Source organism: Alexandromys fortis, unplaced genomic scaffold (genome assembly GCF_014885135.2).
Source record: "Alexandromys fortis isolate MF-2015 unplaced genomic scaffold, M_Fortis_MF-2015_v1.1 scaffold_31, whole genome shotgun sequence".
NCBI classification, from domain to species: Eukaryota; Metazoa; Chordata; class Mammalia; order Rodentia; family Cricetidae; genus Alexandromys; species Alexandromys fortis.
Window position 1 is genome coordinate 11,987,171 of NW_026067974.1, and position 67,970 is coordinate 12,055,140.

A 67,970-nucleotide genomic window follows, 5' to 3' on the forward strand; every position below is an offset into this window, starting at 1 on the left:
AACATGGGAATATGTAGTTTTGTCAAGTTATAAAAAATTCTGATGATATATAAGAGAGAGAAAATTTTACTCAGTGTAATTCAGATTCACAAATCATCATCTCTGAGACTTTGTGTCCAACTCCTGATCTTTCACGAAGTGTCACCCTCGGGCCAGATAGTCAATGGTACCAACAGGGTCTCACCCCCAGAAGAAGACTTTTCTCCAGGACAGTGAATGCCAGGGCCAGGCCCAGACTGATGATCTTGGGGAATATTGTGTTTTTGAAAACTCATACCTTTTCTTCCTCCACCCACACTCCAGGAGGACCCCAACCATCTGCGGGAATTTCTTCCAAACATCAAATATGACTGAGCTTTCATAACTTTACTATGACCCTGCCTATGTTTCCTATAAACCAAGGTTAATGAATCTTGAAGGCTTTGCTGTGGGGACAGTTTCTCTGAGAAACCCATACGAGGAACATACCAGGAGGTCCTGGTACTAGTGGGGCATCAATATTTCCTAAAATCCATGCCCATGGCTTCTTGGTTCATCAATAAACAGGATCACAGTCATCTTGGAGGTACCACCCAGCCGTGGAGGATGCTAGTTGCTGGTTTACAGCAGAAAGCACATTCCAGGCCCTGGTCTGTGGGGCTTGGTTTTGTATTTTTAAAACTTTAATAGGCATCTGGGTGGTCAGACAAGTCTTGGCGAGTTGCACTGACATGGGTGTGAAGATGAGGGCCTGGTTGGATTAGACGATATATGCTGGGGGAAAGGAGCCTATAAGAGTCTAGGAGCTGGGACTCCAGGCCTACCTAGGACTCCCTATGCAATTATTCCTGTTCATCTCTCAGCTACAGCTTCAGGGATGAGCTCACCCTGAGCTAAAATATGCAAGGACCTAAAGGGGGTGGTCTCTAGTTTTCGTTGTGTTTTGTTTTGGTTTTCTTCTTCTTTTAAGGAAACTGTTCTTCCAGGGAAGTTTCAGCATCTTGGAGAGAATATATCCATTCTTAGGGAACCAAAGGAGGGCAAAGGGGGATGTTAATTAGGCTGAAATAATAATGAGCCTTAGGTCCTTGGAGCAATCATAAAGAGCTTGGGGATGTGTTGGGCTTGGCCTAGAAGCACTTGGTTTCCATTCTGTCCTGCTGGTTGTGTGTCTGTGAACATATCTTTCCTTCCCTCTGGGTCTTAGACTGCTCGTCTATGGAATGGGAGAGGCTGGGTCCCATGGTCTATCTGGAAGGCTCCTTCTGGTCTGGCAGTCTGGGACAGCTCAGAGCAAAAGCACTTTCTGTGATTGTGAGAACATTCAACTTCTGCATTGTTCTGGTCAGTAGTGTTAAGTAGGGCAAGCCAATTGGACAAAACAGGTCAGGATTCCAGAACCAAAGCTTTGGTATATTCTATATAAGGGACTCAAGCCAACGACGATGTAAGAAAGCTTTAAGGAGAAAAGATTCCTGGTTTGTATACAGTTATGAAGAGATCCAGCTCTCCGGTTGCCCCTCTCTCTCACCATGGAAGTGCACTGAAACCTTACCCACTTACCTATTAGGACCCACATCTAACCTAGCAGTATGTTTGTGTCTCTGCTGTCAGGCTAATGGCCTTGTCTGCCAGGCAGGCGTGCAGGATCATGTCTGGAGAGCCCCCAGGCCGCTATGGGAGCCAGTCCATGTTTCATGATTTCTTGGCAAGGCCAGAGAACAAATACTTAATAAAAAACCTTACTCGCCTCATTAAGAAAGAGCTGTGTGTTCCGAGAGTGAGATCTCGGCTCTTTCCTCCTTTACCTGCCGTGGCCAGTTCATTGCCAAGGTCAGTCCCTCACATAGTGCCTCGCTCTGAGCCCCCTTCATTTCTTCCAGGGTTGCCTTGTTTGCCTTGCTGAAAATCCTGTTAATTCCTTTGTAGACAGTTGGTGTATGGCCGTGCCTCTCAGTCGTCCTGTCTATGCTCTTTGGTGAAATGCTCTAAAATACCACTCTGGTCATGTCATTCTTGGCCCTGTACCCTGCAGCAGGCCTCCCACTGTCGGTGGGAGAGAGAGCAGGTTCTCTATGGACACCCATGGCCCCACACGGTCTTCTCCCCTTTGAGACACTACCTCTTCCTCCTACCCCCAAACTACTTCCTCCCAATCTTTGCCAGTACTTATTCCTTCTGGGTAGGAATTTGCATAGTACTTAAAATAATGATACCATACAGCTAGGCTGGGGTTCAAAATTTTTTTCCTTGCATGTAATCCTGGTCAATGGATCTAATCCTTCCCTGTGCCCTGATTTCCTGTGTCTAAATGAACCAGTCGCAATACCTAATGAGATTGTCATGGGAACTGCTGCTGTGTTCACTTTCATAATATCTTCAGCAAATCCAGACAGATAAACACATACTACGGGCTTCATGAGAGGTGGCGCCAAGCCTGATGATGCTGGTACAGGCTGTAATCTCAGCTACTCGGGAGGCTGAAGTAGAAGGGTGTGTTCAAAGCCAGCCTGAGCAATTTAGTGAGACTTTGCTTAAAAGGTTTTTTTTAAAGGAGGACTGGAGGTACATATAGGTCTGCAATGGAGCACTTGTCTAAGATGCATGTGATCTTGCCTGCAATTGCCAGTAGAGTCAAAAAGGAAGCAAGATAGCAATCACTACTGTTGTTGTTGTGATTGCTTGGTCCTTGCTGATGGAGTGGGGCCTCACATGCTCTTAGCTCCGCCTCCAATTATAAGTGTCTAAATGGTGCATTCTTTTCCTCCACACCCAACAGTAGTTTGCAAACACTGAAGACTCTGAATGTGAACTAATCAAGCAACTCTCAGTAAGTGACTTTGGGCCAGTCTTTTAAACCCTTTGGCCCTTGGCTTCCCCATTAAAAAGTGAACTAGATAATGGTACCTTGTTTATAGGGTTTTGTTTGCAAGATTAAGCAGTGTCTAGAGACCATTGTCTGGTTAGCCAACCCCTACTGCAGAACCCACCTCCAGCAGCACTCCCTGAAGACTTGTTGGATATGTGGTCACATCATGCCAGCTGGAGGGAACAATGAGCTTGGTTTATTAGGGCATTCATCTCCCTCCTCTCTTTATTCTTTTATTACTTGGCTCTGGAGTGGTTTCCTGGTTTAGACATATTTATGGCATGCAATCCTTTTTTAGTAAATATCCCTTCAGTCTGTGGGAACAAGAAGGGCTGTAAGGGAATGGAGACGTGGCTCAGTGGTTTAGAGCACTTGCTGCTCTCCCAGGAGGGGCCTGAGTTGGGTTTCCAGCACCTATATGGTAGCTCATTTTTAACTCTAGTTCCATGGAGAAACCAACACCCTCTTCTGGCGTCCACGGGCACCAGGCATAAATGTGGTGCACATTCAAGCAAGATGAGCAAAACACTCATTTAAAAGCAACTGATATTTTTAGAGGAAGAGGCAGAAGAATGCAAAACATGGGCACTCCCTTCTTGAACCCAAATGAATAAAGCTGGCTCATAAATACACCATCATGAAAGATAAAAAAAAAATGCCAGTTTGCAGGGCCATTGCATTAAGTTTTATTTGCAGTTTCACTGAAAACATGTATGCTCCGAGAAAGCATAGAAAACCAGAAGCATCACCAAAAAAGAACCTTCTGCCCATGGGAATAGAGAAGGCAGCTTTGAAGCAGGAAGGCAAGGGCACTCCCTGTAGTATCAGAACATGATGGTGTCCACTTCCTGGCTCAGCTGCCCCCACTCTTTTCACGGTCTCAGAATTGTCAGGCTTGCTGTGAAGAGGCGCCGCCGTGCCTCAGAACTCGGGTCCCTCCCAATCCACACGCTGAGGCTTCAGTAGCGGCTCTGAAGGCAGGGCGAGCAAGGTACACAAACAGTGCGGGACATACAGACTGAGCGGGACACCCCAGAGGAGGGTGCGCAAGGCTGGCCGGAGGGAGCGGAGCAAGGGTTGCAGGGTAGCCTGGGAGGAAAGGTCACAATGGGGAAGGATTAGTGGAGGTGCCTGTCTCACAACAGACCACAACAGTCCTACCCTCTGAGACACTGCTGTGCATCTCCTCCTGGCTTCCATTGTTTCAATCGTCCCCATCTTTGCCTGTGCCACCTCTGTGGCCTCCCAGCTGATCCCTACCCCCAACTCCACTCTTGCCTCTGCTTCTCACCCCTGGCATATGGGTGGCCAGAGGAGTCTCCAATAGAGAGTAATCTAATCATGTCCCTCCCCTACCGAGGACTTTTCAGTGGCTCCTGCTTGGGCTTGAGACAAATATTAACCTCTTTAACAGATGTGTGTCCTCCTCCCACCTCTCCTGACAGTTCTGATGTCTGGGCTCTAGATTTCTGCCAGTTCCTCCATGAGCTATCCCTCTCAGGCTGTGGAACACATGTCTCCTCTTTCTAGAACTCTCTCCCATGGTCACTCACTTAACTCCTTCTCTGCTTTAAAAGCTCAACTAACTGTCACATCTCCCCTGAACCCTCCCCTATCTCAGTGTTAAACCTCCCAGTGGCACTATGGTTACTTCTGTAGGGATAGTTAATTATCCCAGTATGGTTTTCTCCTCTACCAGACAGTGTGTGCGTGCCCTCTGTGTACCTGGCCTAGAGCAGGCACTTCATAAAAATGTGTTGAAGAAAAAGAAATTTTAAGTTGATGTGGAATGAGTACATGGCAAAAGGATGCTCTCAGAGACTGACAGGCTGGGGAAGAACACCAGAAACAACACACTGGACACTGGGCAGGGACCAAACGGCTCAGGGGCTCCATGTATAGCCTGAGGGCCACATTCAGTCTTAAATTTAATGTGGCTGGCACCTTTTTCCCAATTTTTAAAATATATTTTAAACTTTGAAACTTTTAAAGAGTAGAAAAAATACAAACCCCAGCTTTCCCTTGGCAGCTGGAAGAGCAGCAGCGTGGCCTCTGCACCCTACGTGGTGGAAATGGCCACAGGGGGACAGCACTGCCCTCCTTGAGCACAGCATAAGCTCCCTGGTCCCCACTGTCCCACACAGTGTGCAGATGTGAGCAGCCTGATCTTTGCAGAATGTGAGTTTACAGTACTGGCTTCAGTGGGGTCAGAGTAAAAAGAAAACAAGACTCAGAGTAAAAAGAAAACAAGACTAAATGCTGGACAAGAAGGGCTGAGAAGATGTCTCAGTGAGCGGAGGGTTTAGCAGACAAGTGTTAAGACCTGAGTTGGATCCCCCAGAACCTATGGATGATCAGACAAAGTAGCACATGTCTGTAGTCCTGGTGTTCCTAAGGTGAGAGGGGAGGCAGAGGCAAGATCATCCCCAAAAGCTTGTGGGCCAGATAGACTGGTATGTCATAGTGAACTGAAAACCAGAGGTAGTACTGACCTACGACCACACGTTGAACACATATGCTGTAACACATGTACATCCATATTCATATAGATAGATATGTGCATAAGCACAGAGAGGAATGTTTTTGGGGGGTTGCTCCACCCAATGTTAGCACACCCAATGACCACAACACCCTATATCCACACAACCACACAGATCCTGCTGGTCCTGCTTGCATAACAGTGGGAAGATGATCTCCCCCATTGCTCCTGAACACTGTCCTTGCCTGGTTCCCCCGACTCAGCGCTTCTTGCATCTCTCAGGATAATCTTCCCAAACAGGAGCTTTGAGTTTTCTTTGGCTCAGACAAGAAACGTGTATTAGACACCTGCCCTGAACTGAATTCAGGGACCCGGATCCTATTGTCTCTGCAAGCCAGATGTTTACCAGCCAGTGGGGAGATGAGCAATTTCTCAGATTCTACCATTCGCTCAATCAGCAAAGGCCTCTGATAGGCCAGTGTGTCCATGAATGGGCTCCAGCTGACCATTCCTGCCCTGCTGTCCACCGGAGTCAATCACATTAAGCTACCTCCTGTCATTCCACAGCCCCGGAACTCCTCCCCCAAGGACAACCTCCAGCGGTCTGTCTGCCTGTGCCCTGACGGATGTAACGATCTGAAGGCAGGTGCTTTCCCACCATCTATCTCAGTATCCTTCAAGATGCATGACAGACACGTGGTAGGGTCTTGAAAGGAGTTTGTCAGCTTGCAGTGAAGAAGAATGAACTCCTCCGGACCAGGTTTGGGATGGTGGCCTAGATGTCATCACCCGGCTTCCTTTAGAGCATGCCAGCATTCTGGTGGCCCCTTAATCTTGAGAGACTCTAAGCTCACGTCTTTTAGTACGGGTAGATGCACTTGCATCCTAGGCCCCGCCCAGCCCTATTGGGCCCCTCCAGAGCCTCCCCCCAGAAACTCACTTGCTGTCCTCGCTCTCCAGCAGGCCCCTGTACGTGTCGATCTCACACTCCAGCCGGGCCTTGACATCCAGCAACACCTTGTACTCTTGGTTCTGCCTCTCCAGGTCACAGCGGATGTCAGACAGCTGGGACTCCACGTTGGTGATCATGCATTGCATCTGGGACAGCTGGGAGGTGTAGCGAGCCTCCGTCTCCCCCAGCGTGTTTTCCAGAGAGTCTCTCTAAGGCAAAGGAAAGGCACAACTATGAAGAGGCAGATGCTTTCCATGGGCTGGTTCAGAAAGAGATGAGAAGAGCCAAGTCTTTGGTTCTGTGAATGGCCCCTCTCCTCTAAGCCACGGAAGTCTGGAAAAAGGTCAAGTCGTCTGCTCCAGGCTAAGCATCAGGTATGTGGTAGAACCAGAGTTTGAACCCAAGTCTGCTCCTCTGTCCCTGATTCCTTCTACACAGTTTGGAGTTGGAGTTCACCAAGTATTCTAATACGACACTGTGTCTTTCTGATGTTTTCCCATGAGAGCCCTTAAAAAAATACCCAGGCCCAAGCGACGCCTCTAAGACTCTGGTTCCATGGGTCTAGACTCTAGACCAATAATCCTAACTCCTAGAATTTCCTCTAGACTCCTGGGATTCTCTCTAGGTGTCAGGACTATTTAATCTCTATAGGTGACATTTACAACAAGGGTCTGGAAGGACAGGCTAAGTAGATAACAGGTATGTTGGAGGGATCACGTTTGACATACGATAAGGAGCATGTCCTTTTATCTCTGAGCTCGTTCCCGAGAGAAACCTCCCTCCAAATAAACCAGCTGGGGGTACATCCATGCTGGCTGGATCTGGTTGCCCTCCTATCCCTCCTAACATCCCTGGAAAGCCATGCCCAGGGCTCTCCCAGATCCAGAGCTAAGAGGTACCTGCCAACAGCACTCACCAGGCTATGCTGGGCCTGCAGTTCAATCTCCAGGGTATTGACTGTTCGTCTCAAATCGATGATGTCAGACTGGTAGCTCTGAAGCTGCTCGGAGCTGGTGGCCACCTGCTTGTTAAGCTCTTCCATCTGCAGTGAAGAAAATGGGGAGACTGAGCATCCCTTCCTTAGGACCCTGAAGAGCCCAACCTGCTGTGAGAGATGTGCCCACCTGCATGTTGAACCACTCCTCCACATCCCTGTGGTTGGTCTCCACCATCGTCTCATACTGACACCTCATCTCCTCCAGCATCCTGGTCAGGTCCACGGGGGGTGCGGCATCTACCTCAATGTTAAGGCGGTCCCCAAGCTGTTGTCGAAGGACACCGACTTCCTGGAAAGACACAAGACCCCAGGCAAGTGTGGAAAATATGGAAACTGTAACAAGAGATGATGAAGAGCTCAGCATTGGGGAGCAGGGCTTCAGGGACTGAAACCCGCCCTGCAGAGCCTCAGGGGTCTTCCAGCTCCAGCTGAACACCTGGGATGACACTTCCTGTTAGCTGAGCAGAAGCCAAGTTCAGGGGCAATTTTTGATCCGTTTGGACTAAGACAGGAAACCCACACACCCCTTCTCATTTCCCCATCTTGCTAGCAGCCCTGTTCATCAAGGAAAGAGAGCCACAGAGCCTGACTTGACTTGGTTCGAGGTCCCAATGAGAACAGGCCCCTCCCCAGGCTTGCCTGCCAGAGAGAGAGTCAGAGAGACAGAGAGAGAGAGAGAAAGCTGCCACAGAGGCTGCCCGAGTATGGGATAATGCCTCATTAGTGACTTCTTGGTGCAGTTCCCAACTCTCTGGTTTAAGTGAGATGAGTCAGGTACCCTAGGGCATTCAGTGAGTGCATGGTGACTGATTGTTATTTTACATTTAAGCCTAAGGAAGCCCAGCCAGAACCCAGAGACACTTGTTCATTCAAACCCCAAGTGAAAGGTGTGAGTGTCAGCCTGAAGAAGGAAGACCAAACACCCTTGCAGAAATGGTCCTTGCAGCGTTTTTGGAGAACACGGGATAGAACCATGTCTATGACTTAAGCGTGTGCGCCTGCTATACAGACAAAAGATACAAGAGGTGGACAAGAACAGGGATAGACCAGAGATGGAAAACACCATAGCCCAATCCTCAGAAGAGGAGGAGCTCACCCAGTAGGGAGCCTGATGGAGACAGGCAGTCTCTGTGTCTGTTCTGGAACATACACATCCCAGGCCCACGGCACCACTCTCCCTCTAGGGGAAGGCCCTCACCAGAGACAAATGCAGTTCCTGATAGAAAATTTGACAGTTGCCCTGGTCCATGAAGTTCAGAAGAAAAAGGCATGTCTCTGAGCACCTACCAAGAGGTAGGTGTTTTATACGCAGGGCTTGGATCATATCCAGGATCCATGTAGTATCATTAAATGCTCCCAATAACCCTGCATGATAGTTAGCCCTGTTCCATGGGTGATGGGGATCAGAAAGCATACAGGAATCACAGAAAGTCACAGAAACGATATGTGGTCCACCGAGAAGCTTCAACCCACGTCTACCCAACTCCAAGCCCCATACTGTTCTCCCAGACCAACATCTCCTTTACTCGTCACCTCACCTCCTCATGGCTCTTCTTGAGGCACAGCAGCTCCTCCTTCAGGGACTCTACCTGAGCCTCCAGGTCAGCCTTATTCAGGGTCAGCTCGTCCAGGATCCTGCGCAGGCCATTGGTGTCTGCTTCTACCAGCTGTCTCAGGGCCAGCTCTGTCTCATACCTACAAGAAGGTCAGGGTCAGCAACCAAGGAGTAGAACTGTATGCAGAATTCAAGGAAGGATTTGAAATGCCAGCTCTGTCTAACCCCGTATGAAACCAATAGAGTGCTAACCCAAGAGTGTATGAGGAAAAGACACCCCACCTCCAAGTCCCCGGCCAGACTCACTTGGTCCTGAAGTCATCTGCAGCCAGCTTGGCATTGTCAATGTGCACGATCATCCTGGCATTCTCTGCCTTGGTGCACAGAACCTGCCAACCGAAGCACACAGAGCAAGTCAGCGCAGGATGTAAAGAAGGAAAAGAACGCAGCGAAGGTGTCCTAATTGCATTTCTGTTGCTGTGATAAAAAAGCCCTGACCAAAAAAGTGGCATAGGAGAAGAAGGGTTTATTTGGCTTGCAGTTCCAGTTAGAGTCCGTCACTAAAGGGAAGTCAAACAACTAGTCACATCACATCCACAGTCAAGAGCAGAGAGAAATAGATGCACAGATGTGTGCTTGCTTGTGTGCTTGCTTGCTTGCTTGCTTGCTTGCTTGCATGCATGCTTGCTTGCTTACATGCATGCTTAATCTCAGCTTAATTGTTCCACTCTTATGCAGTTCAGTAACCCTTGCCTAGGGAATGGTACCACCCACAGTGGAATGCGTCTTCCCACATTTATTAACACAACTTAGAATCACCTGGGAAGAGAGATTCACTGAGGTGTTGTCTACATTGAGTTAGTCTGTGGTCATGTCTGTGGAGGATTATCTTAAGATAATTGTGATCCTCCAAAATGCCCCATTATGGATGCCATGAGCAATTCGTAAAGAGAGAGTCCTACACAGAGGCTGTACCAGACCCTTGACCTACATTGTCCACTGAACTCTCTTAAGCACCCCTTCAGATATGGACCATTATTCTCCCCATCCTACAGATGAGGAAACTGGCATCTGGAAAAGGAAAGAGACCTCCCAAAGCTATGCAATACATTGATGATAGACCTGATGGCAGAGCTCTTCCTGCATTCAGGGCTCTGGCTGAGTGTCCAAGTGAGGAGATAGTCCTATGCCCTGGGGAGGTCTCTTTTCCCTGAGCATAGCTGGAAACACTAATGAGATGCATATCTGGAGTACTGGCTTTTCTGGATGCCTCTCCCAGCTGGATTGTTGACAACCCACCCTCACCTTCTGCTGGAGTTCCTCGATGGTCTGGAAGTAGGATTGGTAGTCGGGACACATGGTCAACACCTGAGCCTGGTAGACATCTTGGATTTTGCCCTCCAGTTCTGCATTCTCTCTCTCCAGCTGCCGCACCTTCTCCAGGTAGTTGGCCAGGCGGTCATTCAGGAACTGCATGGTCTCCTTCTCGTTGCCATTGAAGGAGCCCTCGCAGATCAGGCTATAGGTCCCCATGGAGCTGGAGATGCAGCCGGTCGGCCGGCGGTTACTGGGTTGGCAGGAGCTGGACAGGTAGGGCTTGGAGAGGCAGCTGGCTGGCCTGTAGGTGGTAGGCATGCAGATGGAGGACATGCCCTGCAGGGGCTGGCACACATAACCCAAGCACAGCTCCGGCCTGCTGCCCATGTTACTGGAACAGACGGAAGATGGTCGTGAAGAGCTCTTGAGAGAGACTGGCAAGGTGCTGGTGACACAGCAGCTGGATGTCATGCTAGGGAAGTCCCTCCCCCCCAGAAGCTCCCTGAGTATCTACAGACTCCATCCTGCCCAGGCCTTTTTATACTCTTGGAGTGAAGGGGCTCGCACTAAAAAGTCCTCGCTGGAGTGGGAGTGTTATTGTTTACACTCGGTCTCCGAGGAAGCTGATAATTAATTTGTAATTTGGTTTCCAATAAGGAGTTCCTTTCCTCATAAAAGAGGCCAAACTTGTCATTTGGCTAAAGCAGGACTCTAGGTTCCTGTCATTGGTGACCCGGGGGAGAGCATCAAGACACATCTTCAAAGGATCAGTCCCAATACCTGGGCTCTCATTACCAGGGTGTGGCAGCAGGTACAGCCACAGCTTGCCCTGGTTGCCATGGACCTTGCCCACTGCACCCCCGCCTGCACCTGCCCTAGGGAAGGCTGCGAGCCTGCGGAGAGGCAGTTGCCCCTTTAATGAAAGCATTCCATGTGGGAAAAGACCTAACCCCTTCACAAGGAAATGTGTGGGTGACAGAAGCTGCCTCAATACCGTGGTATAATTCAGGAGAGAAAGGAAAGAGGGCAGAGGCTTCAGAATACATACAGCTGATTCTGCCACCTATGGAAAGGACATATCAAGGAGGAGAGAAGGAAGTGAGGACACGAACAACGAAGCAGCTAAGATGTCTTTTTAGTTAAAGGCAAATGAGAAAGGGAGAGGTAAGGCCCTTCTCCTCGGAAAAGCAGTTCAATGCCATGAAAGCCTCCAGGAGGCAAAGACTCTGTCTTGACTCTCCGGGTCCTCCGCTTGAGGATCACGGCCACCATGCAGTGTGCAGCCACTGTCTGTTAAGACTGAGGCTGAATAGCTAGAGCAGGCTCTCCTTTCGCTCTCTGTAGGGATGCACAGGAAGGCTCAACGGGATCCCGGTGCGTGAAAGCCCTGTGAATCAGGTCTTCAAACAGGAATGCTCTGTGCTAAGCCAGTAAACAGGGAGCAGGTGTCCCTAGTTACAAGGCTTGAGCAACCCCTTAAAGCAGGGGTTCTCAACCTCCCGGACGCTGCGACCCTTTCATACCTCATACTAAGGTGACCCCCCAGTCATAAAATTATTTTTCATTATTAGTTCATAACTGTAGTTTTGCTACTGTTGTGAATCATAATGTAAATATCCGATACACAGGATATCTGATATGTGACCCCTGTGAAAGGATTGTTGGACCCCCAAAGGGGTCACAAGCCACACGTTGAGAACCACCGCCTTAAAGCGACATGATGGGCTACTGGTTTTCAGTCCCCGCTGTGAAAGCTGTGCACAGACACCTGGCATGGCATAGCCCCACTTTGGGATTCACTCCTCTCTTAGTTCCTTTTCTTGTTGCTATGACAAAATACCTAAAAAACACAACTCAAAGAAGGAAGGCTTGCAGTCGGAGGGACCACAGTTCATCATGGCGAAAGCAGCACGGCAGCCGGAGCTTGGGGCAGCTGGCCACACTGCATTCCGTCCATAAACGGAGAGACATCAATGCTGGCGCTGAGCTGGCGTCCTTTTAACTCCGTTCAGTACCCTAGACCATGAAATGGTGCTCCACATGTTCAAGGTGGGTCTTCTCGCCACCCTCAAAACTCCAGAAACACCCTGTAGACACGCCCAGAGGTGTGTCTCCTAGGCCATTCTAAGTCCCATCAAGCTCTCTTCACAATATAACGTTGGCATATAAGCACTTGTGCTAGCTTTCCAATCACGTCCTTCAGAAGAGTTGGCCAGGAAACGGAAAATGCCACCCAGCCCTCTCACTGATTAAGAACTCAACCTAGAAATCCTGCCTTCCGATGTGTGCTGTGACCTTTAAAAGTCACTTAGTCTTCCCATGTCTCAGCTTCTGCGTGAAAACCAACTTAAATGACCTCTCAAGGGATGGGGGATACAGCTCAGTGTTACAGTGCACGCCTAGCATGGGTAAAAACATAGGTCCCACCGCCATTCTCATGACCCTCCCCTCCTAAGAGCAAAGAGCTCCCAGTTTGAGCCCTGGAACATCGGAGCATCGTCTCGATGGACTTTAGAGGAGCTGGTGATGTCAGATGGAGAAGGCTTGAGAGCAAGGCCAGCTGCCTGAAATGGTAGGCGTCTACCACCGGAGGGTGTGCAGCTGCTTTCCTCTGCTGGAATTTCATTTTTGAGGCAGCATTTCCAGCAGCAATGCCCAGTTACCTCAGGCTAGCCAAGTATATGAAAACTTATGGAACTGGAGAGATGGCTCAGCAGTAAAGAGTGTTTATTTTTCTTATGGAGGGCTGGAGTTTTGTTTTGGTTCCCAACACCCATGTCAGGCAGCTCACAAGTCTGTAACTCCAGTTCCAGGGGATCCAATGCCCTCTGGCCTCTGAGGGTACCTCCTTGACATGCATATTATCCTATTACACATGTATTTTTAAAAATAAAAAAAAAGCAGGGGGCTGGAGAGATGGCTCAGAGGTTAAGAGCACTGACTGCTCTTCCAAAGGTCCTGAGTTCAATTCCCAGCAACCACATGGTGGCTCACAACCATCTGTAATGATATATGGTGCCCTCTTCTGGCCTGCAGTCATACAAGCAGACAGAATACTGTATACATAATAAATAAATATTTAAAAATAAAAATAAAAAAAGCAAACCAAGAAATCATACATATCAGTCTCAGCTTCAGCTCTGACAGTCGTGGCCAGCAGGACAATCTGATCTCTAGAGCACAGGCTCTGAGGAAGTCTGTTCTGTATAAGTCACAGTCTTCTTCCTGGTGGCGTCAGCATCAAAAGCCCCTTCCCCCCTTCCGAAAATCCTAGCTCCCTCCCAGAAGGCGCTCACCAGATCCCGTGGAACCCTCCCTTTACTTGTCTCATTTGCCTTTGCTTTTAAATTACAACCCTATCTCCGTGCAGCCAGATGTTTTCACCTTTGTCTGCACACTGGAATGACCTGTAGCCCTCAAAAATAAAAACACAACAAGGGGCTTTTGATTCTGAGGCCGCCAGGAAGAAGAGTGTGACTTATACAGAACAGACTTCCCCAGAGCCTGTGCTGGAGAGAGCAGATTGTCCAGCTGGCCGCGACTGTCAGAGCTGAAGCTGAGACTGATACATGGGACCTCTTGATTTGTTTTGTTTTTTTTTTTCAGATTTGTTTTAACATGTGTAACGGGAGAGTATGCATGTGAGTGATGAACCCGCGGAGGTCAGAGGGCTTTAGATCCCCTGGAACTGGAGTTACAGGCTTGGGAACTGTCTGACATGAGTGTTAGGAACCAAAATGAAACTCCAGTCCTCTGTAAGAACAATAAACTCTCTTTACTGTTGAGCCATTTCTCCAGTCCCGTAAGTTCTCATATACTTGGCTAGCCTGAGGTAACTGGGCATTGCTGTCTGAAAATGCTGCCTCAAAATAAAATTCCAACAGAGGAAAATAGATGCCCACCCTCAGAGCATCAAACTAAAAGAACAAGTCAGTGTTGGCCACGTTCCAGATGCCAGCTGTAAGCTCAATAAAGAACTAGGGACATTACAGCATAGTAAGTGTCTCCTGCTCTGTTTTCCCCAGAGGAAACTGAGACTCAGAAAGGGACCTGTCAACACTCTCACAGTGGTGAAGTTGGTAGACCATGGTGGACCTGGAGTCCTAGGTCCCTCTGACTCCATGTTCTGGTTCTACATTCCTTACATTAATGGCACAGCCTTCTCTCATCATTAAAGTAGATGAGATAGATAGATAGATAGATAGATAGATAGATAGATAGATAGATAGATAGAAAGACTGGTAAATAGGTAATAGGAGATGGGTGGATGAATGAATAGACAGATTGATAAATAGGTGGTAGATAGGTAGATGGATGGATAGATAAATAAATAGACAGACAGAAGTTGTAAGTAGAAGTCGGTGTCCTCCCTGTCCTATGCCAAGGCATCCCTCCCATGTAGACTGACCCCTGCCTGTGGTACCTAGCATCCTACATGGCACATATTAATGCTCAGTATGGGTTTATAGAATAAAGTGAATGAGGCAGATGCCTGAGCTTTAGCAAATTCAACCATTGTGTCCCAAGAAGACAGTAATACAGGCTACCTAGAGCCATGTTGCTGGCAGATACCAAAGGCCTGGTCCCTCCTGTCAGGGAAGAAGCAGAAGGAACTGTTCGGATGCCCTGAAGGGACATAGCTCTGGCCCAAATCAGTCCAGTACCTTCCACCATCCTGAGATTCCCCTTGGAACCATGATCATCCTCTTAACAGCACTTAAGTTTCTTAGCAGGAACCTTTATCGTCCTTGAAGAGCACATGTCCCTCTGGCGACAGTCTGCCTTCTTGTCCAGCTTAGAAACTGTACCATCACCCTTATCCCCTTCCCATTGGCATTGGGAAAGCTTGGTGCTTTGCTTGGTCTTTTGAGGGAAGAATTCTGAACACAAATGATGGGCTTTATGGGGAGATGCTGGGAGTTTCTGCATCTGAGCATCAACCTCACTAGAAGCCAAGAGCACACAGGGGTCTCCTAGGTCAAGAGCCTCTGAGCTTCAAGTGGAAATGCTAACTCAGGCTCAATCTCTGCAGCCTGCGTGCAATGAAACTTAGGGATTTTGAGATTTCCTGAAGTGGGAGACTTTCAGGGAAGGGTTACAAGCGAAGAGGTGAGTTAATATGCAAGAACCCTAAAATCCCTGAGTGTGGGGTGCATGTCACTGCTCTGTGAGGAGTACACACAAGTTAATAAAGTGACCCCAACGCTCTCTCTTCCACTTATTTCATCTTCATCAGGCCTATTCTGTGACCCCCCCCTCCCGCAAGGGTTGCTATGTATACCAAGAGGCAAAGTAGGTAACAATTGTCACCACGCTGGGACCTTGCAGAAAGGTCTTCATCAAGGAAGCCAAGCAAAGAAGCCTCACCAGCAAGGCCTTCAGTTGGCAAAGTGATCCTTGCAGATCCAACAACCTGAGTTCAATCCCCAACAACCACATTCAACAAAAAGCCAGGTATGGTGGCACAGGTTTGTAATGTCTGTGCTGGGGAGGCAGAGACAGGCAGATCCCTGGAGCTCCCTGATCAGCCAGTCCAGTCTACTTGGGCAAGTTTCAGGCCACTGTTTCAAAGTGGGGGAAAAAAAATTGGATGAAGCCCAAAGAATAACAGCCAAGGCTGTCCCAAACATGCACAGGCACAAAAAAAAAAAAATTCTCCATTGCAGCCCTCTCACTACCCCCAATGAGAAGCCTGGGGACCCTGTTATTTCCAGGGTCACCACTGGTCAAGCATCCTCCAAGCCCAACAGTCAATCTAAACCCCAGATGGACCCAAACCAACACAGAAATGATATGAGTCAGTCACTGGGAGCCAAAGCAAACGGCTTTATTATCTCAGACTCAGATACACTGTATTAAATTTCAGAACCTATGAGAACACACTCAGAAAGAAAAACTGACCAAGGAACAGGCCCTCAGAACAGAGACCCTGAAGCCCATTGAAATGAGGAGGCGCCAAGGCCTGAAGGGCAACCAGACTTAGTTGACAGGGTCTCAGAAGCTTTAAGGCATAGATTTGCAGGGACCCTCTCAGGGCCTGGGGCCTGGGTCCAGCATGAATGGAGATATTTGGGCTGTAAGAGTTAGGGTGGACAAGATGCCACTTCAGAACCCTGAAGGCAACGGCCTTGACCATCTGGATCTGTCCCTCTCAGAACCTGCCCCCAGGGCAGGGAACACAGACAGGGCGGGGGCTGCTGGTTGCACGGGCTGCTCCAGCACTGCAGGAGACCGCAGGAAGGCAGGGGAGGCATGACTTAGAGGCTGAGTAGTCTGGGGCACACGGGTTGCAGGGAAGCCTGGAAAACAGAAGAGCGTTGGCTTACTATCGTAATCCGGTTGCTGTTTTCGATAACACTGAACAGATCGAAGACATACAAATCATCAGGTGCTACCTTTTAAACCGTGTCTCCTTAATTTACCCAAAGGGAAACAGGCTCTCAGAGAAGAAATCAGAACCAGCTGGAGCAAACAAATGAGTTTGTCCCCAGACCAGCGCTAAACCCCTAAGGTTCCTGACACAGGATATGCTCTTCCTTGGTACCCTGTGGTCTCCCCAGAGCTCTGGAGGGGTGAGAGCATGCAGCCATACTCACTTGCTGTCCTCACTCTCCAACAGGCCCCTGTACGTGTTGATCTCACACTCCAACCGGGCCCGGACATCCAGCAGCACCTGGTACTCCTGGTTCTGCCGCTCCAAGTCAGCCCGGATCTCACCAAGCTGGGACTCCACACTGCCGATCATGCATTGCATCTGGGCCAGCTGGGAGCCATAGCGGGCTTCCGTCTCTGCCAGGGTGGAGTCCAAAGCATCTCTCTGGGAAGGCAAGGGTTAAGGGAGGAGGTTAGAGGCCAGAGAACCATTGAGGAAGACCTGCATGCGTGTCAGTGGGACTTCAGAGTACAAGAATGAACACACAAGTTGGAGAGGCAGCTCAGTGGCTAAGAGCACTGGCTGCTCTTCCAGAGGACCCAGGTTTGATTTGTAACACCCATGTGGTGATTTACAAATGTCTGTAATTCTAGTTCCCAGGGATCTGATGTTCTCTTCCGGCCTTCATGGTCATTGCACACACATGACACACAAACACACATGCGAAAAAAAACTCTCATAAACTATAGACACACATAAAATAAAAATACATAAATCGTAAGAAAGAAAGAAGCTTTATGATGGATGACTTCAGACTCGAGATGCTCCTGGAAAATCTGGAACTTTTGGATTGTGGGAATTGCAAGAATAAGTCACTGATATTTGATGGGGGCCTTCTTGATGTGTAAAATCTGATTTTGAATCACAAAGAGCCTTCATTGATTAATAATTTCTTCTCCCTCTCCTCCTCCTCCTTCTAAGGGTCTCATGTAGCCTAAGTTGGCCTTGAACTCACTATGTGGCTAAATCTGGCTTTGAATACCTGGTCTTTCTGGCTCCACTTCCCAAGTGCTAAGGTCATAGATGTGTTTCCCTCTACCACTGTCACAGTAGGCAGCACCTGCATTTAGCAGGACACCCTTAAATAGAAGAGATGTCTTCTTATGGAGGATTTAGGATTTTCAGACATATTTCTATTTTAAAAAAAAGCCTTGTGTGTTTTTATAGCATTTTTGTTACATTTGTAGGTCAAAGTAAATAGCATGCTGATTCATGATATTTATATACCTAGTTAGTGAAATACAGGTCACCATGACTAGTGATATATTAAAAGTGTTATAAATTCTCACATCTAATATGTAAGCTACTCCATGCTGCAACGAGTAGGCCTTCCTTCTGACCATGACTAATATTATTAGTAACTTGTGTTATTTTAGAATGGCATAATCTTTAATGGTAGACTGTGTATTTTTGATGCATACATAAAAAATAAGTTTAACAGAAAAAAAAAGAAAGAAAGAATGGAAGCTCAGAGAGTCACTGAACTAGGAGAAAGCACAGTCAAACACCACCAAAAGTGAGCTAGCCCAGCTCCTGTGGCCCCTTGATCCAGACAGCATCTCCTTCCTACTGGTACCTCTGGACAGCAGTTACACAGAAGGTGGATCTTATTTGGAGGACTCACTCCCAGCATGTGCCAAGTACTACAGACCCTCTTATCTTTCACCCCAAGGGCAATTGTGATGTGTGTCTGACCTTCATGCCCTCTTCTCAACACAGGGAAGCCCTGAGCTAAGAATTTGAACTCTTGGAATCGGTGTGTATGGCCAACATGTGGAATCTGGGGGTTGTGTGCCTCCGAGCTTGGGTCAGCAGTTCTGCCCCACCCCAGTGCTTACCATGCTCTGCTGGGCCTGCAGCTCGATCTCTAAGGAGTTAACTGTGCGTCTCAACTCAATGATGTCCGCCTGGCAGGACTGCAGCTGCTCCGAACTGGACACAACCTGCTGATTCAGTTCTTCGGTCTGCAACACACACACGCACATGGGGTCTGAACAGGAAACCTGAGGTCTCAGCTTCAAAGGTCACAGAGATCACTTGGAACCATGAATATGATAGTCAGGGAACACCTTCCAGATTACCCACTCCAAACCCATTGATGTCGTGCGTGCTGGGGAGACCGCATGGTTACAAGATGGAGTCAAAACCAAAGTAGAGCCCTCCATCTCTGGCTTCAGGCTCAGAGCCCCAGGGATACTTTTAGATGACTTCACCTCTGCTGCGCTGGCCGCTTCCGGGTACCTACCTGGGTGTCATACCAGTCTTCTGCGTCCCTCCGGTTGTTCTCCACCAAGGTCTCATACTGGCACCTCATCTCCTCCAGGACACGGTTCAGATCCACAGGTGGAGCTGCGTCCACCTCGACATTGAGCCGATCGCCAAGCTGGCAGCGCAGTGAGTTCACTTCCTGTGACACAGATGAGGGTCCATTCCTCGGTGACTGCATCACCCGTACTCACCTCTCTCTTCCCAAGTTCTTCTTACATACACCTCCTCCCACTTGCTCTTCTCTCCCGCATACCTGCTCCCCCGTGTTCACCTATTCCTCATACTTATCTCTTCCCCGTTCTTCCCATTCTTAGCCCTTCTTCTGCTCACCTCTCCCCATTGTCATTGGCTCCTCCGTGCTCACCTTTTCCCCATCGCCACCTGGTCCTACATGAATACCTCCTCCTCCCACCCCCATTCTCATCTGGTCCACGTGCTGACCTCTTCCCTAACCTCACTTGGTCCCCCATGCTCACCTCCTCATGGTTCTTCTTGAGGCAGAGCAACTCTTCCTTCAGAGACTCCACCTGTGCTTCCAGGTCAGCCTTGCACAGAGTCAGGTCATCCAGGATCCTGCGCAGGCCATTGATGTCAGCCTCCACCAACTGCCGCAGGGAAACCTCCGTCTCATACCTGAAGACATAGAGCAAGGCACCTGTGATCCCATTTGCATGGAAGTCAAGCCCCACCCCAGGCTGACCTGGCGCTGTAAGTTCTGAGTGCAATTGAACCCTGAGGCCAACCATCACCAGCATCCCGCTGTATCAGCCCCAGCCCGGGGACAAGCAAGGCCACTCACTTGGTCCTGAAGTCATCGGCGGCCAGCTTGGCGTTGTCTATCTGCACCACCAACCTGGCGTTCTCTGCCTTGCTGCAAAGAGTCTGGGGACATAAGGAAGTGATTTCACATAAGAAAGGATGTTCTGTTGGTGACAGCATCCCCCTGAGTCTGACAAGAGCTGCCTGTGGAAGGAGGTACATTCCCATCCATGGATCTCAACAGTGTGGGGCTCCGTAAGGGATGAGAGCTGGTGTCAGACAGTAGACCCTCAAGATCCCTTGCAATGTGGTGTGCCTATGATGTGCAGCCAAGGGCTAGAGACAAGACAAAGGCATGCTACAGGATGCTACAGCGTGAGGAGATGAAGCTTCCTCCTGCCTTCCTGTCCCCAAGGCCTGCTGTGGGCCCAAGGCAGGTTGCTGCTAAGTCACAAACGCTCTCTCTCGGGATCCAGCTGAGCCCAAGGACTTACAGAGAAGGCGTCTTCTCCACTTTACAGGTGCAGAAACAGAGCTTCACTAAGTACACCAAATCCAAGCAATTTGCCTTTTTAGGATGAGGACATTCAAATTCAGAACAGTGGACAGTGGTACCGAAGGTCACACAGCCACTTAGTTAATACAGCCTGTGTTCAAGTATCTGAGTCTGCTAATTGCCATCTGGGTCACTTCATCAGCCTGGCTTTGAGTATTCTCATCTGATAGACTGGGCCAAGACCATCAGAGAGAATAGAAGAAGCCACAGATATAAAAAAGCTTTGTTTCCTCCAAAAGTTCTCTGTGGGATCCAGGCTACTATGACACACATCCTGGCTTCTAGACCTAAAACCACTCCAAATCACTCACCTTCTTCTGGAGCTCCTCCATGGTTCGGAAGTAAGACTGGTAATCAGGGCACATATAGGGCACCTGCTGCTCACACCACTCGCGAATGCGGCTCTCCAAGCTGGCATTCTCCTGCTCCAGCTGCCTCACCTTCTCCAGGTAGCTGGCCAGGCGGTCATTCAGGACCTGCATGGTCTCCTTCTCATTGCCAGTGAGGATGCCCTCCCCAAACCAACCTCCCCCGATGCTGTAGCTGGTAGAAAAACCTCCTGAGGGGAGGCCCAGAGCAGGCAGGCAGCTAGAAACCCTGTAACTGTTTCTACCCAGGCCAGCAGAACACACGGAGAAACTCCGGGTTCCCCGGGAAAGACTAGGCACTTTGCAAGAGCTGCTGGAATACATGGAGGACGTTCGCGTGGAGCCCCCTCCGGATTTACTCGGGCTCTTGAGGGATCCCGAGGAGAAGCTGGCCTTGAAGCATTTGGAAGCCATGGCCACAGCAGCCCAGTAAGCAGTAGATCTCTGAGAGTTGACACCCCAACACAGAGAAGCAGCTCCCTAGCCTGACTTTATACCTCTGCCCCAGTGGGCGTTGGTTAGCCCTTACAAAGTGTTTTCTCCTCATTAAAGTTAATTCCACTTTCTATCAAAACCTCTCATTAGCCTGTTATTTAGCTTCCCGTGAACATACCCTGGCCTCGTAAAACAGAAGCCCCGTTGGACAAGTGGGTATGTGGAGACTCATCCCCACAGCCCTACACCCTGGGAAGGCCCAGTCTGCATCAGTTCTTCAAAGGGGCCTGACATCAGAACCCAGACCTCAGCCTCCTAGTTAAGTAGGCGTGGGAGTCCGGCCACCGTCTTGCCCTCTTCGGCCTTGTTTCTTTTGATGAACAACATTCTGGGGGAGGGGGATGCAAGCCTGCAAGTGGCTGGAAGGCAGGGGCTTGTAGTTTGGGCAAACATAAGAGAATCCTGAGGGGGCCAGAAGATATGATCTTGGTGACCAACTGTCCCAGGTTCCTCTGGACTGCTGTGATTTTAATGTGTGACACAGGAAACTTTTTGTCCTGGACAAAATAGGACAGTTAGTAACCCTCAACCCAACAGAGCCTCAGCAGACACTCTCCAACTCCCTAGCTAGGAGCTCTTTCTGCTTACACAGCCTCGACTCTAGGCAAAATAACTCAAAGTCAAGTCCTGACCCATGTGACAGCTAGAGCCGTGTTTAGGAGGACATGTCTTTTCCAGGTCGGGTAGAAATGGAGGCTTTCCTTCTAGTTGCCTGAATTGGTGGAGGGGGAGGGGGGTATTTGATTCACACTTCTCCTCAGCAGGTACAAGGAACCTGAGCCTCCCGGGCTCATCTCTGCTCTGGAAACTGCTGACCCAATGCCTAGAAAGTTTGATGAGACATCTGGCCAGTTCAGTGTATGAACAAGAGAGTCCTGGAACCAGGGCTGAGGAGAGGTGATGCTGTGGACGGAATGCCGCAGGTGAGAGCTATGAGACCCATCTTCTAAGCTTTCATGCGTTCTCTTCTCTTTTTAAATAATTTATCTTTATTTTATTTTTATTGTTGTTTTGCTGGTATGTATGTCTGTGTGCAGGTATTGGGTCCCCAGAACTGGAGTTACAGAAAGTTTTGAGCTGCCAAGTGGGTGCCGGGCATTGAGCCTGGGTCCTCTGGTAGAGCAGTCAGTGCTCTTAACCGCTGAGCCATATCTTCCAGCCCCTCTGCTTTCTCTTCTAAGAACATCTACTGTCTTCCCTTTGGGAAGCAACCATGAGCTGAGAACTGCGGTGAGCCAAGTACGGTGCTCAGCACCTTCCCACGTGTGCTCTCTTCGGAAATGAGCTCATGGTCCCTAGCCCATAGCTGAGAACAGCAAAGCTCGGATATAACAAGACCACCTGCGTTAGCACCTCCAGCATGTGGCTGACTAAACCTGGGATTCTGTCCCAGGCTGCTTGATAAGATAGCGCCTCTGGAAAATGGTAAGGAGAGAATTGGAGGAGGATCTACAGGGGCATGAGTCACACTCTGGGGTCCCAAGAAAAGCAATCTGACATCTGAACTCCGTGGGCTCAAAAAGCCCCAGCATGAACCACCTGACTCCACCTCCCAGGGTCTCCCCTCCGTTTCTTCTGTAGTGAGAATGAATATCAATGCCTGTGCCCTGGGTTGCCTTAAGCATTAGCTGAGCTTGAAGAAGCTCAGACAGCACCTGTTCGTGGCAAGGACTCCCGGTGGCAGCAGTCAGTCCCTTCACAAGCTCAGTCCTGTTGAAATGGAACTTGGTAAAGCTAAGCAGCTGTCATTAGGCAGTGGGGACAGACTCTAGGCACGCAATACACTCTCTGGTGGGCAATGTGCATAGGTCACTCCCATCAGCCACTGCACCCTTCCCACGGCCTGGGACCCCCGTGTGATCAGGACCCACCCAGCATAATCCTAGGGTGCCATTGGCTGCCTCCGCCTCTCCTCCCTGGACCACCATGCCTCAGTGCTACGATGCAGCTGAGCTGAGAGCCTGGTTGAGCCTCCCAGAGTGTTTGTGCTTCCCACCCATCCCTCTCCTATGTCACAGCCTAGACACAGGGAATGTCTGGGGATGTGTTCTGGGCTCATCAGGGCGACTCTGAAGCAAGAAGTTTTAGGAATTCTGGATTCATCTAAGTCATGACATGACTTCCTTGGTGGGACGTTACACCTGAGCTGCCTAGATAGGGACCAAGTGCTGTCGGCAGCTTCAAACAGTCCTCCAAACCGTCCTGTTAGTGACAACATCAGCGGGGACTTCCGCCACCCCCTTGATATGTGCCAGGATCTGTGCTCCATCCTTCTATGCGCCCTCTCACTCAGTCCTCACGATATCCTCATGAGACACGAGGTTGGCATTACCAGGGCATTATTATAACCCTACTGGGTAGATGACTACTTACGGTGCTTTAGGAGCCAGCCAAGGAGTAGCGGAGGTGACAGAAATGGCTCTTGTTCGGTGTGCAGTCCCCTGAAATTAAACCCCACCATCACCTACACCCTACATAGATAGAAGGGTGCCAACTCCAACAGAAATACCAATGGTGGGGCCATGGATAGTTTATGCAGGGTCCACACAGGTTATGCCAGGAGACCATAGCCCTGCCCATCCAGTGACTCCAGTCCTCAGACATCTCCCGCTGCCTCTGGGGGCTCAGTCCCAGTCATTCCTTCTCCTTAGAGCTCAAGACCCTCTTCAGTCCTGCTGTGCTCAACCAACACTTGGAACCCGCGGAGGTGACTGACAGAACCCCCTCATCCTCCACAAACTGCTATCCTCTCTCTTGTGGTTCAGCCCCATCTTCCCGAGGGACTGCCCTGGGGACTAACCTCAGACTTCCTTTGAAACACCCCTGCAATGTCAACAACGGCGCTGTCCTTCTAGACGTCTCAGAGTATGCGAGTGAGTGTGCAAGGGCGTGAATGTGAGTGAGTGTGTGAGGGAGTGACTGAGTGAACGAGTGGGTTGCGTTACATAAAGAAATAAAGGATTTGGAGGAGGAGAGAGCATAGGAGGGAGAATTGGAAGAAGGAAAGAAAGAATGAATGGCTAGGAGAAGCGGGAAAGGCAGTTAGATAAGGAAGCAGAATCTGCAAGACAGGAACCAGCAGAACCTGCCCCAACAAGCCGGGTCCCCTAGCAGAGAACAAAAGCCATCTGCTCAAGGGAGACAGGAGCCAGTGAGGCAGCTCAAAGGTGTGGCTGAAAAATCCTGATAAGATGTTTTTAGATAATAAGATATTTTGTTTAAAAAACAGATGAGTAATATTTTCAGGGCCATGAAATGCCTATAAACTGTGTTGCTCCATTTCTTTTCCCCCATTAGAATCTAAAAAACTAAAATAAAATAGTTGCCTAGAATTCCATATCAGCAGGAACTACCATTGTTTAGAAGCACCCTGCCAATCTCCCCCTCGAGATCTCTGTCCTCTGTCCAGAACATGGCATGGGCATACTCAACCATGCCCTAAAAAGCCTTCTTGCTTCCTTGTTCTGCCCGTCCAAATCTCAGAACCCTTCCCTAGTCACCCCAACATTCAGCAATCTTTCCCCCAGCTCACAAGCCAAAACCTTACACTTCCCTGATGCTTGCCATCCCTGAACTGATCCTGGAGGGAGAGAAGGAGGTCTCCACCTGGATGGTTGCTTCCTGGGAGCCGTGACTGTTATCCACAGTTAATGCCACTAATGCCACGGCCCTGCTCCTCCCTCACTGAGCCCTGGTGCATAGTAGCACAGGTTTTGCTGGCTGGGGTGGGGAGGTCCTCAAGCATTGCCTTCTAATTTACTCACTGAAGCAAGCGTGTCTGGGAAAGAGGACCAGATAGTATGTCTAGAAAGCAGAGAATAAATTGACCACCTTGGAAGTAAGTGCCCTGTATCATCTCATCCCTCTCCTGATGTCATGGAGAGAGCAATGGGCTAGGAGTCAAAAGAGCCAAAGAGTCCTAGGACTTCCGATTGCCATGCAATATTGCCCTCCAGTTTTCCCATTAGTGGCCTCAGCTAAGGGTGTGTGGCTGAGGTTGAGTATGGGAGGGGTTTCTTCACTACCGCAAGTGCTCCGAGGGACTTAGTAGTAATTGAAGCGATGACACATAAACAAACCAAATACAATCATCCCGGGCTGTTTGAGTGTAGCCCGAAGACTCTTCATTTTGGTTCAGACCGACGCTGGTGAGCACCACATTTAGAGTGCTGGCACACACTGTCCCATCAGGGCCCCAGAAGCTCCAAGGCTCGGATGAATTGCTGGGACCAAAGGAGTCCTTGGGCATGCCTGGGCACGCGCTGTTAGAGTAACAGAGCAGTCATAGCCAAGACACTTCCATTCTGCCTGTGAACATCTCCTGGGACCTACCTGGGCTGCTTCTGCTGAACCTCTGGACTCCTCCTGTTTGGCTTAGTCATCAGATATATAGTAGCGTTGGCAGCACTATCTTGGCAAAAGCAGAAGAGCCAGGAGATGGCCAGGACTCAGCCCCTCACTGCTGCGTGGTCTGGTGTAAATCATTGCCAGCTCCGGGTCTGTGATCTGAACTGAAGAATAGGTCAGAAGGCAGAGAGGCCAGCATGGGACCTCTGACTTCTCATAGACCCGGCTTCTGTGATGAGGAGGGTATCCAGAGCCCAACCCAATTAAGATCCATATGCCAGTCAGCACAGCTCAGTTGGGGTCACCCGCACACCCTGAGTGCCATTTCACATAGCAGACTGGCCATCCCCTGTACCACACTGTCCCTGCCACCCCGTACTTCCTGTAACTGGAATAAAAGACCAGTGAACAGAAATGGGAATTGAATAATGTTGTACTTTACTAGGCAAGATGGTGAGCTGAAAAGGTAATGGGTTTACGTGTCTCAGAAACATCCTGCCTCTCATCTCATCTCCTGCCAGCAACATCACAGGCCATGGGAGTGGGCGAGAGAATAAAAGCTGTCAAACACTCTGGAGCTCAGGCTCGCCTCTCCTGTCAGGCATCAGATGCATCCCTGAGACTTGTATGTCTATGCCTCTATCACCTCAGTGTTCTTCCCTCATTCTGTGGGTGTCTGTGCTCAGGGACTTCCTGAAATTTTAAGTCTAGCAACCATCTGCCATCCTCAACCTTGTGCTCCTCCCAGAACATCTGAGCTGTAGGTGAGGGTTATTAGGACAGACGACCCATTAACAGTGTGTACATGAAACTCTGACTCCTTTTTACAACGCAGAGTGCAAATGAGTCTTTAGAATACAGACTATAAAAGTGCCCCTAGCTGTCCCTCCAGGGACCTCTATCGTGCCCGTACCCCCATGTTAGGAACATGGATTTGCCTGACGCTCTGTCTTTACTTTCCAGTTCACCCCAACTCCCCTCCATGGTGTGGTTGGCTCAGTCTTGGCTACCTGAGATTGGAGCTCTCTGGTTGGCCCGGGACTCTATTGAACTGATACGTGTTGGGAAGAAGGGAAACGGGAGCTAGCCACGGGAGAAAGTAGGGCGGAATGAGAGGTGATCACTGATGCCATCAGGACAGCTAAAGAAGACTGGAGGCTTTGCATTTTCTCTGCCTTTCTTAGGGTAGGTGCCTACAGACGAAGCCAATCTAGGGACAAGCAACCGGCACCCACCAAGATTGAGGTAGGAGTCAGTGTCTGTTGACCAGAACGTAAAGCATCTCCAATATTAATTCTTTTAATCACTCAGCGACTTTACTGCATCCCATACCCAAACACCCATTGACACTAACCCCAGGAGAATCAACAGAGTCAATCAGAATCAGCTTTGCTATGCCAAGAGAACACTTTATTGGGTACGTTTCCAGGGAAACCTGGTTTTGCATGGCGTAAAAAGCACAGTTAAGACCAGAAACAATAGATGAATTTTAGTAGAAAAACCTGCTAAGCAAGGAGGGCCCCAGGGAAGTGCAAAATCATTTCGCTGCCAAGAGCCACGAGGTGTCCTCCTTCCTGTGGCCTAGGCCTCACTGGTGACTGGTCACAGTGCACGGGGCACCACGTGCTCCCTGGAGGAGACGACTCTTCCGTCTCTGATCTCCTCGGTGATGGTACGAATCTGGGTGCTGACTTGGGGAGCTGGGGTGCAGGGTCCAGCCGGGGCGCAGGGTGTAGGGGGGACGTAAGGAACTCTTACAGCAGGCTTGCACTCCGTGGAACAAGGGTGGGCAGGAAGCCTGAAGAAATGAAGTCACAATGTGAAGCACTTAGCATGGGAGCATTAGACCAACTTAGGGGATCCTGTTGGACAGTGGTAACGACAATGGATGACATCAGAGCATTCAAGTGACTCTGAAACCCTGAGGAAGGGAGGATGGAGCTGCAAGAGGGGAGACTAGGAACATCCACCAAAAAGATGGCCGAAGACGGGCTTGAGCCTCTCCTTATCTTGTCCCCTTGAACATTTCCAAAGCCCTGGACGAGAAGGATTCTTTAATGGCATTAGCTCCGCCACCTTCGTCTTCGAAACAACCCCTCAGCTCTGAAAGTGTGTCAAGCCCTTCTCTCAGCCCAGCTCTGCGAGGCAGAGGATCACTCACTTGCAATCCTCGCCCTCCAGCAAGCGACGGTAGGTGGCAATCTCCGATTCCAGCCGGGCCTTGACATCCAACAACACCTGATACTCGTGATTCTGCCGCTCCAGGTCGCAGCGGATCTCAGCCAGCTGGTGCTCCACATTGGTGATCAGACACTGCATCTGACCCAGCTGGGAGCCATAGCGGGCCTCTGTCTCAGCCAGCGTAGACTCCAGGGAATTCCGCTACAGTGGGGAAGAGGCGCTATTGAGAAGGGATTCCGCCCTAGACACCCGCTGTCCTAGTATCTACACACAATTGGGCTTAGGCCCTGTGAGAACGTGATGGCCAGCACATTGCTAAGTCAGAGAGCCTTTAATGAACTGTGACCAGTCAGCTGGGCAGAGACCACCCACCATGCTCTGCTGGGCCTGCAGCTCAATCTCCAGGGCGTTGACTGTGCGTCTCAGCTCGATGATCTCCGTCTGGCAGCACTGCAGCTGCTCAGAGCTGGACAGTACCTGCTGGTTCAGCTCCTCAGTCTATGGAAGAGAGAATGCAAGAACGGGATGAGACCTAGAGTCTCCCCTTTCCACAGTGACCCCACCCCACAGCCCAAAGTCCTGGGTCGCCAACTCCACCTGAGTGTTGAACCAAGCCTCCACATCTCTGCGGTTATTCTCCACCAGGGTCTCATAATGGCACCTCATGTCATCCAATATCTTGTTGAGATCCACTGGCGGGGCGGCATCTACCTCCACGTTCAGTCGGTCCCCAAGCTGGGAACGGAGTGCATTGACTTCCTGTGGTGACAAAGCAAGGATGGCATATGGCTGTGAGAAAGTTGCTGGCTTGGTAGGTTCCGTGACCAGGGTTCAAATTCTCCTCCCTCCCTCAGGTACCGTGAGACAAGAGAGCTGGCCTCTTTGAACATGGGGTCTCCCCATGGGTCTAGCTATACCTCACCCCTCCTGAGGATCTAGGGGATGACACACCAAGCCAATAGAATTATTATCAGGCACCATAATCCAAATGGAGTTGAAGTGTCATGGGTGAGGGTGTAGTCTCTGTGTAATGTAGGCAAATGACATCACATCTTTACAACCATCTCAGCTGTAAAATAAAGCTCACGGTGCCATCTAACTTTTGCGGTGAAAGTGGGGATGAACTAAGATAAAGTGCTTCGTGGACTTCCTGCCATACAGTGAGCCCAGGTGTCAGCAGTGACTCCTTGGCTGGTTGGGGACCTTGGGGGTCAGGTGACAGCAATCTCACCTCCTCATGGTTCCTCTTGAGACACAGCAGCTCCTCCTTCAGGGACTCCACCTGCGCCTCCAGGTCAGCCTTGCACAGGGTCAGCTCGTCTAGGATGCGGCGCAGGCCATTGATGTCGGCCTCCACCAGCTGCCGCAGGGACAGCTCAGTCTCATACCTGCACACACAGAACCCTGCCCAGTCTGCAGCAAGGGAAGCCCTGGCTGCCATGGCTAACTTAGAGTCAGAAACACAGGGGTCCTTTCCCTTGTCTCAGGAGGGATCCAAGGCCTCTGCCATGGCTTCCAATTTACAGCTGTATCGGGCTTTATTCCTACCTCACCAGCTCCCATAACTCAAGGGACAGAATTTGAAACAGAACAAACTTGCCCTAGTTGGGCTACTCACTTGGTCCGGAAGTCATCAGCAGCCAACTTGGCATTGTCAATTTGTAAGACAAGCCTGGCATTCTCAGACTTGGTCAGCAGGATCTGGAAAAACAAGAGGTTTGCCCTGAACTGGGGAAGGGCTAGCAATGTGAGGATGGGGGGCAGGGGGACGCAGCTCACAGATGCCTCTAAATACAGGCAATGTCTTTAAATATCCAGTCATGGAAGGAGAATGGGCCCTAGGAGGGACACCACATCACTTGCCCATCAGTCCTGGCTTCTGTAGCCTCCAGGGTGGCCCAGCAGGATACATCAGGGTGAGGTTCTGATATATCAGAACTGGGTTCTGATTCTGGATTCCACATTTAGGTTGTGTGACCTTGTGCAAGCTGCTGAGCCTCTCAAAACTCAACCTTCTCATCTGTTAGATGGGCACAGCGATAGCCCTTTCTCCAGGATGAAGAATAAGCAAGCCAGTGGCTAGGAAGGTGTCAGATGTGGCACTACACCAAGTGGGGACTAAGGTCATGATCCTTCCCTCCCTACACTAAGACAACAACAAGAGAAGGAGTAGAACAGCTGGTAACCGGGTACACAGACCAGCAGAGAAGCCTGAGTCCCCAGGGAACCAAGTCCCAGAGAATAGAGCTCTCTCCATCCAGAAGGATTTTCTGTATGCTTCAGTGAGCGGCTGAATCTTGGAATGGAAGGCTTCCGGGAGTTGCCTGGCCCGCTGGAAGAGGACCTGGTCCATTACCTTCTGCTGCAAGTCCTCGGCGGTCTTAAAGTAGGACTGGTAGTCCGGGCAGATGTATGGCACTTGACACTCATACCATTCTCGGATGCGGCACTCCAGCTGCGCATTCTCCTGCTCCAGCTGCCGCACCTTCTCCAGGTAGTTGGCCAGGCGGTCATTCAGGACCTGCATGGTCGCCTTCTCGTTGCCATTGAAGCTGCCCTCACAGAACCAGCCTCCGTTTCCTACAAAGCCGGATGAGTGGCACCCAGAGGACAGGTAGGAGCCCGGCAAGCAGCCGCCGAAGCCAGAGAAGCCTGTCCTGAAGGAGGACATGGAGCCCATAGTGCCAACCAAACTGGGGGCCCTGTAGGAGCCCATGGAATGGACAGAAGACATCCGAGAGAAGCTGCCTGAGGTGCCGCAGAGGCCCTTGGCAGACCCAGTGGAGAAGGTCGGGGTGCAGATCTGGGTGGCCATGATGTTAGCGAAGAAGGCTGCAGCTTAGGCAGGAGCTCAGGTTGTGGACTCCCCAGGGCTCCCTACAGCGCTTATATACACTCTCCATGGGGTGTTGGCGTGTTCCAGGTCTTTAGCTCTTGGGAAAACCCTTTCCATTCCCAGAAAGCCTATCTCATTAGAATGTCATTTTTGCTATCCATCAGAATGTCTTTCCTTGTAAAAGGGGGAAAAAATTGTCCAATTGGGTTTGCTAAGTCAGGACTCTCAGCCACTGTCATTTCCTGGCAGGCTGAATTTTATGACCTCGTCAAAGAGTCCTTGCTTCAGCTCTCATAAACTGGGAGTGGCCTCACATATGACATTTGGTTTCTGTCCTCCCTACTTGTCTTCCCCAGAGGAACCCCATCTGTCCATCTGTCACCCATACTCCCACAGCTGTTCATCCGTGCCCGGGCCACCAGAGTGATTAAAAGGGAGTAAAGGATATGTAGTGGGATATTATTCGGCCATAAAGAAAAAGAAAACTATGGAATTTGCAGGAGAATGAATGGAGCTGGAAAGTATTGGGTTGAGTGAGGAAACGCAGGCTGAGAAAGACAAACCCCACGTGTTCTCCGTCATATATGGATCCTGGTTTCTAATTTTTACACATGGGTGTTTATGTAGGAGTGTGTGCGTAAGTCAGACAACTAGAAAAGGGCCCATAAGAGAGACTTGGGGGGGGAGTGAAGAAGGTACTAGAACATGTGATAAGGACGTAGGAAGGGGAAAGTGGGGCAAAAAGGATAAGAGATGATGGGGAGCAGAGGGAAGAGGGGAAGGGGTAGGAGCGAGGAGCAGGGTCAAGCAAAACTAATACAGACCTATCTATACAGATACATTCCATAAAGAACCTGATACCTCGCAAGCTAATTTTAAAAGTGAAGGCCAGAAAGATGGCTCAGTGGGCAGAAGCACTTGCCTGACAACCTGAGTTTGATCTGGGGATCCTAAAGTAGAAGGAAAGACCTGATTTCTGAAAGATGTGCCCTGACCTACACCACACACACAAACACACACACACACACACACACACACACACACGTGCGCACGCACGCGCGCGCGCGCGTGCACGCACAAGAGCATGCACATGTCTACACTCTTATACACATATCATGCACACATACACACAATAATAATTTTTAAAATAAATTTTTTAAAAGTGTGTGTAGGCTGAGGAGACGGTTTAGTGAATAAAGGCGCCTGCAACCAAGTCTGACAATCTGAGTTCAATCCCCAGGCCCATTTGGTAGAAGGAAAGAACCAACAAGTTTCCCTTTGATCCACACATGTACATCGCGTTTGCATGTACCTGTGTATACACATACACACAAAAGAAATAAATGTAATTTCTAGATTTAAATTTAATAAAATTAAAAGAACTAGCTGTGGCAATGTGCTTGTGGTGCTTGGGATTTTAAATCTTCCGTTTGCTCCTCATAGCTAGTGAACCTCCACCAGTTGCCATCCATTGCTTGAACACTCGTGGTAATCAGTGGGTGAGTGGTAATACTTATATCTGAAACCCGGGCTCTTAGACTCCAATTCAGGATACCTAGAATTTAGGGACAAGAGACCAGCATTCAGATACTGGCTCCATCAATCATTCACCCTGTGACACTGAGCATGTCACCTCTCTGGGATCCCTAGTGGCCGGGTGGGAACAGTAGAGATCAGGGGGCTCTCCTGTCTACTCCACATAGATACCAGGAGGATCTCAAGATAACTACAAGTGTGCTTTGAAAACCCCTCCATACTTTAGAAGCACTTGTTAGCCAAAAGGACGGCCTTTGGTGATGGTTTATGGTAAAGGCAGCAAAGGCTCATGGGTATAAGCACTCGGCAGGAGTTTGCTGATGTCCCTGTGACCCCTTCCAGGAACAATATGATAGCAGTTAGGGGAGAGGATACCCCATAACCAAGCCTTCAGACAGTTCATGAGCTGGTCATCATGTAATCCACCCGTTTGGAGCCATGGGCAGGGCTGGAAGACCATTTCCCTTGTAGTCTTCATCTTCCCTGAGTCTAAAACCACTTAGACCTTCCTGGTCACCAAACACATCCCAGAGATGACCAACCGCAGAGTAGGAATAAAAAGAGCAAAACTAAATCACTACCAGATGCCTAAGCAAATCAAGAGAGGAGACCCTGAAACTTGTGGACCAAAGACAAGCTTGGTTCTTCCACCTCAAACCCTGGACTTGCCCAAGCGTAGGAGATGGCCCTGCTTGTTCTTCCTCCGTGGAGTCATTTTGCAAAGCTGGCGTTTATGGAAGCGTTTATGTGCTTCTGAAGTTGTGCTTCTCAGCCTCTTAAAAACACTTTATAAGCTTCTCTCTGAGATTACTCAAGGAGGGTGATTGGCTGTGAAGAACACGCCCGGGATGGTAGACACCTCCACAACTGCCTGAGAGCGGCTCCATGTAGCTCTTGCCAGTCAAGAGAGTGGGGGATACGTCAGCCTCTGCACCCCCAGCTCTAGCTGCCCCATTAGCAACTTCCTTGTGACTGCTTATCTCCCGGCTCTCCTACAAGGTTGAAGACCACCCTGTCCGGAGCTGCTTGACTCAGCAGTGTAGATACTGTAGGTTAAGCGATCCTGGGTTGTTCAGGGCTGCCCTGTACGCTGTCCAGTTTCTGGGACACTTCTCACCTCTACTACCTGCCATTCTCTTCTCTGCCTCCCTGTCTGTCACCCCCTCCTGTTAGGCCACTTGCCCTGGGTTTCTGGGTGGGAAAGAACTCACCCTAACTCCCTGCTCCCTTTACAAAGGGGCCCGGGTAGGAGGACACAATGATACAACGGGCTTTCCCAGGGCCTGCTCATTCATTCATTCATTCATCCACTTGCTCAATTAATATTCCCTGGGAGCCTACGCTGCACCAAGCTTATTCTAAGTGTTGAAGAGAGACGGTAGAAAAGATGTAGTTTCTGCATCCACAGAGCTGGTGCCACTTCTTGGCCTAGTTACAATGACCAAAATTGCCTAGAGACATTTCCTATGTCCCCTGGCAAGGGGCAGGTGATGATATCACCCCCAGCTGACAACTGCTGAACTATCAGCACAGACACTGGGTGATCAGACTTCCCCTAAGCCCCCAATCCTGTCTTCTAGGAAAACCATGAGTCTGCTTTCTCCGTTGGCCCACCCAGACAAACCTTAACACGCACAAACCCAATTTGCCTTGTTAACCCCACAGCGCCTGTCATGCAAAATAGGCAAGACAGAGGCCTTCTCAAACCCTCTATACAGTGTTTCTAACATCAATTAAACACTCACTACCCTAAGGAGCAGGAGACCTGGACTCCGGGCCTAGCTCTGCAGCAATTCCCTGAGTGAGTCCTGTGCACTATAAGCCTCAGATCGTCCATGAGAACTGAGGCAGGACCTCAGACACCCTGCAGTTAGCATTCCGTGGAGATTACGAGTTGGTGGGGCATGGCTGTGGCTTATTCTCTATCCCCTATTATCCTGTCCCTATCACTCATCTACAAAAGAAACAGGAGTTTCAGAGGTTCAAATATGGCATGCTTGAGGCTTCTTTTCTTTCAAAGCATCCATGTACTTCAAAGTTCCCTTTGTCTTCAGCATCACACGCCACAGGGAAATGGCAAGAGGCTTCCTCCCTACCTTCTGCTCCATGGGCAGTAGCAGCATAAACCCACCTCCCCCTGTGGTTCCTGAGGAGGGCTCCTTCAGAGGTCAGTGTCACTGGACACCAAGCAGACATCCCAGCAGGCACAGGCTAAAACGACATCTCTGGCCAAATGAACTGGAGACCTCGCAGGAGAGAAAAAACAGGGAACATAGGCGTCTGAGCTGCTCGCTGCCTTTGGGCCTCCTTAGCAACAAGTGAATGGATCTCTTGCCAGTCACAGAATTATCAAAACTATCCCAAAAGGGGCTTGATAACTTAGAAATTATGTCATTGGTTTCAAAAACCAAGACCACTCTGAAACCCACAGAACAGGAACCGAAGTCAAACGCACTGTCCCAGACACTAACCACCAGTTGGAATATTGGTGTCTGCAGCCCAGCCCAGTTGTCCAAGAAGAGACAACTGACCAAAGAGGCAGTGTCTTGTGCATGCAGAATACAGCAGTCCCTTTGGCCAGGATTCTCCACCAGCTTCTGACCTTTACTCTAGAGCAGTGGTTCTCAACCATCCTAATTCTGCGACCCTTTGATACAGTTCCTCATGTTGCGGTGACCCCCTCAACCATAAAATCATTTTCGTTCCTACTTCATAACTGTAACTTTGCTACTGCAACGAATCATAATGTAAACATGTGCTTTCTGGAGGTCTCACGTGACCCTAGTGAAAGGATCGTTCGGGACCCACAGGTTGAGAACCGCTGCCCTAGACGTTCCTCCAGGTCTAGGCAATTTCAGTGCTCAGAGAACTCTCCATCCACCACGACTCAGTTGGGGGAGGACAGGGGAAGAGAGAAAATGCTACTGGGAGAACAGAAAAGGCCCTTTTTCTCAGACAAGTCTTGGAAAGCCGTCAACCTCAAGATCAATAGCCAGATAAACATCTTTGTTGAAATTGAGTCTCATTGGAAAGCCTAAGCTCTGCCTGGACTCAGGTAGCAAGCCTGATTGTCCTACCCACCCTTGAGCTGTCACTCCCATCCCGAGAACCCACGGAAGGCTTGCTGTGATGTGTCCAAGGAGGAAACGAATTTTCCCAGAAGGGATCTTTTTTTTTCCTGCTTCTCCAGGCTTTGGTCAGAATATGAGGGCCACCATATTACCATGGAACCCCAAAGACAGCAGAGAAATCAGACCAGAAAGTAACCTGACAAGTAGTCTGGCCACCTACAATGGACACCACTGAGAATAAGGCCACTCAAGATGGCCCGTGGCTGTCCCTCTTTGAGCAGCCTGCCTGCTCAGGCTTCATTTTTCTGGTTTCCTCATATCACTTGCTTTCACCTTGAGGTCTACACATGGGTCCGAGAAATTTGCCTGCCATAGAAGATACCTGAAAATTAACTCCTTGTCCTAACATCTTCAGGCCCCACCCAGGACCCCGCCCTCAACTAATCCTCCACACAACTGTTCTTTCCTTATAACACAGAATTTGTTCAAGCGTGAAGCGCCTGGGATTTCTGGTCCCTCCACCTAGGAAACCTGGTTACTATATATTCTGCTCTAAATAACCATTTCCATAGCTCCTGCCAAATGTGCCACCAGCTGATGTCAGGCGCTAGTACTGACATGCTGGGACTGGTACACAAAGTCAAAGAGCGCACGGTGGGAAGTACAAATGCTTACGATGAAGACATTGTTAACTATTCTTTTAAGTTTTCCAAAGGATCCAGGAAATGTCTCACTGGGTTTTGATGCTGAAAGACTCAAGGACCATTCATAGACCTAGGAAGGACAGGGTTACCAGATCAGGCAAGCAAAAACACATTCAATATTTTGGGGTATAGTTATACTAAAATGTTACTATCTATATGCACAGCCAATCCAGATGAGCACCCTGGGCTCCGCATGGAGGTCTTAAATAGGAACATAACGCTATTTAAGGGCTTCAACCAAGCAAGATGCTACTCTCCCTTCCCTCCTCCCTGTCACCATGAAATTAACTAATACTGGGGACAAGTCCACCAAACTTCCTTTGGAAAAAAACATGACCTTTGAGTCCCCATCTCAGTGACCTCTATGTGAGCCTTCCCGGGCTCCATTAGCAATCCTCAGAGTTTTGGGGGCTAAGATGTCGTCCCTCTGATCTTGACCACTTCAGTGACGTTCTACTCTGATGCCAGCTTCCTCCCACTAGGTGACTCAGCCTGGGCAGGAGTCTCAAATCTCTCTCTCTCTCTCTCTCTCTCTCTCTCTCTCTCTCTCTCTCTCTCTCTCTCCTCCCCCCCCCCGCTCTATTTCCAATATCTCAGGTGCCCAAAGTTCTGCCCACCTCCACTGTCACCAGCCCTCACTGGACTTAGGACAGTCTGAACACAAGCTAAGTGATCAAGGAGGTCCTTCACCCACTCCCTGGCTGCCCTTCAGTGAGGATATTCAGGGGAGCTGATGAAGAATGGCATTGACCTTAAACAGTGGCTCCCTATTCAAAACTCCAGGGCCTCAACTCTCTAAGACCCTAATACGGTTTTAAAACTCCCCCTGGGTCTAGCTTACCTTCGCTAGGTCTTGAAATTCCCTCTTTACCATGCCCAGAACGTCCCCAGAATATTAATTCCCCAAAAGTACAAAAGAAGAAAAGTCTCTCCCCCAGGAGTGACTTTGGTTATTAACCCAAGCTTTGAAAGCCTGCTCAGAATGAGCCAAGTGTCTTCCCATAGTGAGTACCCAGGAAGCCACTGGGCCCAGCAGAAATCCGTACCTCTCCAGTCCTCCAGGCCAAGTCCTGCCTTCATGTTTCAGGGCCCAGAGCCCTCTCCCCGAGGGCCAGCTCTTCCTGCACAATCATGTTGGCCATCAGCTCCCATCTGGAGAACATGGCCTTCTGCTCAGAGGCGCTAAGTCCTGACTTCCCTCCCTCCGCTTTTATGGTCTGAGAATTCCACAGTACGACCTTTTCCCCAGTGTGTTTAGAGAACCTGCGTTTATGAGAGATGTACAGTTGGGCATCCTGGAACCAGGGACATCAGTGTCTGCGTCCCCTCCACTCAAGTATCACTTAGCTGAACCACAAAGCAAACCCTCCCCCTAAACACCCCCATTGAATTGGCTCGGCCGTCAGCATTTACAGATGCTGTGAAGTCCACATAACAACATCCCTCCTGCTAACAGCAGCATCTCTGTGACCAGGCTCGAGCCTCCAGGCTATCATTAACTGCCCTACACACCAGAGGTTTTCCTTTTAAGTTTCTCTGAGAGGCTCAGATGAAAGCAGTCGTATGGCGGTTATGACCAGTCATGAAAGTTAAACAGAGAATAAGTGTCAGACACCTGCCAACTTTACCAAAACTTCACCCCTAAAAGGTGCCTCAGTGAGTCTCAGCCACCCATCCACTTCCCTCTCCCAAACTCCGTGAGGGGACACAGTGTGACATTTTCCCCAGAACCTCAGAACAGCTGTTCAAAGGAGCATAGATCATGTATCCTGCTCTACCCCTAAGGTCCCAAGACGACCATCCAAAAGGATATATATAGGCTCCCTGAGATACATGAACCCAAAAAGTGGGAAGAAAAAAAGGGTCCCAGGAGGGACTTGGGGGACCCTGAGACAATATATCATTAGGATCATTAGGCCGTATTGGCTACACCCTTGCAATGGCATCCCCTCCCAGACTTATTGTGGGTTTTCCTAGGGCGGAACAGTGGGATTCCCATTCTAGGAAGGCTAGGGAAGTCTCATACTCATGTTTGGGTGGTCAAAGCCACCACCCAAACAAGATGACCCAAGTACCAAAGGAGTCTCAGACAAAGAACTCTGCCCTCAGTTGCAACTTGCTCTCCAGTGCCTGGCTGCTGTACCCCAATCTGGGGACAGATAGAAAGAGCTGCCTACTGAAACCAAGTCTAAGGCTCCGCCCCTTTACCTTGGGTCCTAACAGGTGACCAGAGGTCCCATCTGCTTTCTGGCAGGAGTCTGCCCTCTGCAGGGCCCAGGCAGGACAGACAGCCCCACAGGACGGGAAGACAGGTACTGGTCCATTAACAAAGGGAGGAGCCTTGAGGATGGGGAGGAACCTTTTGCTCAAGGTGAGAAGCCAGGAGCTTCTTAAGAATTGCAACACTGAACCACCATGGAATGTCATTTACCACATATCCGACTTTCCCACTGATCCACCAACCCCCTGCCTGGGCTCCTGACCTAATGCCGAGGCTCCCGGACATCCCAGGAATGTACCTGGTTGACTCTTCTGTCACCTGAGTACCGGGGCCTTGAAGTCTTGTTCCTCTCCCACATTACTGGAAGCGAACATATGACGTCTGACAAAGTACCAACCAGCGTCTCAGGGAGCACTTTGGAATTGTGGATCCCGTCCTTTGAACTAGGTTTGTCACTTAGAAGGTCTGAATTGGTCTTCCTGTGTGCAAAATGGGCAGGACAGTGACAGTTCTTGGGATGATCGAAGATGAAGTGCATCAAGCTGAGGAGCCGGGGAGAGCATTCAGTGTGCAGGGTGTTGGCCTTTCCAACCTGGTTGTAACCTAGGGTCTCCTGCATTAACACACACTCATTCACGGTCTGACATAGCTGGGAGTCAGGCGCCACTGGGTCAGGGCTGCTTGTTCACTACCACAGCTCTGGGAAGCAGTCACAGAGCCTGGTGTGGCCTGAGCACCTAGAACAACCCCGTAGGAGGGGCGGTGTTGACCCAGCAGGTCCTTTTCTCCCTCAAGTGTCACCCCACACAGGTGACTAAGGTGATATATGGAGCCTAGGCAGAAAGACAAGATCCCCGCCCCACCACTCCCACCTCCCAGGCCAGAGAGCTCAGAAAGGCTGCTGGGTGGCCTGGCAGAAACACCTGCTCCTGACCCGCCCCAACCAGCTTCCCCGAGACACCTGATGGGGCCACAGAACTCTTTAGTTGGGGCTCCTCACAGTCCTCCCTGGGGTCCGAGTGAAAGGCTCCCAGGACAGATAGAGTCACCTCCAAATGCCTCAGGGGTCCAGCTCCTGTCACTGAATGACCCCCCCCCCAATATTCTACGGACCTTGCCAATAGAGAGTCAGGAAAGATTCTTTGACCTTGAGGACCAGAACCAGCCAGGAGCACTCAGCTTTGAGAACTCCTAATCATAACTGGGGCGGGAGGCCCATTTTTTTTCTTGCCCTTGGTGTGGTGTGCTTACTACCTCTTCCATTTCCCATAGTCCCTCGGTCCTCATCTAGTCCATTCTTTCAGCTCCTATAAATACTCTAGGTATGAGGATGTGGGTGACCCAGAAACTATTTCTACCTCAAAGGGAGTCATATAACCAGAAAGGTCACGACCGGAGAGTTGTTTGGTGAGCACTGACATACTGTGTGTCAGATGTTCTGAGTCCTCAACTTTAATAGCCCACATGGGAGGTAGCAATTAGCAGGAAAGGAAGTGCTCATAGTTAGTTCCTGTTTGTCTGAGAACTTGTTTCAAGATAAACGCCATCTTTTTTTTCTTTCTCTTTCTCCAGAATCAATCTAGTGTCAAGAAAACAATAGCATTCAACAGGTAGTGCCAGCCTAAACAAATTAAGCCAAACTCAAAAAGGGTTGGGAGAAAAGGCATGGCCTGTTTTACTATGAGGCATTAGCTCCTGAGAGAGCTCTGGACGCTGAACCTGACCTGAGCCCCACCTCCTTCTATAGTGGCGAACAGAGTGGGATCTGGAATGAGTGGAGATTAGATATCATCTCTGCTTTAGCTAGCCCAGGCATGCCTGAGTGGCCCCTGTGTGCCTAAGCCACCTGCATGTGGCCTGCAAGTGGGAAGAGTCTAAGTCAAACCCAGGTGGGGTGGGAACCTGGAGAAGAGAGACAGGAAAGAGAGGGAAAGACCAGAGAAAGGTGACAGTTAGCAAGAGTGACAGAGACCCTCCAACCCTCCAGCAAAAATTCTGTGACAAAATTCAAATGTCACATTGGAGACAGTTCCTTCATTCTTCTCTTCTTTCAATAAGCACTAGCTAAACCCTCCCCAAGATGAAAAGACAGCCCTACCCCTAGGGTCATACTGTCAAAGTGAGGACAGGTAGGTACAATCCTGGGACCACCCACAGGGGCATGCCACCCCATCTTGATGGAGAAGGGTCTTCCATCTCAATCTGCATTTTAAGAAAAGCCTTATAGTCACAAATAAAACAAAGATGTGCTCTGGAGAGGATGAGGAGGAATACTGAGGTCTCCAATAGAACAAGGGCTCTCCAGGTGCCCAACCACATGGCCACCTCACCAAGAGCATTTTGGGATAGCAGAACCTTGAGATTCACGGGGCAGGCTCTTGTAGGAGCCAGGACTGGAAGGAGGCAAGAAGAGGTCAGATCATCTGACCTGGGCCTACAAAGAATGGAGACCTTTCCTTGGCGGCTATGGATATCTCCAGAGGCATCTCTAGGTTATAAGACTTCAAATTTCAACCCATAACCCCAGTGTGAGTGAAGGGCAGAGTCAAACCGGAGGCAGGGAGGCCGGTGAGAATATTGTAGTAGCATATAGTAGTTCTGAGAGCTAGAACTAGGAAAGATACAGGAGCTAAAACACTGTCCATGGGAAGGACTTATGGAAGATGAGAAGAGAGAGAACAAGATGATGCTGTCTTGGAACTCCAGGTCCTTGAGAGTGGAGCAAGAATGAATCAAAGAGGGTGGCCCTATAGATCTGTAGAACTTAGGAAGGGACGCCCTATACATAGGGCGGGTGAATCTGAAGTTGGAGAGGCAGATGTAGGGGGTCATCAAACATGTAGTCATTGGGCCCACAGACATGTCCAGGAGGATCCAAGGGGAGAGTAAAGAACAGAGAGAAAACATTTGTGCAGTCAATTTGTGTAGGACCAGCACAGCCAGAGGAGGCTGTGACTTTGGGTCAGGTCTCCGGAAAAGCAGGAGAGAGCAGGGAAATCAGAGACTGGGCAACCAGAGACCAGGGCAGGCTGAGGTGCTGAGTGAGTCATGGGTTAGTCCTCTGGGTGGTTTAGAGTCGCAAGAACTTGGGGTGTGCCAAGGAAAACAGAAAAGAAGGATATCTCAGGCCAAAATGGAGTTATCAGCCTGGAAGGCAGCCAGTTGGGGCTGGGATACCTGCCTTGAGCCTCCATTTTCCCAAAAATCCCATCAGTATCTAAGATGTCTGCTCAGCCCACCTGTACCCACCTCACCCATCACCCAAATCAGAGGGGTGGCAGAGATCACCCTCAGAAACCAGGCCAGACACCAAAACATTTGCAGGAAATCAGGAACCTTTATTGAATTATCTGTTCTTTTTAGTAGAGACATCGAGAACCCAAAGAGTGGGAAGAGCAGGGTAGGGCAGAGAAGGCCACCAATCAGGAGAGAAGGGGGCGGGTCCACCCTCTGAGGTTGTCAGAGGCATGGGGACAATGGGACTGGCTTCATGTGCAGTCCTCTCATCGTACAGGCACCATCAACTCTCCTCCTGACGGCCAGGGAAGGACTCCAAGCTGAGTTAATACTTGCGGAAATCCCCACGACCGGAAGTGGAGGGGGAGACGGAGGCACTGGCAGTGGTGGTGACATTTCCTGAGACAGAGAGAGGACAAGAGGCTCAGGCTGGAGAACCCCCACTTCAGGCTGAGCCAAGACCCCAAGAAGGCTCACAAACTCCCAAGTAGTCAAGAGGTATGTGGGCGAAGATTCTGTTACCAAAGGTGACTTTCGCCAACACAACCCCGTGACTCTGTGAGGCAGAGACATTTATGTCGATAAGTCAATAATAGAGTAGCCGTTTCCACCCAATTCCCTCCATACTGTACTTGGCTGCCTGCCCTGCCTCCTTCCCAGCCCACATCCACCCAAGCTCAGCATCTCAAAACCCCTCCCACAGAGCTGACTCCTCACCTCCAGCGTTGTTGAAGCCAGCCATCCTGGAAGGGAAGGGAGAAACAGCCATGAGCAGAGGACAATGGAGGACAGGCATCTCCTGGTCCTCTGATGTAGGAATTCTGTCACCTTTCAGAGCCTTGACTTGGAATCTTTCCCAACATTGTCTCCAGCCTTTCTTTCCCCTGAGGTATCTACCAGGTGTGCCTACCTGTCTACCTGTCTTGCCAATTTGTCTGTCTGAAAGCTCTCAAACAGACATACTATTGGTCCCAAGACTCGGGGAGTCTGGTTCACTCAGCTCCTTTCCCCCCTAAGCCCACAAAGATGGCTTAGTCTTCACAAATAGTATGAATGCAGTTAAACCGTCATCTCTCTCCTTGGTGCAGGGATAGAGCCAAGCAGGCACTCTGTCATGGAACTATGTGGTCATTTGGCTGAACCACATCCCAGCTAACTGCTGTCCTGGATTAAATGCTCCTTCCACATCCCTCTTCCAGTCTATCCACAAACAGGGACTGGCATTGGGATGTACAAAGGTACTAACCCTGCCACCCTGCTACAGAGCAGTTCCTCAGTCTAACTCGAGAGATGAGGAGGGGGCTTTGACTCCAGTTCTTTTGCCAGGTTATTTAAGCTCAAGCAGAAGCTGTTGCCTCTCCAACAAGAGGAGGCTGATCTCTAAGACGCTGCCCATTCTGCTAGCCTTTCTGTTCCTGTGACCCCTTTCTAAAGACAGTCGGTGCCAGGGACCTACTTGGCATCCTGGCCCTCGAGCAAGCTGCGGTAGGTGGCGATCTCCTGCTCCAGTCGTGTCTTGATGTCCAGCAGCATCTTGTACTCCTGGTTCTGACACTCCATCTCGCTGCGGAGCTCGCTCAGCTGGGCCTCGATGCTGCTGATGAGTCCCTGGATCTGCTGCAGCTGCAGGGCGTAGCGGCACTCTGTCTCTGCCAAGGAGCTTTCCAGGCCGGCTTTCTGATGGTCCAAAAGGAAGAAGTTATGAGGAGAGCCAGTCCAGAGGGAGACCTAGTAGTGGGGGGATCACAGGGCATGGGCAGCCGAGGGTACCATGCTCAGCTGGGACTGCAGCTCAATCTCCAGGCCCTGGAGTGTGCGCCTGAGCTCTGTGATCTCTGTCTTGCTGGTCTGGATCATGGCAGCACTGGAGGAGACTTCCTTGTTCAGCTCTGCACTCTGAATGTCAAGCAGAGAGAAGGGGGTGGTTGGGCTTAGCAAGAAGTCCTGACCAAAAGCCGTGCCCCCCCCCAGTACCACCCACCTTAGTGGGTTAGGAACACCAGTACCTTGCTCTGGAACCATTCCTCGGCATCCCTCCTATTCTTCTCTGCCAGGGCCTCATACTGTTCCCTCATCTCAGCCAGCACACGAGTCAGATCAATGCCAGGGGTGGCATCCATCTCCACGTTGACCTGGCCTACAACCTGGTTGCTGAACTCCTTCATCTCCTGTGGGGGTAGGAAAGGAAGATGTGAGAGACTCCTTTTTCTCCTTATCTCTGAGTGGCAGCAGAATGTTCTGGAAGATTCATCAGGACCTCACAGTGGATGGCAGTGTCAGCCTGCTCCCCTTGCTCACCAGAGGTGGCTCAACCCATGGCAGGCACGCCATCCCCTCTTACCTCCTCATGGTTCTTCTTCATGTAGGCCAGCTCCTCATTCAGGCTCTCGATCTGCATCTCCAGGTCAGTCTTAGACAGGGTGAGGTCATCCAACACCCTGCGCAGGCCATTGATGTCGGCCTCCACACCCTGCCGCAAGTTCAGCTCAGTTTCATACCTGAAATATTTTTAAGAATTATAAATAGCATTAGACGCATCCTACCCCATACCCTGAGCTCCTCTACGACTCCAAGGCCTTCACTCCCGGATGTCCCAGTGTCCTCCATCAGATGGGCATTCCTCTCACGTAAGAGTCTGCTGGGAAAGACGTGAGGAAGAAAGACTCACTTGAGCCTGAAGTCATCTGCAGCCAGCCTGGCATTGTCAACCTCCAGGATGATCCGGTTGTTGTCGGTGGTGGCTTCCAGGATCTACAAAACACAGAGAGAGGGAACTCTCTGGGACTGTGCTTAGAGAGCAAAACTCAATGCCTCAACTGTGCTTGAGCAAAGACGACCAACTCTGTGAGGTGAGAGGCAAGGCCAGCACCCTCTTCTTTCTCTTGAGCGTCCCCCATCAGGTCAGAGTGGGAAAGGCCAATGATGAACGCTTCAGAGGAACACCTGCTCAGGGCATCTTCCCGTAGTCAGATATTAGAGCTGTTGCCTGTCTAGGCCACTGTCTCGAGAGATGTCCCCTTAAGGTCAGAAGGGGTTCAGTGTAACTCCAGATCTATTCTGGTCACGTCCCTGGAGCTGGCCTCCCAGATAAGCAACGAAGAAACACATCCAATTGAGCCTCTTGCCCAAACATCTGCAGTGTAAGCATTAAAGCCTGTCCTGCGTAACTGGGGCTTGATCCAGGCTAGCAGATTTCTGCTCTAACAAGTTGGTGTCACGGTGTGACGGTCAGGCATCACTGAGGGCTTCCAGGCTCCGTACCAGCCTGAGCCTCTACCTCTTTACACCCCACTGAGTCATCATCCACTGAGAAGACGTTCATGTGTGGTTCTTCCAAAATAAACAGTGAACGAAGATGTCTTTTCTCTCTTGGTTTTGCCATTCACAGCGACTTTTTTAAAATGTCATGTTTCCAAATAGCTCAGTAGGTTAGGTTATAGCAACTGAGTCACAAGTAACAGTTCAGGAAGTCATTAAAAAAGTTGGCAAGAATAATGACATCAATAAACGTGAGGTATGGGAGAGAAAGCGTTTGGGCCATGGCATAAGAAAGCTTAAGGAGTAGAGAGTCTTGGTAGCACAAAGGTGGAATGGTCCCCCTGCAAGAATACGAATTCCATCCACACCTGGTCCTCTGTGCCACTACATGCCCTAGCTCTTGATGCTCTGCCCCATACTGAGAAAGCCTCCTTAGCATCAGAGTCCTCACCTTAGCCCGGAGCTCTTCAATGGTCTTGTAGTAAGCACTGTAGTCCCGCTCTGGGCTAGCTGGGCTCTGCCTCAGATGCCAGTCACGAATCTTCACCTCCAGATCAGCATTGGCGGCCTCCAGAGCGCGCACCTTTTCCAGGTAGTTGGCCAAGCGGTCGTTGAGGTTCTGCATGGTGATCTTCTCGTTGCCAGAGAGGAGGCCGCCATCGCCACCTCCAAAGTCACCGAAGCCACCGCCAAATCCACCACCGAAACCTCCACCATAGCTACCTCCAAAGCCACCTCCAAAACCACTACCAGCCCCGCCACCAAAGCCACAGCTCATGCCACCTCCATAGCCTCCAGCTGACCCTCCGGAGACAAACCGGGAAGAGCAGGTAGAGATTTTACGGCCTCCTCCAAGCTGGCAGGAACCAGCCCCAAAACCACCTCCATAGCTGGTGGAGGAACTCTGAAAGCGACAGCTCATGGTGAGGAACGAGAGTAGGAGCAGGAGCAGACAGGAGCTGAGCTTGACCAAGGCCAAGGAGGACTGTGTGGCTCTCCCTTGCTGGGCATGCCTTTTATGCACCTTCCACGGGGGTGGGACATCTTCTCTCCTCCCTTCCCCACCCTCTGACCTGATGCCAAGTGCACCTGCACCTCATTTCCCACAAGCCCAGCTACCTCTACTCTCTAGGGTGGGTAGTGTCATTGGGGGTGACTTTTTTTTTCCTTTTAATCCTTAACAAAAGGGCTGACTCAGAGGGAGCAATGTTCTGCTTGAGACTATCCTTTTGACAACCAAATTCTACTTCATCTTTCCAGTTATGAACTTCCATCCCAGCCCTGCCCTGTATTAGTCTGGGGACTGAGCTGCAATGGTCTGCCAGAGAGCCTCCTCAGGGAAAGGCCAGGCTGCAAAGTGGCCCCATGCTGCGTGGGATCACCATAGCCCCCACTACCCTTCTTTCTGCCTCTAAAAGGTCTGACTGGAATGTTCTGGAAACCCCTTGGCACTTCAACTATGCCAATGCTCCCAACACTTCTGAAGACAAATTTTGTTAATATTAAAGAATTAACCACCTAAAACATATTTAGCCTGAGGAAAAATGTGGTTCCAGGGCCTGGAGAGTTGGTTCCAGGGCTAAAAATACTTGCTGTTTTGGGAGAAGACCTGAGTTCAGTTCCCAGCATCCACTTGACAGCTCACAACTGTCTATAGCTCCAGTTCCAGAGGATCTCATTCCCTCTTCTCGGTTCTGTAAGCACCAGGAACATTCACAATGCATGAAATGCATGCAGTCAAACACTCGTGCCCGTGAAATAAAAATAAATAAATCTTTTTTTTTAAAGAAATGGCTCTAAAAAGCAACACTAATAAGAGACCCTAGGGGACCCCAGAAGGCAAACACCATTGAGGGAACTGAGATGCAGAAGGAGGGAGTAACCCCACTAATACGCTTAGAGCCTGAGTCTTCACACTCATTTTCTTTAATTTTTCAGTTTCATTTATTTATTCTGTGCCCTGGGAGAACACATGTGCCGCCTTATGCTGTGGAGTCGGGGCACAGCTATCCAGAGTCAGCTCTCCTTCTACTGCATGTGTCCCAGGCATGAAACTCTGCTCTGCTGAGCCCCTCACCAGCCCTGCCGTCAGTTTCATCCACCTTAGCAACAGCCCAGGAGGTGGCTTCGATGTTATGCCCCACTTTATACACAGAGAACTGAGTTTTTTGTTGTTGTTTTGTTTTGTTTTTTGAGGCAAGGTTTCTCTGTGTAGTTTTGGAGCCTGTCCTGGAACTAGCTTTGTAGACCAGGCTGGCCTCAAACTCAGAGAGATCCGCCTGCCTCTGCCTCCCAAGTGCTGGGATTAAAGGTGTGCACCACCACCACCTGGCTGAGAAATGAATCTTTTTTTTAAATCTTTTTTTATTGATTTTTTTATTGAGCTCTACATTTTTCTCTGCTCCCCTCCCTGCGTCTCTCTCCCCTCCCCGAGAACTGAATCTTAAGGGAGAGTCAGAACTAAACCCCAAGGCTAGTTCTACCTGCCCCCAGGTCTCATTTTAGATCTGTTTTTTTATACAATAAAGTTTATAAGTCCGGTGTCTAATTGCCTTGTCACTGATGCATGCTCCCGTTCAACTGCTCTCCAGTACTTTCCAGCACTCTGTAGACTCACAGTACCTTTCCTGAGTATCTACTCACAGCCCACACCCCTAATAAAATCACTCTTCCAACTTCTGTCAGCAGAGATGAGTCCAGAGGTTCTCCCCCATTTATTCATGCTGCTGAGTATCTTGCCAATGCTCAGAAAAGTCTACTGAGTCAATGTAAAAATAAAAGGGGAGGGGGGCTTGGTCAGTCTAATACATGGGGTTTATAGTCCATTGTTCTGATTGTCTTAGCACACCTTCCAAAGCTGAAAAGGTTCTGGAGTTTCTGAGCAGGGCCCTCATGATATCTGCTTCAGTTTGTAAAATCTGACTGAGAGACAACTAGAAGGTTATGTCTTGGGGACTAGGGTTAGGGTCTCTTTTTAAAGACCGTAGAGTGTGATTGAAAAGCTCAGGGACTGCGTAGAGACCCTGTTAGAGGAGGCCCTGCTGGTCCAGCTGGAAGGAAAAGTCTCAAGGGACCCTCTCAGAACCTGGGATAGAAAAGAAGTTTCCAGAGCTGAGAAGGAAGGACCCCAACATGGGCCCCCAAGGAGAAGTAGCACAGATGTGAGGTTGTCCCAGAACTCCCTGTGCTGATTCAGCAAGACTAGAGAAGTCCTGAGTAGGGACCTTGTCACCTTTGTGTTCAAAGGTAAGCAAGGGGACCTGTGTTTACCCAGAAGGCTGGTGGTCCTGCCAGAGCAAGACCCAGGGTGTACTGGGGTGTTCAAACACCATGATGAGTCCAGGATTTGGGCTGACCCCTAACTCTGCCCAGCCCTCCCATCCCAAACTGATGGCTCAGCTCTCTCACTGGAAAGGCGTGATTCAGCCCAAAGCAAGAGCCCTGGCTCTGTCAGGGAAGGATCAAAACTAACAAAAAGGTGATTAATGAAACCTGCCTGGCCTGAGGTGATGATGCCCCAACCCTTCCCGGGGTTGACAAGCAGGTTGAGGCCAACGCCTCTACAAGTAACAATGTCACAGATCCTCCAAAGCCCTGGCAGAGCAAACATGGATGGCATGCCATGCCTCCCCTCACAGGGTCAGGGCACAGCCCTCCCTCCCAGAAGGGACTCATGGTGCCTGTTACAAGAATGCCCTCCGCCTACACACCGTGACCCCCAGTGCCTGTGGGCACAGGCCAGGCCCTTCTGGAGGGAGCTGAACAGAGACTCATCTAGAGACCCAGTCCCCATCTCAGCAATCGTGAAAACTCACTCTAGTTTGTCTGACAATTTTCTCCTTGGCTCTTGGGCAAAATAACATGAAAATCCATCCCATCTCCGGTTATGTTTCAAGAGCAGGAGGAGAAAAAAATCACATTCACTCACCACCAACCTCAACACTAACACATCGTCGTTTAGCCTTATGTTACAAAAGGGTAATTGCTGTTGGCTCTTTCATTTCTTCAGTTTTGAGATGGAGTCTTATGTATGTAGCCAAGCGCCTTGAGCTTCTAACCCTGCTGGGTCCACCTCCCGAGTTCTAGGATCACACGCATGCTCCGCCATACCAGATTTACTCCATGCTCGTCATCAAGACCAGAGATTCATACATTGCAAACAAGCTCACTACCCACTGAGCCACATCCCCTGCTCAAGTGAGGATTTTTTTTTTATTTTTCCATTCAAAAATTTCCACTCCCTCCCCTCCTCCCACCCCCTCCCGCTCTGCCACTCACCCTCCCTCCTCCCCCTCCAGTCTTAAGAGAGGGCAGGGCACCCTGCCCTGTGGGAAGTCCAAGGCCCTCCCTGCTCCATCCAGGCCTAGAAAGGTGTGCATCCAAATAGACTAGGGTCCCAAAAAGCCAGTACATGTAGTAGAAAAAAGTCCCCATGCCATTATCAATGACTTCTCAGTCAGCCCCCATTGTCAGCCACATTCAGAGAGTCCAGTTTGATCACATGCTCTTTCAATCCCAGTCCAGCTGGATTTGGTGAGCTCCCATTAGATCAGTCATACCGTCTCAGTGGGTGGACCAACCCCTCACTGTCCTGACTTCCTTGTTCATGTTCTCCCTTCTTCTGCTCTTCATCTGGGCCTTGGGACCTCATTCCAGTGCTCTAATGTGGGTCTCTGTCTCTATCTCCATCCATCGCCGGCTGAAGGTTCTATGGTGATATTCGAGATAGTCATCAGTGTGACTATGGGACAAGGCCAGTTCAGGCACCCTCTCCTCTGAGGATTTTTCAGATGAAGCATGTGAGGTTCAAGAAAGCAAATCACTATCACTTGCCCAAGGACACCTTGAAGCCAAATTTTGAATCTGGCTTCTGGTTTTACCTACACCCAGTAGTGGGGTGCTCAGGTCTAGGAGGAGTTCGTTCCACGACAGTATGATTCATAGTAAAATATGAATATTTAGGGAGTTTTGTTTTGTTTTCTTTTAGCACACAATAAAAACCCTTAATTTTTGAGCAATAGGGACAGTGGGGACATCTTTTGTCCTCATACATGGTCTTCAGTGTTAGTCACAGACTCCAATCTCTCGGCTTTTGCTGATTGCAGGAGCATTATGGTAGATGGTTCTAGGTGGGCTCACGAACAAGGGCTGGTCACCTGAATGACTTCCAGCCTCTCCCACCCAGGCTCCAGCCCCAGAAAGGGGAAAGCAGCTGGAGGCTGTGAGCATTAATCGTGCTTATGTGATGAAATCTCCACACAGATGCTGGAGTGTGTAGTTCAGACACCTCCCAGTCCATGACGGAGGCCATGCCTATGTGCCAGAATGGTGGCAGACACCAACTTGATGAGGACAATAATTTCTGTACTGGGGGCCCAGCTACACCTCATCTGTGTGTTTCTTTACCTGACTGCTCACTTGGGGCCTTTAGCAACAATCACAATGCTTTCCTGGATTTTGGGAGCTAGTCTACCAAAGATTTCAGCCCAAGAAGGGAGTCTTGGGGGCTCTGTGACTTGTACCCAAGTGAGACACATGTTGCAATTGACCTGTAATTATCATCTGAAACAGAGCTCATTCAGTCTTGTGGGCCTGAGCCCTAGCCTTTGGGGTCTGTGCTAACTCCAGGGGATGTCAAAGTTGCACCAAGTTGTGTGATTTACAGAGGGCATCGCAGAAATGCCTGTTGGAGGAAAACCCCACACAGCAGGTCACAGGTCACATACATGCCCTGAGTTGGTGAGATTAGTGGGAAGGAGGAAGTGAACATCATGGACATGCAAGGACCTGAAGCGCTGAAGCCAGTCTGAAGTGACTTGTGAGTCGCACCGTGCCAAACAGGTGTCTCTGAGGAAGGGGGAACTGTCCTCTAGGCGAGTATCGACGGTCTGGAGGGGTCTGTTCCTCAGTAAAGTCCCCTCCCTGGTGGAAGCCTTGAGACCCTTGGGAGGTGGGTGGGTCACTCTCCACTCATCTTCCACTGATGTCAAAGGATAATGAAAATGCTCACTACACTCTGCTGAGGAAAGTGATATGATTTTTATTGCTAATTGCTCACGAGGACTGCGCTTAAGACATAAAGTGGTTTGCAGGCAGTAAAGATAAGGAGACTGGCTCGGCAGGGAAAGGTACTTGCTGCCCAAGACTAAGGACCTGATTTGGGGGAAGACACAGGCACATAATGTAAGCATCTATTGTCTCAGCCCTCCTACAGGAAAATGGGAAGTGGAGGCAAAAAACTCTCAAAAAGGTCACAGGCCAGCTGGGCTGACAGCATCAGCAACAACCAAAAGGCCCTGTGTTAAACAAAGTAGATCGTGAAGACCAGCACCCGAAACTGTCCTCCAACCTCCACATGGCACCTCCATTCACAAACAGGAATGTTTTCTCTCTCCCCTCTCTCTCTCTCTTTCCTCTCCCTCTGTCTCTCTCCTCTCTCTCTCCTCTCCCTCTCTCTCCTCCCTCCCTCCCCTCTCTCTCTCTCTCTCTCTCTCTCTCTCTCTCTCTCTCTCTCTCATGCACACACAACACACACACACACATAACTAATAAAATTAATACTATGTTGAACCTTGTATTTGCACGACCTTATTTCAGAACAACTCTGCTATATATCACACTCTTTTATTAAAGCTGGGGCAACTGAGGCACAGAGAAGTTAATTACATTGCCCAAATTCAAAATCTCAGTGGTCAGCTAGGATGTGGCTCAGCTGATACCACGCTTGCCTAGCATGCATGATGACCAGGGTTTAACACCCTGCACTGGATAAAGAAGGCAGGGTGGTGCATGCCTGTAATCTAAGCACTCGGGAAGTTGACGGCAAAAGAATTCGGAGCTCAAAGTTATCCTTGGCTACACAGTAAATTCGAAACCAGCCTGGAATACATACGAACCCATTTCAGTAAAAACAGGCGTGCTCCAGGGTCTGCCTCTTTACTGCCTGCGAACCACTGGAAGTCTTTAGTGTGTTCTTCACAATCAATGGGCAATAATAAGCGCATTATTGTACTGAATTCTGTGAGACTGCTAAGCAGGGAGTCGTGGAAACCCACAATTTGTGACCAAGAAGTTGTGGGTTGCCGGGGGACATTCTGCTGACAGCTGTTATCTGAAGCAGGTTTCTGTCTTGTGGGACTAAGCCCCCACCTGTGAGGTCTTTCTAACTATGGTTGTGTCAGAATTGAGCTGCCTTGAGTCAGATTGCAGCAGATCTTAGCAGACATCACAGAATTTCTCATTATGTAGTCTCACAAGAGGAGAGGTTCGTTACTTCATTCTTTTATGTTTGAGACAGAGTATTTGCATAGCTCAGGCTGGCCTCAAAAAGATTATGTAGTCCTGGATGACCTCAAACAAATTACATAGCCTAGGATGGTCTTGAACTTCCGATCCTCCTACCTCCACATCCCGAGTGCTAGGATTACGAGTGTAATCACACCAAGCTTATTCTGTGCTGGAGTTCAAACCCAGGGCTTCACGCAAGCTAGACAGGCTCATTGCCCACTGAGCTACAACCCCAGCCCAGGATAGGTTTTTTGTTTTGTTTTGTGTTTTAAGCCCTGATTTTTTAGATGAAGAAGTGAGTTTCAGACACGCCATCCCTTTACCCTAGGACACCTTGAAGTCAAGTTTTGAATCTCAGCTCTGGCTCTGTCTACCCTATCTAGTGGTGGGGTACTCAAGTTTCTGAGTGTCAGCTCTATCCCTGCTGTGCAAGCACATCTGTTGGCCCTTCAATGCTCAGGCACTGCTAGCACCTAGCCAGAGATGCCCCTGCTTCCCATGGTGGCCTATGATGTTAACGGCTTGCAGTGTCCGCCTTTCCAAAGACTTTCCCTGATCTGAGTTCCTAAGCCCAGAAGTTTATGGGAGTGCTCACTTGGTGAAAGATTCCCATCAGTACTGTGCCACTCAATACCCCCTTTTCACATTTAGGGAAACTGAGGCCTGGAATAGTATTAAACAAGGAAACAAGAAGAAATGCAAGGACTTTCAAAGCTTCTCGTGGACATCACAGTGAAACCATCCCTAAGCTGGCTTCAGCATGTCGTCTCTGATCCTCAGCTTTGTGTGTCTTCACCAGATTGCTAATGTGCAGACCCCTCCCTGGCCTGCACCCTGAAACCTAGCTCCTACTGCAGTGTCTTGCTTAGATGGGGTCCCTCCTCCCTCTCCTGAGAAACAGACCTTCCTCCTGACAGTCAACCCAGGCCTTCAGACAGCTCTCTCCTTCCTGAGACACCTGCTTCCTACAGAACTCCTCATGAATCACTTCAAACTAGCCTTGGTGCCTCGGGCCCTGGCATGTCCACGGTGCCGAATCCTAAAATCCCTTTCTGTCAGCACAGCCTGCCCAGGGACTCAGCGGGGTCAGCAAAGACTTCGGATGAGATGAGCCTGAGTTTCAAGCCTCCTTTGGCCACCGGCGAGCTCCACGACCTTAAGAAAGTTGCTCAACCTTCCAAGGCTTGAATGGCCGCAACTGAAAAGCAAGTATTAGAGGAGTGAGGACATAAGGCTTATCAAATACCTGAGATGAAAAAGGCATGGGGCAAGGAGAGAATTGCCCCATGGGAGAAATGCAAACCCATTGTTCGATGGCCAGGCTGAAAATCCTCCTGAGCCTCCACCCTGCACTGACACACAGCTTCGCCTTCCTCCCTCTCTGGTCCCTGCATGGCACCCATAGCAACCGAGCAGGTGGCAGGTGGCTATAGCACTTCCTCTGCCCTATTTGAGAACACAAGCCTTGGCTACATCTCTGAACACAGTTCCTGGTGCAGAGAATCCTGAGAAGCTGTTTGGGGGAGCCTTTGTCTGTGGGTGCAGGTGGTAAGACAAGGCACACAGAGGCAACATAAAAGGAACTACCCCAGCTCCCAGCCTCAGGAGCAAAGCTGTCCGGGTGGACCTCCTTCCTCCCATGGCCCTTACAGGTGACCACTACATAGACACACTTCTGAGAGAAGGGAGAGTGTTCAGAGCCGTGCATCCCAAGAGCAGGGAAGTGTTAATGTAGAACCCACACGGAGGGTTCTGCACAAGGTTCATTGCCCAGATCTGCTCTGAGGTTCCAGGTCACCATGTTCAGCCAGACTCCTCATTCTACAGGTTGGGAAATTGAGGCCCAGAGAAGGAAAAAGACCAGCTTCAGCCTTCAGGGGGATTCGGCAGCCATATCTCATGCCTGTTCTCGGAAGACCAACCTGAGCAGAAGACAAGCCCAAGACCATAACCTCTAGTCCTAAACCCAACCTCTCTCTGTAGGAATGGGAGGGGGTCACCTGCTACCTGCTTCCTCAGGCTGACTAGAACCCAAGGCCGACCTCAGCCCAGAAAATACAGAAGGTATATGTCTTCTGCCCCGAAAGGTACAGGCATCTCCTAGGACAAGGCAGGAGACAAGACTAGACAAGTTCCAAGAACATCTTGACAGCAGCACTGGGGATCCCAGGAAAGCAGAAATAGGTACTCCATGCCAGCATGGTGGTTCACACCTATAAACCCAGTAGTCAGGAAGATCAGGAGTTCTAGGTCATCCTTAGCCATAATTTGAAATCAGGTTGGGAGGTCCTGTCTCAAAAAAGCAAAAACAAGGATAAATGGGGCACTAGAGAAAGACCTCACACACACACACACACACACACACACACACACACGCACACACACTCTTCTCTCTCCCTCCCTCCCTCTCTTCTCTCTCACACACACACATTCTCCTCTCTCTCACCTCCCCCCTTTCTTCTCCCCCCTCCCCTCTCTCACACACATGCATACACAATATTTTTACATTTATTTGATTACTTATTTGTGTGTGGAAGGGGTGAGGTTGTCCTCAGTGCACTAATGGAGGTCACAGGAAAACCTATGGAGGTTGGTTCTCTCCTCCCAGGTAGATCCTGGAACTCAAACTCCAGTCTTCAGTCTTGGCAGCAAGCCCCTTTTACTCACTGAGCCACATCACCTGTCAGAGAGGCAACTTCTCCTCCCTAGACTCAGGTCTGGCTGCAGGAGAAAGCAAGCAGATGCCACCTTCAGTCTGTACCCTCTCTTGCCTTACTGCACCTTCTGTGGAGGTGTTTGTTGTTCGTTTGGTTTGGTTTGCAGACTGAAGGCAGAAAAATTCTGGCTTGGTTCAGAAGGTCTGAGGCCTCTCCTTGGGGGCCCAAAGGCCTGTAAGGCAGAGCCGGATCAGGCTACAGACTTCTACCATGGGGGTCAAAGGTGGCTTGCTATGGAACCTGGCTGTCCTCAGGGCAGGGAGAAGCCTAGATTGCCGTGAATGTCTTGAGCTTCCTTCCAGGTGAACGTAAGCCACGGCACGAGAAACAAAGGTCAGATGCCAGGACCATCTTTCTGACATCATTTCTTTATGACACTTGAACAGACTGCCTGGAGGTCAGAATAGGTTCCAGTGAGCACACTTCTTAAAAAAGATGTGTCTCGATGTCTGCTACCTCCTGTCACTGGGAGAAAATTGAGGACCTGGGGTCAGAGGGACTTATCAGGGCCCAGTGTTCCCTTTTCTGACTTGTGACCTCATTCATATTATTTCACATTCCTGGGCCTCCACTTCCTTTTATGAAACTGACTCGGGAAGCTGACACCACTCCACAGTGTTGCTGGGAGACTTAATGAGATGGTATCACGGAAGCCCTGCCCATGGCTCAACATAGTATAGATACTCCGTGAATCCCATTTCCTGCCTCCAGCCTAAGGAAGTTGACCTCCCTGTGCTGTCTGGAGACACATTGTCCCTTCAGTATCCTCAGAAGAGCGGGCACTATCTCCGTCAAGGGTCTGTGGAGAAGGGTCTTTGCCCATGGACACAACGCCAATCCTCTCCAGGGGCTTGGTGTTTTCCTTAAAGACCAGGGAGAGCTTCCCCCAGCCTTCTCCTCCCAGCAGGACTAAAGGCTTCTTGCTTCCATCCCCAGCCTTCACCCAGACCTGACAGCCTAGCCGAGCCACCCAGATCTCTCCACTCCCTCTTCTCCTACACTCTGTTCCAAGCAATGGGATCTGGGCTCTGAGGGCGTAGCCCCAGAACAGAGGCAATAAGCCGGTGTATATGGACACTGCTACTGTAATGAGCCCTAGGGGATACTGGGAATTACGAGCAGGCACAGAGGACTAGATTAAGGAAAATAGTGAAGACAGAGTTATTTTTTAATGTTGAGAAGATCAAAGGGGACTTCTTGAAGCCAGCATCTTTCCCTCTAGATGACTTAAGTGCCCTTTAGAAGGAGGTGTCTGCTTCAAAGGGAGAAAGTACAACTTTACAGAGGGACAGAGATGGACTTGGTTGGTCATCTTGAAGGCTAAACTGCCCAGCTAGACAGAAAGGAATGTTCAGTTGTGTGGTAAGGAGAGAAGCCAGGAACAGGGTCTCAAAACAAGCTGTGACGGGACACAGCCTAGGATACCAGAACAAGAGCTGGTTAAGGAGTCAGGGACAGATGAGGTCCAGTCCAGCCCCAATGCTTACTGCCCATCCACCAGGCTACCAAGCAAGTTGTTCATCTCTACAACAAACAGCAGGGTCCTCATCTCTAAGATGAGAGAAGCCCTAACCACCTACGGTGGTAAGTACTGAATCAGACACACGGACGAGTGTGCCTAGCATAGTGTCAGCCAAATACAGCAGTCACTTGAAAACAATTATTAAACATATGTTCTGTACTAGGGAGCCCAAAATACCCTACTGTCCCAGCCCCACTTCTACCCTTCCCAGTCCTCCCCATCCCATGGGATAAAGCAGAAAAGTGAGCTATTCTGGGGCCACAGCACTCCGCACACTCAAGAATGGATGAGTACACACTCAAGGAAGTAGTGGTGGTGCACGCCTTTAATCCCAGCACTTGGGAGGCAGAGGTAAGTGAATCTCTGTGAGTTCGAGGCCATCCTGGTCTACACAGTGAGTTCCAGGACAGCCAGGGCTACACAAATTTCTTTGTGTAGCCTGAAAACCCTGTATCAAAATGTGTGTGTGTGTGTGTGTGATCATTCAAGAAGAAAAAGTAAAAGAAACATAGAAATGTCAGAATGGTGACCTCCTCAGAACCGGATGCCACCAAGACATACTGAACTCAAGACCACAAGGCATTTGTGAAGAGGAAAGTGATTCTTTATTGAAGGGGCAAACACACAAAGGTCAGTTGCACCGTGCATCTCCACACTCAAAAGGAAGCAGAGAGAGCTGCAATAGGGAGAACGGGCCGAGCCCAGGAAAGGGAAGCATGGGGACCCTTTTCAGGTCACTCTCTGAAGGCACAGACTGGAGTCTGCTTTTCCATCTCTGGCCAGGGCCTCTCTCAGCCCAGGGAGAGCAGGGATGCCAAGGGTCTTTTCTCCTACAGCAGATACTTAGATTTCTCTCTTACGGGAAGAAACCACCTTTCCATCGACTGATTCCTCCACACTAATGTGGAAATTGCTGCTGCTGCTGCTGCCGCCGCTGCCACCTCCCAGGGAGGCTGCAGAAACAAAAGACAGGCTTCTGCATGGGGGACTTCCAAAAGCAGGCTTAGGCCCTGGGAAAATGGACAGCACCCCTGCAAAAAGCCACTGGCCAATCCCCCTGGAGCTGCCAGGAGGTCTGGTGAATTGCTGATCAGAGGTGAGAGCTGGTAACCCCAGGAACGCCCAGCAGTGCATGTTACGGGGGATTTTAAGCTATGCACAAACAGGAGTTACAGTGTGTGTTGTATCACACACGCATGATGGTGAGACCAGGTAGAAAGGCAACCCCTGGTCAAAGCCTGCTCAGCCTGGAATGTTCTTAGGAATCTTCTCATCTCGGTCCCACCCAGAGTCCTTGGGGCAGGAGGTTATCCTGGAGCAGGCATACCCCAACTTATTGGGACAACTGTCTCTTCCTCCTTCCTCCCCACTGTGAGTAGAACGGTGCTGCCAATACTCAGCTCACACCCACACCGAAGGGTTTTACCCTCTCTCACCTTCCCTGACACCGATGCCAGCCATCCTGAAAGAGAAGGGACACTGGATGTTAGCCAAGGAAGGAAGCTCCGGTCTCCCTAAGGGAGCCCTCTCCCCTCACACCACATGTGACTTTTCTAAGGGCTAGGGCATCCTGGGCGTCAGTCCCTCAGGCCTGACATCCCAAACAGACAGACTGGGAGCTGTAGTCCAGTCATGTCCGTCATTTACAGGAGAAGCACAGGTCCAGGGAGTGAAAGCGATGCACCGGAAGTAACAACCGAACAACCGAACACCAGAACAGAGACTCCAGGCTCCTTAGGTCTCTTCCCACTCAATAAATCACATCTTGGGAAAGCCTGATTTCCTCTTCTGATGGCCTTGAACCCCAGCCCATCCATCCCCCTCCTTTCTCTCCCTGCACCTGTACACCTACTTAGCATCCTGGCCCTCAAGCAGGTTACGGTAGGTGGCGATCTCCTGCTCCAGCCGTGTCTTGATGTCCAGCAGCATGTTGTACTCCTGGTTCTGAGCTTCCATCTCGCAGCGGAGCTCACTCAGCTGTGCCTCCAGGCTGCTGATGAGCCCCTGGATCTGCTGCAGCTGTGTGGCGTAGCGGCACTCCACCTCTGCCAGAGAGTTCTCCAGCCCCGCTTTCTGGTAGGGCAAGAGAGCCATAGACCCATCAGGCTAAAAGGCGACCCACTGAAGGTAGAGGGGTAGGAAGGAGAGTCCGGAATGACAGGAGTGTGTGGGTAGGGGTGAGGCTTTACCAGCCGCAGAAGATGGGTACATGTGTCACCCAACAGGGCCAGAGTGACCATACCATGCTGAGCTGAGACTGCAGCTCGATCTCCAGCCCCTGCATGGTGCGTCTCAGGTCTGTGATCTCCGTCTTGCTGGTCTGGATCATTTCTGTATTGGAGGCTACCTCCTTGTTCAGCTCTTCAGTCTGCAAGTCACCCATGAGAAACATGAACCTCACTGGCCTCCTCAGAGGCCCATAGAATCGGGAGGAGTGGGGGAGGGAGGCAAGTCAGACCCACCTTACTGAAGAACCAAGCCTCTGCATCCCGGCGGTTTTTCTCTGCAATGGCCTCATACTGTTCCCTCATCTCAGCCAGCACGTGGGTCAGGTCCACCCCAGGTGCTGCATCCATCTCCACGTTGACCTGGCCAGCCAGCTGACTGCTGAACTCTTTCATCTCCTGCAGGGCCGGGCGGGGAGGGGGCAGGCAGGTGGACCATTTAAAGACAAGTCTATAAAACAGACCTAAGCATCTGGAGTCCTGGGGCTAATCCTGACTGCCTCTAACTCACAGTGTGACCTTAACCCCTCATATCACCCTATCCCTGTTCCCCACTGGGGCATGAGGACCCCTCAGCTCTGAAGAACTCTCTTGTTCTGGGTCCTGTGAAACAAGGACCTTCAGATAATAAGCCCATGAAGCAAACCAATCTGCAGTTCACACCTAGCCTGGCCTTGGGTCCAGATTACCAGAGAATAGTGCCTCCATTTCCCCCAGGGCCCCTGGGGTACATTTCCGAACCACAAAGCCCTCAGCGGACTGAGACAAAAGACCTGCGGTCCCGCTCTTCTTCCTACCCCCCGGTCCTGCTGTCACCTCCTCGTGGTTCTTCTTCAGGTAGGCCAGCTCCTCATTCAGTTGCTCAATCTGCATCTCCAGGTCGGTCCTGGCCAGGGTAAGCTCATCCAGCACCCTGCGCAGCCCATTGATGTCGGCCTCCACACTCTGGCGCAGGGCCAGCTCATTCTCATACCTGGGGAATGGAAAGGCGCCAAAGTCAGGGAAGGTGAGGGGCCCCGGGGTTTCTGAGTCAGAGAGGAGAAAGGCTGGGTAGAGGGGGTGCCATAGACAGGGCTGTCGCCGTGGGAACACACTTGAGCCTGAAGTCATCCGCTGCCAGCCTGGCGTTGTCAATCTCCAGGATGACACGCGAGTTGTCGATGGTGGCAGCCAGTATCTGCAGGAGACAGAGAGTTGTACCTAAGGGCTGCTGCTTTTTCTGTCCTCTGCCCAGGTCCCCCTTTGCCAACCGCTCCCCAGCTTCGCTTCCTGTGTGCTGCAGTTGTACTGACCCATGCTACCTCTCCTGTGACACCTCCAAGGCACAGAAAACTAAAGAGGCAGCATTGCCTGGGATTGCCTGTGGGACATGGCTAGCCAAGGCCAATCTGCAATGGCTACAGTTGGCTCTGTCCAGTAAGAGACACTGTACCAGTGTCTTCTTGGGCACAGACCACAGTGGCTGCCTCCTGCATGCCCTGACAGAGTTCTTCGTCTCCAAAACACTGCAATCATTGAGAACGTGGACAGCAGCTAAGGAAAGCATTTACAACTAAGGAAAACAGTTCTAGTTAGCAAAAGGGAAAGTGAGGGGGCGGCACAGCCTGTTTTCAGTTCCCTGCTCTCCTAAGATCCAACAATGCTTTCAGCAATTAAAGACATCCTTGAGAGTTGAAGCAGCAAACGGTTCTGGCACTTAGGACTCGTGAGGTTGCGCCTGAACCGCGTGCAGATTAAAAGTAAAAGCGATCCTTTACAATAACCCCTGTAAGTGTTCGTGGGGCGGGGAGAAGGAGTTGTTCTCTTTTGTTGCCCCCATCTGCAACCCCATGTATCCAAATCAGATTCCCAAGACCACCCCCTCCCCCAGCATCAAGTAGAACAGCTGTGTTCCCACGTGTGCCTTGAAAGCAGGCGGATCCCAGGCCACACAGCAGGAAACGGCTTCTCCTAGCGGTAGTGTTGATGCTACAGATGTGCACAGCATCCCAGACGCCTGTTTCCCCTCTGCCTGACATAGGAGGACTTACTTTGTCCCGGATCTCTTCTATGGTCTTAAAGTAGTGGCTGTAGTCTCGCTCTGGACTGGCTGGGCTCTGCTTCTGGTACCAGTCTCGGATCTTCACCTCCAGCTCCGTGTTAGCCTGCTCCAGGGCACGTACTTTGTCCAGGTAGGATGCCAGGCGGTCATTGAGGTTCTGCATGGTGATCTTCTCATTGCCAGAAAGCAGACCTCCATCGCCGCCACCAAAGTCACCAAAGCCGCCACCCAAACCCCCACCGAAGGCTCCACCAAAACCGCTACCAGCACCACCACCAAAACCACAGCTCATAGCGCCACCATATCCCCCTCCTGCCCCCGAGGAGACAAACCTAGCAGAAGAAGCAGAGATACTCCGGCTCCCACCTCCCCCATAGAGACTCCCTCCACCGAAGCTGCCTCCGCCAGCACGGAGGGAAGCCCCGCGGGTAGAGCTGCCTCCAAAGGCGGAAGAAGTTTGCAAGAATGTGGTAGCCATGGTCAGGCAGCCTGTGCCTTCCTGTCCTTTTCAAGCAGGAAAGACTCTAGCAGAAGCTCCTGAGCTGGGCTGAAACCAGACTTCAGTGTTGTCGCCCCTGGCCTGGGACTCCTTATATACCCTTAGGAGGGGGTGGGGGCCTCGCCTCCTCCCCCTGAGTGGAGCCAACTCCTCTGCCTTCCAGACAAACACAGCTGCCTGCACACCTCCATAAGGCTCACTTGTGGGGAAGTTTTCTTTTCTTTTTTTTTTTTTTCCTTAATGCAACAAAAGAGATGATTCAGAATTAATGGGGTTTTGCTCTAGGCCACATTTTAACACTTGGATTACAGGTTCATTTCTTACTCCAGGAAGAAGAGAGCGGCAAGAGCAAATCCTCAGCATAGCACAGCTCCCAGGGTCCTCTCGTGTCCCACCCTGTTAGAGCAGCCGGATCAGCTCTGTCCCCCACAGCTAGCGTGTGAGCCTCACCCCGAGGTAGACAGCTGCCTGCTCTCAGTTTCCTCCATCGCTGCTCTGTACTCCCTGCTCAAAGGCCCTGTGCATGAGCCTTCAAGACTTGGAAGTCCCTAGGAATGAGAACACAGGTGACCACAGGGCAGCCTGAGGATAGGGTCTCGAGTTAAGCTCCCACTAAGGTGACCAGAAAAGCCAGTCTCTGTCCCTCTTTCCCATCCCTGATGCCTGGGAATGTTCTCTCCTCTCACTAGCCCCCACCACTCCAATCTCAGAAGTCCCTCCTGCCTCTTCAGTTCCCCCCAACTCATGGTCCTGGCTAGTTGACAAAAGCCCAGAAGGCTCAGGTTGACAGGAGTCTGATTGATAATCCTGTCACCTGCCAACTGCACATGTCACTGAACCTCTGCTTGCTCCCAAGACGCGTTGGGGCAAACCCCTGCAGATAAGACTCGGGCAAGTTCCAGAAAGCCCCCGCCTTCTCCAGCAAGAGACATGTCCCTGCTTAGCAGGGCCAGATTAACCCCCATTTGCCTTGTCAACTGCTGCCAACTGGGGAGGGGCTGAGTTAGAGGCTCTGCGTGCCTAAGTGCTGGGAGGAAGGCGGGGGCAAGGGGGGCTGGCAAGCAGGTGGAAGGCATCAGAGCTCAGAAGCCAAGGAATCAGTCCCATGGAATACCAAGGCCGAAAAAGACAGGCACACACTCAGGAGGATCCTCTGCCACCGGTTCAATAGCGCTATTTCTCTAAGACGATGGCACTGTGGGTGGTGCCCCTCCTCATGGGGACTGCGAACGAAAAGGGAAGGTGGATAAGGGTCTGGCCCGCCTTGGGCCTGTGTTTAAACCCCATTTCTATCAATGGCTCCTGTGAAACACATGTCGCTTTTTAAGGCTTAGCTTCTTTGTGATATAGAACACTTTTATGGGATGTCCTGAGACTCAAGATTCCCATCCTGCCCCCCCCCAACTCCCCGAGTCATCCGTCGGAGGGGAGTGATGGCGGCAAGTCTGACACCTGAACCTCCTGAGAACCCTCCTCGGACTCGGAGCGTTCTCAGGCTGGGCCGCTCCAGGTAGCCATCAGATGACCCTTCTTTTGGCTGTAACAGGATAATCCTCTACTTCTACCCCAGACTTTCAGGACTGACAAAGTACTTTTGTATCCACAATCCCCTCTAATCCCATGACACAATGCACAACTGTGGCCCGAGTTTCAGAAGGGACAAAATTAAGACTCAAAGGGATGACGCTGTGAGCGAGCACAGGACCGCCCACCTGAAGAGGGGATTACCAGGACTCTGTCAGCCCTTTGAGAACCCCACTCCCACCCACCCACCCAAGCAAGATACAGAAAACTTTCCTGTTATCTGCACTGGATTAAAAGAGCTACAGGCCTCAGGTAGAGGGCTCCCCGGCAGCTTCACAGCAAGCCAGGCATCCTGGGGCTGGCCCCAGACAGTATAGTATTGTCTTATGGGTGGGAGGATATTGTCTTTTCCTTCCATAGAAAAATAATCAAACCAAGATCAGTCAGAGCTCATTAAAACCTCGGCAGACATGGCGGCCCCAGCAATTAACACAGAGAACAATTAATCTTCCATCACCCCCAGGGTGAGAGAGAACTGGACTCCAGCCAGCCTCTCTTCTGCGCCTTTACACCCCGCTAACAGCCCTTGGGGAGACTTTCCTTACATTCTCTGGCCCAAGTCAGGAGTGACACCTGCCTTCTTCTCTGGCCTAATTCAAAAGAAATCTCTAATCTTGGGGCTGGAGAGATGGCTCAGTCAATAGAGTATTCCCCACGCAAGTATGAAGATCTGAGGCAGGATCCCCAGTCCCCATGTAAGAGCCAGGTACGGTGCTAAAGGTTTATCCGCGCCCCCCCCCCAAGCACAGGGTTATAAACCCAAGGGGAGGGGAAGGAGAAGTAGAACACTGAAGCTCACTGGCCAGCCAGTCCAGCCCAGTCAGTGAGCTCCTGTCTCAGAGAACGGCCTTCTCTCAAAAACCAAGATAGAAAGCGATTGGAGAACAACTCTGGCCTTCACAAGCTTGCACACATGAAAGGAAGGAAATTAGAAAGGAAGGAAGAAAGGAAGGGAAGGAGGAAGGCCCTGATCTCAGTCCCAACAGCTACTGTAAGCACATATCTGGGTAAGGTTTAGAGCGTCTTCATCAGCAGCTTGGGAACATAGGTGCCTGTTTCTGGTCTTTGCCCACAGTAACCAAACAGGTGTCTCTGAAACAGGGCCTCCCTCCTTGAGATGAGGTCAGGCTGCCCACTGGGGTTTATCTCGGAGGTGACTTGGCCTCTCTGAGCCTGGATCGTGGTTCAAAATGGTTTGTCAGGGCCCGGCACCATAGTGAGCACATTAGCTCTCATCCCCACCTTCCCTGCCCTCTAGGTCAGCTCCAGAGCTAGAGTATTCAGCCTCTAGCCTTAGAGACTTGCCTTTCCATTTCTACCAGGGGTATGGCTCTGTGCAATGGATTAGCCTCTTTCTGAGCTTCCATCTATGCCGGGGAAATGGAAACAGCTCCATACCTAGACGTGACTGACGCATAAACAGAGCAAGGCGACTGATGGGAAATGTGTTGCAAACAGGGATAGCCATGATGATACCCACGATGGGAAGACCCAGCTCCACTGTCAGCCCCAGAGTTCCCCATAAACAGCTCTGGGGCTGAAAGAGCAAAGCCTTTCCATCCTGCACACACAAAGAAAGGCTTCGTCCCACACATCAAGCTGCATGCTCCTGTGCTGGTGACCCAGTCACCTGCCACACCTGTGTGGGCCTGCACCCCGCCCCACAGTCACATTCCAGGGTCCCCTGGGGCACAGGGAGGGTTTCTGTTTTGACAAGAGAAGCTTTCATAGGCAGGGACAAGGATCTCGGGGCAATCTGAGGCCGGGGTGCGGCCTGGCCTCTGCCACCCGTTCCAAAACCTTCTGCGAACTTACGTGATGGAAGACGACTGAGGGTATTGTAAGGCAGAGAAGGAGGCCATGGGGGTGGGCAGAAAAGGGGAGAGCAGGGCTCTGGGACCACACTTTTATAATCAGCCTTATGATTTGGAAAAAGCTAAGGTACGGAGACCCATGGGGGAAAGAAAGAAATAGTGCCTTGTTCAGGCACGGGCAACCAACGGCCTCAGATGAGGTACTGAGTAAGTCAAGGGTCTTTCACTTGTTGTTGCCCCCCCACAGGCACCCTGCAACCAAGGCCTTGTTTCATGGGTCCCTTGTTTACCCTGAATTGGCCTCAGCTCTTGGCAGCTCAACTGTAAACCACAAGGTCACCATACCTACCCAGGGGCAGAGCTGAACCAGGAAGCTACAATTTTGTTCCTTTGTGAGCTCAGGGCGGGTTCCAGACAAGGCAGGTTGGGGACCCAGGTGGGAGGTCTAGGTTACAACCCAGACCCATATTCCAGGCTCTGGGCCCAGGTAGGAGTTGGTGAGTGTTAAGGGGCTTATGCAGGGCTGCTGCGTGTAAGGAATGTGTTGGTACCTGCCAACAGACCTACACAGGCAAAGACACCCTCACCAGCCTTGCTTTAAACAGTGTCTAAACCCCAAAGTCCCAGTGTGGGTTAAGTAATGTGTCAGGACAAAACGCCTCGGGAGATCCCTATTCTGAGCCATCACATGGAACAAGGCTAGGAGAAATGATGTTAGCGCTAGGAGACCACCTGGCTCACAGTGGCGGAGAACTGGACCGCTTTCAAGCTAGCTCTGACTGTGTTGCATCGCCTGCGTGTAGCCTCAACCAGAGGTTTAGCTTCTCCGAGCTCACTCCCTGCTGTATAAAACGCAACTCATCCTACCTCTGGGGTTGTTTCTATTAACTGAACGTAGTAGGTGTTCAATCTGCATTCATTTCTTACACACATCCCAACCCAAGGGAGTGCAGTAGAAAGAAAACTAAGCCTGAGCCGGTTTCAATCATGCTTGTGAGGCTGGAGTGAGGAGTCTGGCAGCAGAGTCACTTACTGCACAACCATGAGGACCTGAGATCGGATGCCCAGCACCCGCCTGGAAAGCTGATGTGGGGCCACAAGATGATTTTGTGGGTAACGGCATGTGCCACCCAACCTGACAACCTGAGTTGGGTCCCTAGAACACATGTGGGTGGAAGGAGAGAGCTGACCCCTAACCTTCACATCCACACAGCCGCATGCTCGTGTGTGCACACCTCCGCACGCCACGTAAATAAGAAAGCAGGTGCAGCGTTGCACATCTGCAATCTCAACACAAGGGGGTGATTACAGAAGACACCTAATGTTAACCTCTGGTCTCACACACACACACACACACACGCACGCACACACACACACACACACACACGCACACACACATACACACGCACACCCCTCACTTTTGCCATGTATTGTAGCACTGACAGATGCACCGACCACGGGGCCTCTCTAAGCCCTACTCTACCTCTCTTAAATGGAGGCGAGACTGCTGTAAAGAGCAGGTTAGATACAAACCTGCACAAAGGGAAATTACCATCCCCATAGCAGTGTGCTCTTGTCCCCACTCCCTATGGTGGGACAAGGTGGACGTGGTTCAGATAAAACAAGAGGCTAAGACACGACCCATCACTCCATGGGCTACAATAAGCAAAGCATCATTGTGCCCCCGGAGAATAGTTTTATTGACAAGCCATGCCCCTCCCCAGGGGAGTCTCACTGACAGCAGGGCCGGAGCCCAGGATGGGCTCAGATGGCCTTGGGGGTGGGCAGGTTGTTGTAGTGGGCTTCCTGTCCCTCGAGCAGGCTCCTGTAAGTGGCGATCTCCTGCTCCAGCCTCGACTTGATGTCCATGAGCTGCTGATACTCGAGGTTCTGGCGCTCGGTGTCAGCGCGCACATCGCTCAACTGGGCTTCGATGCTGCTGATCACGCCCTGGATCTGTGCCAGCTGGGCTCCGTAGCGGGCCTCTGTCTCTGCCAGCGTGCCTTCCAGGGCGGCTTTCTGAGGGGAGGGAAAAGGGCCATGAGACAGCAGAGGCAGGTTCCTGAACACAGGTACCGCCACCAGCCGAGCTACCTGAGGTCGAAAGGGCACAAGTGTGCGGCCCGTAGGGTGGAAACACGTACCATGCTGAGTTGGGACTGCAGCTCAATCTCGAGACCCTGGAGGGTGCGTCGTAGGTCGGTGACTTCCGTCTTGCTTGCCTGGAGCTGCTCAGTGTGGACAGCGACCTCCTTGGTCAGCTCCTCGGTCTGTAACAGGACAGGTCAAGGAAAAAATAAGCAACAAGGCCTATCATTGCGTGGGGGAGTCAGGGTCTCTTTTCTCACCAACCCTACAGGACACAGCCATCCTCTGCATACCCGAGTGATGAACAAGGCTTCAGCATCCTTCCGGTTCTTCTCAGCCATGACCTCATATTGACTTCTCATGTCACTCAGGATCTTGGCTAGGTCGACACCTGGAGCAGAATCCACCTCCACACTGACCTGGCCACCCACCTGGCTCCTCAGGGCACTAATTTCCTGTAAAGACACCATAGAAGTGGGCATGTCAAGACCTACACATGCTGGAGCTGGACCAGGTCACTCCCCCAAGCCCTGAGCCAGAGAGGGTTTGTTTTGGAGGTGCCGATCTAGGAGCCAACACTGGAGAGTAATGTGATGGTCATCACGCCCGGGTGGGACTGAGACAAATGGTCACAAGCCAGGACCATTCTGATGATGTAAGAAATGAGATCATGGCCAGTGAGTCCAAGATAATGATGTCTCTCAGCTCTAGGACATGGTGGACAGAAGGCCCCGCTCGACCCACCTCCTCATGGTTCTTCTTCAGGTAGGCCAGTTCCTCCTTCAGGCCCTCAATCTGCATCTCCAGGTCGGTCCTGGCCAGGGTCAGCTCATCCAGCACACGGCGCAGGCCATTGATGTCAGCCTCCACACTCAGACGCAAGGCCTGCTCGGTCTCAAACCTTTCGAAGGAAATAGTTACAGTCAGACTAGTGCTGGCTCTGTGTCTCGGTCAACTTCCCCAGCGTTTAGGAGTCTGTGGGGGTTTGTTTCAATCCAACTCAAATCCACTGCACTGAGCACTATAAAGGCCAGGGTTGCTCCCAACCCACCACCCCAGCTTCTGAAGCTCCCAAAGCAGGGATACTTACTTGGTTCGGAAGTCATCTGCGGCCAGGCGGGCATTATCAATCTGCAGGACAATCTTGGAATTGTCAATGGTGGCACCAAGAATCTGGAAGGGAGGAGGCCAGAAGTTGGCACCAGTTTGACAAACCAGTGTTACCTATCCACTTTCTTCCCAGAGAAGGAGGGAGGAATGAATGAATGGGTCCCACTCCCTAAATGCTACCCTCCAGCCTGTTCTCTGGGAGGCTGATCCACAGCCCCTGAGCACACACTGCGAAAGAGATTGGGTGAAGGGAGTAGGGCAAAGAGGCAAATCCGGAAAGACATGTCTAAGGCTTGTGCAGGTAAAACTCAAAGTGGTCTGAAAGGGACCTATAAACCTGAAGCATGAAGCCTTGAGAATCGCTTATCCCACAGGGCGGGGGTGGCGCACACCTTTAATCCCAGCACTTGGGAGGCAGAGGCAGGAGGATTGCTGTGAGTCCGAGGCCAGCCTGGTTTGAGGAGGAGGAGGAGGAGGAGGAGGAGGAGGAAGAGGAGGAAGAGGAGGAAGAGGAGGAAGAAGAAGAAGAAGAAGAAGAAGAAGAAGAAGAAGAAGAAGAAGAAGAAGAAGAAGAAGAAGAAGAAGAAGCAGCTCTTATCCCTGCCTATATCCCACACTCAAAGCATATTCTGCCTTCCAGGGGGTTGGGGTTGGGGTATCTTTCA

At 50.6% G+C, this 67,970-nt stretch overlaps 6 protein-coding genes across 8 annotated transcripts in view; all 6 read right to left on the reverse strand.

The window, feature by feature from the left end:
- Positions 1–3,807: 3,807 nt before the first annotated feature.
- Krt32 (keratin 32) lies at positions 3,808–10,619 on the reverse strand. Its single transcript, XM_050157064.1, has 7 exons — positions 10,137–10,619; positions 9,138–9,220; positions 8,815–8,971; positions 7,404–7,565; positions 7,196–7,321; positions 6,268–6,488; positions 3,808–3,937 (listed from the first exon to the last, which is right to left on the reverse strand). The coding sequence occupies exons 1-7, from the start codon at positions 10,617–10,619 to the stop codon at positions 3,808–3,810; spliced, it is 1,362 nt and encodes a 453-aa protein (XP_050013021.1).
- Positions 10,620–16,208: 5,589 nt separating this feature from the next.
- Krt35 (keratin 35) lies at positions 16,209–21,039 on the reverse strand. The gene is made up of 7 exons (XM_050157065.1): positions 20,476–21,039; positions 19,649–19,731; positions 19,326–19,482; positions 18,827–18,988; positions 18,420–18,545; positions 16,745–16,965; positions 16,209–16,447 (listed from the first exon to the last, which is right to left on the reverse strand). Exons 1-7 carry the CDS (start codon positions 20,944–20,946, stop codon positions 16,300–16,302), a joined length of 1,368 nt encoding a protein of 455 aa, XP_050013022.1. The 5' UTR covers positions 20,947–21,039; the 3' UTR covers positions 16,209–16,299.
- Positions 21,040–26,850: 5,811 nt separating this feature from the next.
- On the reverse strand, positions 26,851–30,370 carry Krt36 (keratin 36). Its single transcript, XM_050157063.1, has 7 exons — positions 29,912–30,370; positions 29,174–29,256; positions 28,787–28,943; positions 28,153–28,314; positions 27,928–28,053; positions 27,536–27,756; positions 26,851–27,172 (listed from the first exon to the last, which is right to left on the reverse strand). The coding sequence occupies exons 1-7, from the start codon at positions 30,368–30,370 to the stop codon at positions 26,977–26,979; spliced, it is 1,404 nt and encodes a 467-aa protein (XP_050013020.1). The 3' UTR covers positions 26,851–26,976.
- Positions 30,371–41,365: 10,995 nt separating this feature from the next.
- LOC126510357 (keratin, type I cytoskeletal 13) lies at positions 41,366–45,340 on the reverse strand. 2 transcript variants are annotated; one of them, XM_050156894.1, is made up of 8 exons: positions 44,870–45,340; positions 43,829–43,911; positions 43,502–43,658; positions 43,167–43,328; positions 42,931–43,056; positions 42,617–42,837; positions 41,878–41,903; positions 41,366–41,559 (listed from the first exon to the last, which is right to left on the reverse strand). In XM_050156894.1, the coding sequence occupies exons 1-8, from the start codon at positions 45,338–45,340 to the stop codon at positions 41,486–41,488; spliced, it is 1,320 nt and encodes a 439-aa protein (XP_050012851.1). In that variant the 3' UTR covers positions 41,366–41,485. The 2 variants fall into 2 exon arrangements, with proteins under 2 accessions (XP_050012851.1, XP_050012850.1); XM_050156893.1 differs by having other exon boundaries at positions 41,366–41,583.
- Positions 45,341–56,553: 11,213 nt separating this feature from the next.
- On the reverse strand, positions 56,554–60,761 carry LOC126510269 (keratin, type I cytoskeletal 15). Its single transcript, XM_050156771.1, has 8 exons — positions 60,200–60,761; positions 59,264–59,346; positions 58,986–59,142; positions 58,407–58,568; positions 58,187–58,312; positions 57,797–58,017; positions 57,381–57,406; positions 56,554–56,897 (listed from the first exon to the last, which is right to left on the reverse strand). The coding sequence occupies exons 1-8, from the start codon at positions 60,686–60,688 to the stop codon at positions 56,788–56,790; spliced, it is 1,374 nt and encodes a 457-aa protein (XP_050012728.1). The 5' UTR covers positions 60,689–60,761; the 3' UTR covers positions 56,554–56,787.
- A 4,976-nt stretch (positions 60,762–65,737) lies between these two features.
- The window catches only part of LOC126510267 (keratin, type I cytoskeletal 19), a 47,892-nt gene continuing 45,659 nt past the window's right edge, over positions 65,738–67,970 (reverse strand). For both annotated transcript variants that reach the window (XM_050156768.1, XM_050156769.1), the window contains exons 2-6: positions 67,286–67,368; positions 66,940–67,096; positions 66,489–66,650; positions 66,252–66,377; positions 65,738–66,126 (exon numbers count right to left, since the gene is read on the reverse strand). In XM_050156768.1, the coding sequence (XP_050012725.1) occupies positions 65,872–66,126; positions 66,252–66,377; positions 66,489–66,650; positions 66,940–67,096; positions 67,286–67,368 (783 nt within the window). In that variant the 3' untranslated portion in view covers positions 65,738–65,871. The remainder of the gene's footprint in view (positions 66,127–66,251; positions 66,378–66,488; positions 66,651–66,939; positions 67,097–67,285; positions 67,369–67,970) is intronic.

Bases quoted from the DNA above. Each gene is read 5' to 3' on its own strand.
- Krt32 (XM_050157064.1), bottom strand. From the start codon at position 10,619: ATGACATCCAGCTGCTGTGTCACCAGCACCTTGCCAGTCTCTCTCAAG. The intron at 7,566-8,814 runs GTGAGGTGACGA...GTGTCTTTCCAG, and splicing joins TCAAGAAGAGCCATGAGGAG to GAAGTCGGTGTCCTTCGACA. The intron at 7,322-7,403 runs GTGGGCACATCT...TCTTCACTGCAG, and splicing joins AGGAGTGGTTCAACATGCAG to ATGGAAGAGCTTAACAAGCA.
- Krt35 (XM_050157065.1), bottom strand. From the start codon at position 20,946: ATGGCTTCCAAATGCTTCAAGGCCAGCTTCTCCTCGGGATCCCTCAAG. The intron at 19,732-20,475 runs GTGAGTGATTTG...TTATGTCCCCAG, and splicing joins TGGAGGAGCTCCAGAAGAAG to ACTCTTTGCAGCAAGGCAGA. The intron at 16,966-18,419 runs GTAAGCACTGGG...TTGCCTTCCCAG, and splicing joins TGCAGGCCCAGCAGAGCATG to AGAGATGCTTTGGACTCCAC.
- Krt36 (XM_050157063.1), bottom strand. From the start codon at position 30,370: ATGGCCACCCAGATCTGCACCCCGACCTTCTCCACTGGGTCTGCCAAG. The intron at 29,257-29,911 runs GTAATGGACCAG...TTGTTTTTCCAG, and splicing joins CCGAGGACTTGCAGCAGAAG to ATCCTGCTGACCAAGTCTGA. The intron at 27,757-27,927 runs GTGGGTGGTCTC...TCCCCACTGTAG, and splicing joins TGCAGGCCCAGCAGAGCATG to CGGAATTCCCTGGAGTCTAC.
- LOC126510357 (XM_050156893.1), bottom strand. From the start codon at position 45,340: ATGAGCTGTCGCTTTCAGAGTTCCTCCACCAGCTATGGAGGTGGTTTT. The intron at 43,912-44,869 runs GTGAGGACTCTG...TGTGTTTTGTAG, and splicing joins TTGAAGAGCTCCGGGCTAAG to ATCCTGGAAGCCACCACCGA. The intron at 42,838-42,930 runs GTACCCTCGGCT...TTGGACCATCAG, and splicing joins TGCAGTCCCAGCTGAGCATG to AAAGCCGGCCTGGAAAGCTC.
- LOC126510269 (XM_050156771.1), bottom strand. From the start codon at position 60,688: ATGGCTACCACATTCTTGCAAACTTCTTCCGCCTTTGGAGGCAGCTCT. The intron at 59,143-59,263 runs GTGTGTTCCCAC...TCCATTCCCCAG, and splicing joins GCGGATGACTTCAGGCTCAA to GTATGAGAATGAGCTGGCCC. The intron at 56,898-57,380 runs GTGAGAGAGGGT...TTGTTTCTGCAG, and splicing joins TGGCATCGGTGTCAGGGAAG to CCTCCCTGGGAGGTGGCAGC.